The sequence below is a fragment of the Tripterygium wilfordii genome, chromosome 22 (genome assembly GCF_013401445.1).
Source record: "Tripterygium wilfordii isolate XIE 37 chromosome 22, ASM1340144v1, whole genome shotgun sequence".
In the NCBI taxonomy this organism is placed as follows: Eukaryota; Viridiplantae; Streptophyta; class Magnoliopsida; order Celastrales; family Celastraceae; genus Tripterygium; species Tripterygium wilfordii.
Window position 1 is genome coordinate 7,812,728 of NC_052253.1, and position 72,089 is coordinate 7,884,816.

Below are 72,089 nucleotides of genomic sequence, written 5' to 3' on the forward strand. Positions count from 1 at the left end.
TGCTTAGAATTGAGCATTCCTAAGGCATCAAAATGGACCGTTATACTCTATTTTGTGTTCTTAGAAGTCTTAACTTGCTAGTTTAGCTTTTGGACAACGTTTCGTTAGGTAAAGAAGTCAATAGACCAAGTTAGGTTCAAAATTGCACGAAACGTGAAAAACTTATCTATGCATAGAATTGAGCATTCCTAAGGCATCAAAATGGACCGTTATAATCTCTTTGGTGTTCTTCGAAGTCTTAAGTTGCTAGTTTAGCTTTTGGACAACGTTTCGTTAGGTAAAGAAGCCAATAGACCAAGTTAAGCTCACAATTGCACGAAATGTGAAAAACTTTTGTATGCATGGAATCAAGCATTCCTAAGGCATCAAAGTCGACCGTTTTACTATATTTAGTGTTCTTAGAGGTCTTAACTTGCTAGTTTAGCTTTTGGACAATGTTTCGTTAGGTAAAGAAGCCAATAGGCCAAGTTAAGTTCAAAATGGCACGAAACATGGAATACTTGCCATGCATAGAATTGAGCATTCCTAAGGCATCAAAATAGACCGTTACACTCTTTTTAGTGTTCTTGGAAGTCTTAACTGGCTAGTTTAGCTTTTCAACAACGTTTCATTAGGTAAAGAAGCCAATGGACCAAGTTAAGTTCAAAATTGCACAAAACATGGAAAACTTGCGCATGCATAGAATTGAGCATTCCTAAGGCATCAAAGTGGACCGTTATACTATATTTAGTTTTCTTAGAAGTCTTAACTTGCTAATTTAGCTTTTGGACATCGTTTTGTTAGGTAAAGAAGCCAATAGGCCAGTTAAGTTCACAATTGCACGAAATGTGAAAAACTCGTCTATGCATGGAATTGAGCATTCCTAAGGCAACAAAGTGGACCGTTATACTCTATTTAGTGCTCTTGGAAGTCTTAACTTGCCAGTTTAGCTTTTGGATAACATTTCGTTAGATAAAGAAGCCAATAGACCAAGTTAAGTTCAGAAGTGCACGAAACATGGAAAACTTGTGCATGCATAGAATTGAGCATTCCTAGGGCATCAAAATAGACCGTTATACTCTATTTAGTGTTCTTAGAGGTCTTCACTTGCTAGTTTAGGTTTTGGACATCGTTTCGTTGGGTAAAGAAGCCAATAGACCAAGTTAAGTTCAAAATGCCACAAAACGTGAAAAACTTGTCTATGCATAGAATTGAGCATTCCTAAGGCATCAAAAGTGACCGTTATGCTCTATTTAGTGTTCTTAGAAATCTTAACATGCTAGTTTAGCTCTTGGACAACGTTTCGTTAGGTAAAGAAGCCAATAGACCAAGCTAAGTTCAAAATTGCAAGAAACGTGAAAAACTTGTCTATGCATAGAATTGAGTTCCTAAGGCATCAAAAAGACTATCATACTCTATTTAGTGTTCTTAGAAGTCTTAACTTGCTAGTTTAGCTTTTGGACAACGTTTCGTTAGGTAAAGAAGCCAATAGACCAAGTTAAGTTCAAAATGGCACGAAACTTGGAAAACTTGCCATGCATAGAATTGAGCATTCCTAAGGCATCAAAATAGACCGTTATGCTCTTTTAGTGTTCTTGGAAGTCTTAACTTTCTAATTTAACTTTTGGACAACGTTTCGTTAGGTAAAGAAGCCAATAGGCCAAGTTAGGTTCAAAATTGCACGAAACGTCAAAAACTTGTCATTCATAGAATTGAGCATTCGTAAGGCATCAAAAGTGACAGTTATGCTCTATTTAGTGTTCTTAGAAATCTTAACTTGCTAGTTTAGCTTTTGGACATCGTTTCGTTGGGTAAAGAAGCCAATAGACCAAGTTAAATTCAAAATGGCACGAAACGTGAAAAACTTATCCAAGCATAGACTTGAGCATTCCGAAGGCATCAAAAGTGACCGTTATGCTCTATTTAGTGTTCTTAGAAATCTTAACTTGCTAGTTTAGCTTTTGGACAACGTTTCGTTAGGTAAAGAAGCCAATAGACCAAGTTAAGTTCAAAATTACACGAAACGTGAAAAACTTGTCTATGCGTAGAAATGAGCATTCCTAAGGCATCAAAATGGACCGTTATACTCTATTTAGTGTTCTTAGAAGTCTTAACTTGCTAGTTTAGTTTTGGGACATCGTTTCGTTAGGTAAACAAGCCAATAGACGAAGTTAAGTTCACAATTGCACGAAATGTGAAACACTTGTCTATGCATGGAATTGAGCATTCCTAAGGCGTCAAAGTGGACCGTTATACTATATTTAGTGTTCTTAGAAGTCTTAACTTGCTAGTTTAGATTTTGGACAATGTTTCGTTAGGTAAAGAAGCCAATAGACTAAGTTAAGTTCAAAATGGCATGAAACAAGGAAAACTTGCCATGCATAGAATTGAGCATTCCTAAGGCATCAAAATAGACCGTTACACTCTTTTTAGTGTTCTTGGAAGTCTTAACTGGCTAGTTTAGCTTTTGGACAACGTTTCATTAGGTAAAGAAGCCAATAGACCAAGTTAAGTTCAAAATTGCACAAAACATGGAAAACTTGCGCATGCATAGAATTGAGCATTCCTAAGGCATGAAAATAGACCGCTATACTCTATTTAGTGTTCTTAGAAGTCTTAACTTTCTAGTTTTGCTTTTGGACATCTTTTCGTTAGGTAAAGAAGCCAATAGACCAAGTTAAGTTCAAAATGGCGCGAAACTTGGAAAACTTTCCATGCATAGAATTGAGCATTCCTAAGGCATGAAAATGGACCGTTATGCTCTATTTAGTGTTCTTAGAATTATTAAGTTGCTAGTTTAGCTTTTGGACAACGTTTCGTTAGGTAAAGAAGCCAATAGACCAAGTTAGGTTGAAAATTGCACGAAACGTGAAAAACTTGTTAATGCATAGAATTGAGCATTCCTAAGGCATCAAAATGGACCGTCATACTCTATTTAGTGTTCTTAGAAGTCTTAACTTGCTAATTTAGCTTTTGGACAACGTTTCATTAGTTAGGTAAAAAGCCAATAGACCAAGTTACGTGCAAAATTTGACAAAACGTGAAAAACTTATCTATGCATAGAATTGAGCATTCCTAAGGCATCAAAATGAACCGTTATACTCTATTTAGTGTTCTTCGAAGTCTTAACTTCCTAGTTTAGCATTTGGACATCGTTTCGTTAGGTAAAGAAGCCAATAGACCAAGTTAAGTTCAAAATTGCATGAAACGTGAAAAACTTATCTATGCATAGAATTGAGCATTCCTAAGGCATCAAAATGGACCGTTATACTCTATTTAGTGTTCTTAGAAGTCTTAACTTGCTAGTTTAGCTTTTGGACAACGTTTCGTTAGGTAAAGAAGTCAATATACCAAGTTAGGTTCAAAATTGCACGAAAAGTGAAAAACTTCTCTATGCATAGAATTGAGCATTCCTACGGCATCAAAATGGACCGTTATAATCTATTTAGTGTTCTTCGAAGTCTTAACTTGCTAGTTTTGCTTTTGGACATCGTTTCGTTAGGTAAAGAAGCCAATAGACCAAGTTAAGTTCAAAATTGCATGAAACGTGAAAAACTTATCTATGCATAGAATTGAGCATTCCTAAGGCATCAAAATGGACCGTTATAATCTCTTTTGTGTACTTCGAAGTCTTAACTTGCTAGTTTAGCTTTTGGACAACGTTTCGTTAGAAAAAGAAGCCAATAGACCAAGTTAAGCTCACAATTGCACGAAATGTGAAAAACTTTTGTATGCATGGAATCAAGCATTCCTAAGGCATAAAAGTCGACCGTTTTACTATATTTAGTGTTCTTAGAGGTCTTAACTTGCTAGTTTAGCTTTTGGACAATGTTTCGTTAGGTAAAGAAGCCAATAGGCCAAGTTAAGTTCAAAATGGCACGAAACATGGAAAACTTGCCATGCATAGAATTGAGGATTCCTAAGGCATCAAAATAGACCGTTACACTCTTTTTAGTGTTCTTGGAAGTCTTAACTGGCTAGTTTAGCTTTTGACAACGTTTCATTAGGTAAAGAAGCCAATGGACCAAGTTAAGTTCAAAATTGCACAAAACATGGAAAACTTGCGCATGCATAGAATTGAGCATTCCTAAGGCATCAAAGTGGACCGTTATACTATATTTAGTTTTCTTAGAAGTCTTAACTTGCTAATTTAGCTTTTGGACATCGTTTTGTTAGGTAAAGAAGCCAATCGGCCAGTTAAGTTCACAATTGCACGAAATGTGAAAAACTCGCTATGCATGGAATTGAGCATTCCTAAGGCATCAAAGTGGACCGTTATACTCTATTTAGTGTTCTTGGAAGTCTTAACTTGGTAGTTTAGCTTTTGGATAACATTTCGCTAGATAAAGAAGCCAATAGACCAAGTTAAGTTCAGAAGTGCACGAAACATGGAAAACTTGTGCATGCATAGAATTGAGCATTCCTAAGGCATCAAAATGAACCGTTATACTCTATTTAGTGTTCTTCGAAGTCTTAACTTGCTAGTTTAGCATTTGGACATCGTTTCGTTAGGTAAAGAAGCCAATAGACCAAGTTAAGTTCAAAATTGCAACAAACGTGAAAAACTTGTCTATGCATAGAATTGAGCATTCCTAAGGCATCAAAATGGACCGTTATACTATATTTTGTGTTCTTAGAAGTCTTAACTTGCTAGTTTAGCTTTTGGACGACGTTTCGTTAGGTAAAGAAGTCAATAGACCAAGTTAGTTCAAAATTGCACGGAACGTGAAAAACTTGTCTATGCATAGAATTGAGCATTCCTAAGTCATCAAAATGGATTGTTATAATCTATTTAGTGTTCTTCGAAGTCTTAACTTGCTAGTTTTGCTTTTGGACATCATTTCGTTAGGTAAAGAGGCCAATAGACCAAGTTAAGTTCAAAATTGCAACAAACGTGAAAAACTTGTCTATGCTTAGAATTGAGCATTCCTAAGGCATCAAAATGGACCGTTATACTCTATTTTGTGTTCTTAGAAGTCTTAACTTGCTAGTTTAGCTTTTGGACAACGTTTCGTTAGGTAAAGAAGTCAATAGACCAAGTTAGGTTCAAAATTGCACGAAACGTGAAAAACTTATCTATGCATAGAATTGAGCATTCCTAAGGCATCAAAATGGACCGTTATAATCTCTTTGGTGTTCTTCGAAGTCTTAAGTTGCTAGTTTAGCTTTTGGACAACGTTTCGTTAGGTAAAGAAGCCAATAGACCAAGTTAAGCTCACAATTGCACGAAATGTGAAAAACTTTTGTATGCATGGAATCAAGCATTCCTAAGGCATCAAAGTCGACCGTTTTACTATATTTAGTGTTCTTAGAGGTCTTAACTTGCTAGTTTAGCTTTTGGACAATGTTTCGTTAGGTAAAGAAGCCAATAGGCCAAGTTAAGTTCAAAATGGCACGAAACATGGAATACTTGCCATGCATAGAATTGAGCATTCCTAAGGCATCAAAATAGACCGTTACACTCTTTTAGTGTTCTTGGAAGTCTTAACTGGCTAGTTTAGCTTTTCAACAACGTTTCATTAGGTAAAGAAGCCAATGGACCAAGTTAAGTTCAAAATTGCACAAAACATGGAAAAACTTGCGCATGCATAGAATTGAGCATTCCTAAGGCATCAAAGTGGACCGTTATACTATATTAGTTTTCTTAGAAGTCTTAACTTGCTAATTTAGCTTTTGGACATCGTTTTGTTAGGTAAAGAAGCCAATAGGCCAGGTTAAGTTCACAATTGCACGAAATGTGAAAAACTCGTCTATGCATGGAATTGAGCATTCCTAAGGCAAAAAGTGGACCGTTATACTCTATTTAGTGCTCTTGGAAGTCTTAACTTGCCAGTTTAGCTTTTGGATAACATTTCGTTAGATAAAGAAGCCAATAGACCAAGTTAAGTTCAGAAGTGCACGAAACATGGAAAACTTGTGCATGCATAGAATTGAGCATTCCTAGGGCATCAAAATAGACCGTTATACTCTATTTAGTGTTCTTAGAGGTCTTCACTTGCTAGTTTAGGTTTTGGACATCGTTTCGTTGGGTAAAGAAGCCAATAGACCAAGTTAAGTTCAAAATGCCACAAACGTGAAAAACTTGTCTATGCATAGAATTGAGCATTCCTAAGGCATCAAAAGTGACCGTTATGCTCTATTTAGTGTTCTTAGAAATCTTAACATGCTAGTTTAGCTCTTGGACAACGTTTCGTTAGGTAAAGAAGCCAATAGACCAAGCTAAGTTCAAAATTGCAAGAAACGTGAAAAACTTGTCTATGCATAGAATTGAGTATTCCTAAGGCATCAAAAAGACTATCATACTCTATTTAGTGTTCTTAGAAGTCTTAACTTGCTAGTTTAGCTTTTGGACAACGTTTCGTTAGGTAAAGAAGCCAATAGACCAAGTTAAGTTCAAAATGGCACGAAACTTGGAAAACTTGCCATGCATAGAATTGAGCATTCCTAAGGCATCAAAATAGACCGTTATGCTCTTTTTAGTGTTCTTGGAAGTCTTAACTTTCTAATTTAACTTTTGGACAACGTTTCGTTGGGTAAAGAAGCCAATAGGCCAAGTTAGGTTCAAAATTGCACGAAACGTCAAAAACTTGTCAATTCATAGAATTGAGCATTCGTAAGGCATCAAAAGTGACAGTTATGCTCTATTTAGTGTTCTTAGAAATCTTAACTTGCTAGTTTAGCTTTTGGACATCGTTTCGTTGGGTAAAGAAGCCAATAGACCAAGTTAAATTCAAAATGGCACGAAACGTGAAAAACTTATCCAAGCATAGACTTGAGCATTCCGAAGGCATCAAAAGTGACCGTTATGCTCTATTTAGTGTTCTTAGAAATCTTAACTTGCTAGTTTAGCTTTTGGACAACGTTTCGTTAGGTAAAGAAGCCAATAGACCAAGTTAAGTTCAAAATTACACGAAACGTGAAAAACTTGTCTATGCGTAGAAATGAGCATTCCTAAGGCATCAAAATGGACCGTTATGCTCTATTTAGTGTTCTTAGAAGTCTTAAATTGCTAGTTTAGCTTTTGGACAACGTTTCGTTAGGTAAAGAAGCCAATAGACCAAGTTAAGTTCACAATTGCACGAAATGTGAAAAACTTGTCTATGCATGGAATTGAGCATTCCTAAGGCATCAAAGTCGACCGTTATACTATATTTAGTGTTCTTAGAAGTCTTAACTTGCTAGTTTAGCTTTTGGACAATGTTTCGTTAGGTAAAGAAGCCAATAGACTAAGTTAAGTTCAAAATGGCATGAAACAAGGAAAACTTGCCATGCATAGAATTGAGCATTCCTAAGGCATCAAAATAGACCGTTACACTCTTTTTAGTGTTCTTGGAAGTCTTAACTGGCTAGTTTAGCTTTTGGACAACGTTTCATTAGGTAAAGAAGCCAATAGACCAAGTTAAGTTCAAAATTGCACAAAACATGGAAAACTTGCGCATGCATAGAATTGAGCATTCCTAAGGCATGAAAATAGACCGCTATACTCTATTTAGTGTTCTTAGAAGTCTTAACTTTCTAGTTTAGCTTTTGGACATCTTTTCGTTTGGTAAAGAAGCCAATACACCAAGTTAAGTTCAAAATGGCACGAAACGTGAAAAACTTGTCCATGCATAGAATTGAGCATTCCTAAGGCATGAAAATGGACCGTTATGCTCTATTTAGTGTTCTTAGAATTATTAAGTTGCTAGTTTAGCTTTTGGACAACGTTTCGTTAGGTAAAGAAGCCAATAGACCAAGTTAGGTTGAAAATTGCACGAAACGTGAAAAACTTGTTAATGCATAGAATTGAGCATTCCTAAGGCATCAAAATGGACCGTCATACTCTATTTAGTGTTCTTAGAAGTCTTAACTTGCTAATTTAGCTTTTGGACAACGTTTCATTAGTTAGGTAAAAAAGCCAATAGACCAAGTTACGTGCAAAATTTGACAAAACGTGAAAAACTTATCTATGCATAGAATTGAGCATTCCTAAGGCATCAAAATGAACCGTTATACTCTATTTAGTGTTCTTCGAAGTCTTAACTTGCTATTTTAGCTTTTGGACATCGTTTCGTTAGGTAAAGAAGCCAATAAACCAACTTAGGATCACAATTGCACGAAACGTGAAAAACTTGTCTATGCATAGAATTGAGCATTCCTAAGGCATCAAAATGGACCATTATAATCTATTTAGTGTTCTTCGAAGTCTTAACTTGCTAGTTTTGCTTTTGGACATCGTTTCTTTAGGTAAAGAAGCCAATAGACCAAGTTAAGTTCACAATTGCACAAAACGTGAAAAACTTATCTATGCATAGAATTGAGCATTCCGAAGGCATCAAAATGGACCGTTATAATCTCTTTTGTGTTCTTCGAAGTCTTAACTTGCTAGTTTAACTTTTGGACATCGTTTCGTTAGGTAAAGATGCCAATAGACCAAGTTAGGTTCAAAATTGCACGAAACGTGAAAAACTTGTCTATGCATAGAATTGAGCATTCCTAAGGCATCAAAATGGACCATTATAATCTATTTAGTGTTCTTCGAAGTCTTAACTTGCTAGTTTTGCCTTTGGACATCGTTTCGTTAGGTAAAGAAGCCAATAGACCAAGTTAAGTTCACAATTGCACGAAACGTGAAAAACTTATCTATGCATAGAATTGAGGATTCCTAAGGCATCAAAATGGACTGTTATAATCTCTTTAGTGTTCTTCGAAGTCTTAACTTGCTAGTTTAGCTTTTGGACATCGTTGCGTTAGGTAAAGATGCCAATAGACCAAGTTAAGTTCAAAATTGCACGAAACGTGAAAAACTTGTCTATGCAAAGAATTGAGCATTCCTAAGGCATCAAAATGGACCGTTATACTCTATTTAGTGTTCTTAGAAGTCTTAACTAGCTAGTTTAGCTATTGGACAACGTGTCGTTACGTAAAGAAGCCAATAGACCAAGTTTAGTTCAAAATGGCACGAAACATGAAAAACTTGTCTATGGATAGAATTGAGCATTCCTAGGGCATCAAAATGGACCGTTATACTCTATTTAGTGTTCTTAGAAGTCTTAACTTGCTAGTTTAGCTTTTGGACAATGTTTCGTTAGGTAAAGAGGCCAATAGACCAAGTTAAGTTCACAATTGCACGAAATGTGAAAAACTTGTCTATGCACGGAATTGAGCATTCCTAGGGCATCAAAGTTGACCGTTATACTATATTTAGTGTTCTTAGAAGTCTTAAATTCCTAGTTTATCTTTTGGACAATGTTTCGTTAGGTAAAGAAGCCAATAGACCAAGTTAAGTTCAAAATGGCACGAAACTTGGAAAACTTGCCATGCATAGAATTGAGCATTCCAAAGGCATCAAAATAGACCGTTATGCTCTATTTAGTGTTCTTAGAAGTCTTAACTTGCTAGTTTAGCTTTTGGACAACGTTTCATTAGGTAAAAAAGCCAATAGACCAAGTTAAGTTCAAAATTGCACGGAACGTGAAAAATTAGTCTATGCATAGAATTGAGCATTCCTAAGGCATCAAAATGGACCGTCATAATCTATTTAGTGTTCTTAAAAGTCTTAAGTTGCTAGTTTAGCTTTTGGGCATCGTTTCGTTAGGTAAAGAAGCCAATAGACCAAGTTAAGTTCAAAATTGCACGAAACGTGAAAAACTTGTCTATGCATAGAATTGAGCATTCCTAAGGAATCAAAAAGGACCGTTATGCTCTGTCTAGTGTTCTTAGAAGTCTTAACTTGCTAGTTTAGCTTTTGGACAATGTTTCGTTAGGTAAAGAAGTCAATAGACCAAGTTAGGTTCAAAATTGCATGAAACGTGAAAAACTTGTCTATGCATCGAATTGAGCATTCCTAAGGCATCAAAATGGACCATTATAATCTATTTAGTGTTCTTCGAAGCCTTAACTTGCTAGTTTAGCTTTTGTACATCGTTTCGTTAGGTAAAGAAGCCAATAGACCAAGTTAAGTTGAAAATTGTATAAAACGTGAAAAAGTTATCTATGCACAGAATTGAGCATTCATAAGGCATCAAAATGGACCGTTATAATCTCTTTAGTGTTCTTCGAAGTCGTAACTTGCTAGTTTAGGTTTTGGACATCGTGTCGTTAGGTAAAGATGCCAATAGACCAAGTTAAGTTCAAAATTGCACGAAACATGAAAAACTTGTCAATGCAAAGAATTGAGCATTCCTAAGGCATCAAAATGGACCGTTATACTCTATTTAGTGTTCTTAGATGTCTTAACTTGCTAGTTTAGCTTTTGGACAACGTTTCGTTAGGTAAAGAAGCCAATAGACCAAGTTAAGTTCAAAATGGCACGAAACATGAAGAACTGGTCTATGCATAGAATTGAGCATTCCTAAGGAATCAAAATGGACCGTTATACTCTATTTTGTGTTCTTAGAAGTCTTAACTTGCTAATTTAGCTTTTGGACATCGTTTCGTTAGGTAAAGAAGCCAATAGACCTAGTTAAGTTCACAATCGCACGAAATGTGAAAAACTTGTCTATGCATGGAATTGAACATTCCTAAGGCATCAAAGTGGACCGTTATACTCCATTTAGTGTTCTTAGAATTCTTAACTTGCTAGTTTAGCTTTTGGACAACATTTCGTTTGATAAATAACTCAATAGACCAAGTTAAGTTCAAAATTGCACGAAACATGGAAAACTTGCGCATGCATAGAATTGAGCATTCCTAAGGCATCAAAGTGCACCGTTATACTATATTTAGTGTTCTTAGAAGTCTTAACTTGCTAGTTTAGCTTTTGGACAATGTTTCGTTAGGTAAAGAAGCCAACAGACCAAGTAAATTTCAAAATGGAAAGAAACATGGAAAACTTCCCATGCATAGAATTGAGCATTCCTAGGGCATCAATGTGGACTGTTATACGATATTTAGTGTTCTTAGAAGTCTTAACTTGCTAGTTTAGCTTTTGGACAATGTTTCGTTAGGTAAAGAAGCCAATAGACAAGTTAAGTTCAAAATGGCACGAAACATGGAAAACTTCTCATGCATAGAATTGAGCATTCCTAAGGCATCAATGTGGACCGTTATACTATATTTAGTGTTCTTAGAAGTCTTAACTTGCTATTTTAGCTTTTGGACAATGTTTCGTTAGGTAAAGAAACCAATAGACCAAGTTAAGTTCAAAACGGCACGAAACATGGAAAACTTGCCATGCATAGAATTGAGCATTCCTAAGGCATCAAAATACACCGTTATGCTCTTTTTAGTTTTCTGGAAGTCTTAACTGGCTAGTTTAGCTTTTGGAGAACGTTTCGTTAGGTAAAGGAGCCAATAGACCAAGTTAAGTACAAAATTGCACAAAACATGGAAGACATGCGCATGCATAGAATTGAGCATTCCTAAGGCATCAAAATAGACCGTTATACTCTTTTTAGCGTTCTTAGAAGTCTTAACTTGCCAGTTTATCTTTTGGACATCGTTTCGTTAGGTAAAGAAGCCAATAGACAAAGTTAAGCTCAAAATGGCATGAAACGTGAAAAACTTGTCCATGCATAGAATTGAGCATTCCTTAGGCATCAAAATGGACAGTTATGCTCTATTCAGTGTTCTTAGAAGTCTTAACTTGCTAGTTTAGCTTTTGGACATCGTTTCATTAGGTAAAGAAGCCAATAGACCAAGTTAATTTCAAAATGGCACGAAAAATGGAAAACTTCCCATGCATAGAATTGAGCATTCCTAAGGCATCAAAATAGACCGTTATACTCTATTTAGTGTTCTTAGGGTCTTAACTTGCTAGTTTTGCTTTTGGACATCGTTTCGTTAGGTAAAGAAGCCAATAGACCTAGTTAGGTTCAAAATTGCACGAAACGTGAAAAACTTGTGAATGCATAGAATTGAGCATTTCTAAGGCATCAAAATAGACCGTTATACTCTATTTAGTGTTCTTCGTAGTCTTAACTCGCTAGTTTAGCTTTTGGACATCGTTTCGTTAGGTAAAGAAGCCAATAGACCAAGTTAAGTTCAAAATTGCACGAAAGGTGAAAAACTTATCTATGCATAGAATTGAGCATTTCTAAGGCATCAAAATGGACCGTTATAATCTACTTAGTGTTCTTCGAAGCCTCAACTTGCTAGTTTAGCTTTTGGACATCGTTTCGTTAGGTAAAGAAGCCAATAGACCAAGTTAAGTTCACAATCGCACGAAATGTGAAAAACTTTTCTATGCATGGAATTGAGCATTCCTAAGGCATCAAAATGGACCGTTATACTCTATTTAGTGTTCTTAGAAGTCTTAACTTGCTAGTTTAGCTTTTGGACAACGTTTCGTTAGGTAAAGAAGCCAATAGACCAAGTTAAGTTCAAAATGGCACGAAACATGAAGAACTGGTCTATGCATAGAATTGAGCATTCCTAAGGACTCAAAATGGACCGCTATACTCTATTTAGTGTTCTTAGAAGTCTTAACTTGCTAATTTAGCTTTTGGACATCGTTTCATTAGGTAAAAAAGCCAATAGACCTAGTTAACTTCACAATCGCACGAAATGTGAAATACTTGTCTATGCATGGAATTGAGCATTCCTAAGGCATCAAAGTGGACCGTTATACTCTATTTAGTGTTCTTAGAAGACTTAACTTGCTAGTTTAGCTTTTGGACAACATTTCGTTAGATAAATAAGCCAATAGACCAAGGTAAGTTCAAAATTGCATGAAACATGGAAAACTTGCCATGCATAGAATTCAACATTCCTAAGGCATCAAAATAGACCGTTATACTCTATTTAGTGTTCTTGGAAGTCTTAACTGGCTAGTTTAGCTTTTGGACAACGTTTCGTTTGGTAAAGAAGCAAATAGACCAAGTTAAGTTCAAAATTGCACAAAACATGGAAAACTTGCGCATGCATAGAATTGAGCATTCCTAAGGCATCAAAATAGACCGTTACACTCTATTTAGTGTTCTTAGAAGTCTTAACTTGCTAGTTTAGCTTTTGGACATCGTTTCGTTAGGTAAAGAAGCCAATAGACCAAGTTAAGTTCAAAATGGCACGAAACGTGAAAAACTTGTCCATGCATAGAATTGAGCATTCCTAAGGCATCAAAATAAACCCTTATGCTCTATTTAGTGTTCTTAGAAGTTTTAACTTGCTAGTTTAGCTTTTGGACAACGTTTCGTTAGGTAAAGAAACCAATGGACCAAGTTAGGTTCAAAATTGCACGAAACGTGAAAAACTTGTCAATGCATAGAATTGAGCATTCCTAAGGCATTAAAATAGACGTTATACTCTATTTAGTGTTTTTCGAAGTCTTAACTTGCTAGTTTAGCTTTTGGACATCGTTTCGTTAGGTAAAGAGGACAATACACCAAGTTAAGTTCAAAATTGCACGACACGTGAAAAACTTATCTATGCATAGAATTGAGCATTCCTAAGGCATCAAAATGGACAGTTATAATCTATTTAGTGTTCTTCGAAGCCTTAACTTGCTAGTTTAGCTTGTGGACATCGTTTCGTTAGGTAAAGAAGTCAATAGACCAAGTTAAGTTCAAAATGGCACAAAACATCGAAAACTTGTCCATGCATAGAATTGAGGATTCCTAAGGAATCAAAATGGACCGTTATGCTCTATTTAGTGTTTTAGAAGTGTTAACTTGCTAGTTTAGCTTTTGGACAACGTTTCATTAGGTAAAGAAGCCAATAACAAAGTTAGGTTCAAAATTGCACGAAACGTTAAAAACTTGTCAATGCATAGAATTAAGCATTCCTAAGGTATCAAAATAGACAGTTATACTCTAGTTAGTGTTCTTCGAAGTCTTAACTTGCTAGTTTAGCTTTTGGACATCGTTTCGTTAGGTAAAGAAGCCAATAGACCAAGTTAAGTTCAAAATTGCACGAAACGTGAAAAAATTATCTATGCATAGAATTGAGCATTTCTAAGACATCAAAATGGACCGTTATAATTTATTTAGTGTTCTTCGAAGCCTTAACTTGCTAGTTTAGCTTTTGGACATCGTTTCGTTAGGTAAAGAAGCCAATAGACCAAGTTCAGTTCACAATCGCACGAAATGTGAAAAACTTGTCTATGCATGTAATTGAGCATTCCTAAGGCAACAAAATGGACCGTTATTCTCTATTTAGTGTTCTTAGAAGTCTTAACTTGCTAGTTTAGCTTTTGGACAACGTTTCGTTAGGTAAAGAAGCCAATAGACCAAGTTAAGTTCAAAATGGCACGAAACATGAAGAACTGGTCTATGCATAGAATTGAGCATTCCTAAGGACTCAAAATGGACCGTTATACTCTATTTAGTGTTCTTAGAAGTCTTAACTTGCTAATTTAGCTTTTGGACATCGTTTCGTTAGGTAAAAAATCCAATAGACGTAGTTAAGTTCACAATCGAACGAAATGTGAAAAACTTGTCTATGCATGGAATTGAGCATTCCTAAGGCATCAAAGTGGACCGTTATACTCTATTTAGCGTTCTTAGAATTCTTAACTTGCTAGTTTAGCTTTTGAACACCATTTCGTAATATAAATAAGCCAATAGACCAAGTTAAATTCAAAATTGCACGAAACATGGAAAACTTGCCGTGCATAGAATTGAGCATTCCTAAGGCATCAAAATAGACCGTTATACTCTAGTTAGTGTTCTTGGAAGTCTTAACTGGCTAGTTTAGCTTTTGCACAACGTTTCGTTTGGTAAAGAAGCCAATAGACCAAGTTAAGTTCAAAATGGCACGAAACGTGAAAAACTTGTCCATGCATAGAATTGAGCATTCCTAAGGCATCAAAATGGACCGTTATGCTCTATTTAGTGTTCTTAGAAGTGTTAACTTGCTGGTTTAGCTTTTGGACAACGTTTCGTTAGGTAAAGAAGCCAATAGACCAAGTTAGGTTCAAAATTGCACGAAACGTGAAAAACTTGTCAATGCATAGAATTGAGCATTCCTAAGGCATCAAAATAGTCGTTATACTCTATTTAGGGTTCTTCGAATTCTTAACTTGCTTGTTTATCTTTTGGACATCATTTCGTTAGGTAAGGAGGCCAACAGACCAAGTTAAGTTCAAAATTGCACGAGACGTGAAAAACTTATCTATGCATAGAATTGAGCATTCGTAAGGCATCAAAATGGACCGTTATAATCTATTTATTGTTCTTTGAAGCCTTAACTTGCTAGTTTAACTTTTGGACATCGTTTCGTTAGGTAAAGAAGCCAATAGACCAAGTTAAGTTCAAAATTGCACGAAAGGTGAAAAACTTATCTATGCATAGAATTGAGCATTTCTAAGGCATCAAAATGGACCGTTATAATCTACTTAGTGTTCTTCGAAGCCTCAACTTGCTAGTTTAGCTTTTGGACATCGTTTCGTTAGGTAAAGAAGCCAATAGAACAAGTTAAGTTCACAATCGCACGAAATGTGAAGAACTGGTCTATGCATAGAATTGAGCATTCCTAAGGACTTAAAATGGACCGCTATACTCTATTTAGTGTTCTTAGAAGTCTTAACTTGCTAATTTAGCTTTTGGACATCGTTTCATTAGGTAAAAAAGCCAATAGACCTAGATAAGTTCACAATCGCACGAAATGTGAAAAACTTATCTATGCATGGAATTGAGCATTCCTAAGGCATCAAAGTGGACCGTTATACTCTATTTAGTGTTCTTAGAAGTCTTAACTTGCTAGTTTAGCTTTTGGACAACATTTCGTTAGATAAATAAGCCAATAGACCAAGGTAAGTTTAAAATTGCACGAAACATGGAAAACTTGCCATGCATAGAAGTCAACATTCCTAAGGCATCAAAATAGACCGTTATACTCTATTTAGTGTTCTTGGAAGTCTTAACTGGCTAGTTTAGCTTTTGGACAACGTTTCGTTTGGTAAAGAAGCAAATAGACCAAGTTAAGTTCAAAATTGCACAAAACATGGAAAACTTGCGCATGCATAGAATTGAGCATTCCTAAGGCATCAAAATAGACCGTTACACTCTATTTAGTGTTCTTAGAAGTCTTAACTTGATAGTTTAGCTTTTGGACATCGTTTCGTTAGGTAAAGAAGCCAATAGACCAAGTTAAGTTCAAAATGGCACGAAACGTGAAAAACTTGTCCATGCATAGAATTGAGCATTCCTAAGGCATCAAAATAAACCCTTATGCTCTATTTAGTGTTCTTAGAACTTTTAACTTGCTAGTTTAGCTTTTGGACAACGTTTCGTTAGGTAAAGAAGCCAATGGACCAAGTTAGGTTCAAAATTGCACGAAACGTGAAAAACTTGTCAATGCATAGAATTGAGCATTCCTAAGGCATTAAAATAGACGTTATACTCTATTTAGTGTTTTCGAAGTCTTAACTTGCTAGTTTAGCTTTTGGACATCGTTTCGTTAGGTAAAGAGGACAATAGACCAAGTTAAGTTCAAAATTGCACGACACGTGAAAAACTTATCTATGCATAGAATTGAGCATTCCTAAGGCATCAAAATAGACAGTTATACTCTAGTTAGTGTTCTTCAAAGTCTTAACTTGCTAGTTTAGCTTTTGGACATCGTTTCGTTAGGTAAAGAAGCCAATAGACCAAGTTAAGTTCAAAATTGCACGAAACGTGAGAAAATTATCTATGCATAGAATTGAGCATTTCTAAGGCATCAAAATGGACCGTTATAATTTATTTATTGTTCTTCGAAGCCTTAACTTGCTAGTTTAGCTTTTGGACATCGTTTCATTAGGTAAAGAAGCCAATAGACCAAGTTAAGTTCACAATCGCACGAAATGTGAAAAACATGTCTATGCATGTAATTGAGCATTCCTAAGGCAACAAAATGGACCGTTATGCTCTATTTAGTGTTCTTAGAAGTCTTAACTTGCTAGTTTAGCTTTTGGACAACGTTTCGTTAGGTAAAGAAGCCAATAGACCAAGTTAAGTTCAAAATGGCACGAAACATGAAGAACTGGTCTATGCATAGAATTGAGCATTCCTAAGGACTCAAAATGGACCGTTATACTCTATTTAGTGTTCTTAGAAGTCTTAACTTGCTAATTTAGCTTTTGGACATCGTTTCGTTAGGTAAAAAATCCAATAGACCTAGTTAAGTTCACAATCGAACGAAATGTGAAAAACTTGTCTATGCATGGAATTGAGCATTCCTAAGGCATCAAAGTGGACCGTTATACTCTATTTAGTGTTCTTAGAATTCCTAACTTGCTAGTTTAGCTTTTGAACACCATTTCGTAATATAAATAAGCCAATAGACCAAGTTAAGTTCAAAATTGCACGAAACATGGAAAACTTGCCTTGCATAGAATTGAGCATTCCTAAGGCATCAAAATAGACCGTTATACTCTATTTAGTGTTCTTGGAAGTCTTAACTGGCTAGTTTTGCTTTTGCACAACGTTTCGTTTGGTAAAGAAGCAAATAGACCAAGTTATGTTCAAAATTGCACAAAACATGGAAAACTTGCGCATACATAGAATTGAGCATTCCTAAGGCATCAAAATACACCGTTACACTATTTAGTGTCCTTAGAAGTCTTAACTTGCTACTTTAGCTTTTGGACAACGTTTCGTTAGGTAAAGAAGCCAATAGACCAAGTTAGGTTCAAAATTGCACGAAACGTGAAAAACTTGTCAAAGCATAGAATTGAGCATTCCTAAGGCATCAAAATAGTCGTTATACTCTATTTAGTGTTCTTCGAAGTCTTAACTTGCTAGTTTAGCTTTTGGACATCATTTCGTTAGGTAAGGAGGCCAACAGACCAAGTTAAGTTCAAAATTGCACGAGACGTGAAAAACTTATCTATGCATAGAATTGAGCATTCCTAAGGCATCAAAATGGACCGTTATAATCTATTTAGTGTTCTTTGAAGCCTTAACTTGCTAGTTTAACTTTTGGTCATCGTTTCGTTAGGTAAAGAAGCCAATGGACCAAGTTAAGTTCAAAATGGCACGAAACATGAAAAACTTGTCCATTCATAGAATTGAGCATTCCTAAGGCATCAAAATGGGCCGTTATGCTCTATTTATTGTTCTTAGAAGTGTTAACTTGCTAGTTTAGCTTTTGGACAACGTTTCGTTAGGTAAAGAAGCCAATAGACCAAGTTAGGTTCAAAATTGCACGAAACATGAAAAACTTGTCAATGCATAGAATTGAGCATTTCTAAGGCATCAAAATAGACCGTTATACTCTATTTAGTGTTCTTCGAAGTCTTAACTTGCTAGTTTAGCTTTAGGACATCGTTTCGTTAGGTAAAGAAGCCAATAGGCCAAGTTAAGTTCAAAATTGCACGAAACGTGAAAAACTTATCTATGCATAGAATTGAGTATTTCTAAGGCATAAAAATGGACCGTTATAATCTATTTAGTGTTCTTCAAAGCCTTAACTTGCTAGTTTAGCTTTTGGACATCGTTTCGTTAGGTAAAGAAGCCAATAGACCAAGTTAAGTTCACAATCGCACGAAATGTGAAAAACTTGTCTATGCATGGAATTGTGCATTCCTAAGGCATCAAAATGGACGTTATACTCTATTTAGTGTTCTTAGAAGTCTTAACTTGCTAGTTTAGCTTTTGGACAACGTTTCGTTGGGTAAAGAAGCCAATAGACCAAGTTAAGTTCTAAATGGCACGAAACATGAAGAACTGGTCTATGCATAGAATTGAGCATTCTTCAGGAATCAAAATGGACCGTTATACTCTAGTTAGTGTTCTTAGAAGTCTTAACTTGCTAATTTAGCTTTTATACATCGTTTTCGTTAGGTAAAAAAGCCAATAGACCTAGTTAAGTTCACAATCGCAAGAAATGTGAAAAACCTGTCTATGCATGGAATTGAGCATTCCTAAGGCATCAAAGTGGACCGTTATACTCTAATTAGTGTTCTTAGAATTCTTAACTTGCTATTTTAACTTTTGGACAACATTTCGTTAGATAAAGAAGCCAATAGACCAAGTTAAGTTCAAAATGGCACGAAACATGGAAAACTTGCCATGCATATAATGAGCATTCCTAAGGCATGAAAATAGACAGTTAGACCCTATTTAGTGTTCTTGGAAGTCTTAACTGGCTAGTTTAGCTTTTGGACAACGTTTCGTTTGGTAAAGAAGCAAATAGACCAAGTTAAGTTCAAATTGCACCAAACATGGAAAACTTGCGCATGCATAGAATTGAGCATTCCTAAGGCATCAAAATGGACCGTTACACTCTGTTTAGTGTTCTTAGAAGTGTTAACTTGCTAGTTTAGCTTTTGGACATCGTTTCGTTAGGTAAAGAAGCCAATAGACCAAGTTAAGTTCAAAATGGCACGAAACGTGAAAAACTTGTCCATGCATAGAATTGAGCATTCCTAAGGCATCAAAATAGACCGTTATACTCTATTTAGTGTTCTTCAAAGTCTTAACTTGCTAGTTTAGCTTTTGGACATCATTTCGTTAGGTGAAGAGGCCAATAGACCAAGTTAAGTGCAAAATTTCGTGAAACGTGAAAAACATATCTATGCATAGAATTGAGCATTCCTAAGGCATCAAAATGAACCGTTATAATCTCGTTGGTGTTCTTCGTAGTCTCAACTTGCTAGTTTAGCTTTTGGGCATCGTGTCGTTAGGTAAAGATGCCAATAGACCAAGTTAAGTTCAAAATTGCACGAAACATGAAAAACTTGTCTATGCAAAGAATTGAGCATTCCTAAGGCATCAAAATGGACCGTTATAATCTCGTTGGTGTTCTTCGTAGTCTCAACTTGCTAGTTTAGCTTTTGGGCATCGTGTCGTTAGGTAAAGATGCCAATAGACCAAGTTAAGTTCAAAATTGCACGAAACATGAAAAACTTGTCTATGCAAAGAATTGAGCATTCCTAAGGGATCAAAATGGACCGTTATACTCTATTTAGTGTTCTTAGAAGTCTTAACTTGCTAGTTTAGCTTTTGGACAACGTTTCGTTAGGTAAAGAAGCCAATAGACCAAGTTAAGTTCAAAATGGCGCGAAACATGAAAAACTTGTCTATGCAAAGAATTGAGCATTCCTAAGGCATCAAAATGGACCGTTATAATCTCGTTGGTGTTCTTCGTAGTCTCAACTTGCTAGTTTAGCTTTTGGGCATCGTGTCGTTAGGTAAAGATGCCAATAGACCAAGTTAAGTTCAAAATTGCACGAAACATGAAAAACTTGTCTATGCAAAGAATTGAGCATTCCTAAGGGATCAAAATGGACCGTTATACTCTATTTAGTGTTCTTAGAAGTCTTAACTTGCTAGTTTAGCTTTTGGACAACGTTTCGTTAGGTAAAGAAGCCAATAGACCAAGTTAAGTTCAAAATGGCGCGAAACATGAAAAACTTGTCTATGCATAGAATTGAGCATTCCTAAGGAATCAAAATGGAGCGTTATACTGTATTTAGTGTTCTTAGAAGTCTTAACTTGCTACTTTATCTTTTGGACATCGTTTCGTTAGGTAAAGAAGCCAATAGACCTAGTTAAGTTCACAATCGCACGAAATGTGAATAACTTGTCTATGCATGGAATTGAGCATTCCTAAGGCATCAAAGTGGACCGTTATACTCTATTTAGTGTTCTTAGAATTCTTAACTTGCTAGTTTAGCTTTTGGACAACATTTCGTTAGATAAATAAGCCAATAGACCAAGTTAAGTTCAAAATTGCACGAAACATGGAAAACTCGCGCATGCATAGAATTGAGCATTCCTAAGGCATCAAAGTGGACCGTTATACTCTATTTAGTGTTCTTAGAATTCTTAACTTGCTAGTTTAGCTTTTGGACAACATTTCATTAGACAAATAAACCAATAGACCAAGTTAAGTTTAAAATTGCACGAAACATGGAAAACTCGCGCATGCATAGAATTGAGCATTCCTAAGGCATCAAAGTGGACCGTTATACTCTATTTAGTGTTCTTAGAAGTGTTAACTTGCTAGTTTAGCTTTTGGACATCGTTTCGTTAGGTAAAGAAGCCAATAGACCAAGTTAAGTTCAAAATGGCACGAAACGTGAAAAACTTGTCCATGCATAGAATTGAGCATTCCTAAGGCATCAAAATGGACCGTTATGCTCTATTTAGTGTTCTTAGAAGTGTTAACTTGCTAGTTTAGCTTTTGGACAACGTTTCGTTAGGTAAATAAGCCAATAGACCAAGTTAGGTTCAAAATTGCACGAAACGTGAAAAACTTGTCAATGCATAGAATTGAGCATTCCTAAGGCATCAAAATAGACCGTTATACTCTATTTAGTGTTCTTCAAAGTCTTAACTTGCTAGTTTAGCTTTTGGACATCATTTCGTTAGGTGAAGAGGCCAATAGACCAAGTTAAGTGCAAAATTTCGTGAAACGTGAAAAACATATCTATGCATAGAATTGAGCATTCGTAAGGCATCAAAATGAACCGTTATAATCTCGTTGGTGTTCTTCGTAGTCTCAACTTGCTAGTTTAGCTTTTGGGCATCGTGTCGTTAGGTAAAGATGCCAATAGACCAAGTTAAGTTCAAAATTGCACGAAACATGAAAAACTTGTCCATGCAAAGAATTGAGCATTCCTAAGGCATCAAAATGGACCGTTATAATCTCGTTGGTGTTCTTCGTAGTCTCAACTTGCTAGTTTAGCTTTTGGGCATCGTGTCGTTAGGTAAAGATTCCAATAGACCAAGTTAAATTCAAAATTGCACGAAACATGAAAAACTTGTCTATGCATAGAATTGAGCATTCCTAAGGGATCAAAATGGACCGTTATACTCTATTTAGTGTTCTTAGAAGTCTTAACTTGCTAGTTTAGCTTTTGGACAACGTTTCGTTAGGTAAAGAAGCCAATAGACCAAGTTAAGTTCAAAATGGCGCGAAACATGAAAAACTTGTCTATGCATAGAATTGAGCATTCCTAAGGAATCAAAATGGAGCGTTATACTGTATTTAGTGTTCTTAGAAGTCTTAACTTGCTACTTTATCTTTTGGACATCGTTTCGTTAGGTAAAGAAGCCAATAGACCTAGTTAAGTTCACAATCGCACGAAATGTGAATAACTTGTCTATGCATGGAATTGAGCATTCCTAAGGCATCAAAGTGGACCGTTATACTCTATTTAGTGTTCTTAGAATTCTTAACTTGCTAGTTTAGCTTTTGGACAACATTTCGTTAGATAAATAAGCCAATAGACCAAGTTAAGTTCAAAATTGCACGAAACATGGAAAACTCGCGCATGCATAGAATTGAGCATTCCTAAGGCATCAAAGTGGACCGTTATACTCTATTTAGTGTTCTTAGAATTCTTAACTTGCTAGTTTAGCTTTTGGACAACATTTCATTAGACAAATAAACCAATAGACCAAGTTAAGTTTAAAATTGCACGAAACATGGAAAACTCGCGCATGCATAGAATTGAGCATTCCTAAGGCATCAAAGTGGACCGTTATACTCTATTTAGTGTTCTTAGAAGTGTTAACTTGCTAGTTTAGCTTTTGGACATCGTTTCATTAGGTAAAGAAGCCAATAGACCAAGTTAAGTTCAAAATGGCACGAAACGTGAAAAACTTGTCCATGCATAGAATTGAGCATTCCTAAGGCATCAAAATGGACCGTTATGCTCTATTTAGTGTTCTTGGAAGTGTTAACTTGCTAGTTTAGCTTTTGGACAACGTTTCGTTAGGTAAATAAGCCAATAGACCAAGTTAGGTTCAAAATTGCACGAAACGTGAAAAACTTGTCAATGCATAGAATTGAGCATTCCTAAGGCATCAAAATAGACCGTTATACTCTATTTAGTGTTCTTCAAAGTCTTAACTTGCTAGTTTAGCTTTTGGACATCATTTCGTTAGGTGAAGAGGCCAATAGACCAAGTTAAGTGCAAAATTTCGTGAAACGTGAAAAACATATCTATGCATAGAATTGAGCATTCGTAAGGCATCAAAATGAACCGTTATAATCTCGTTGGTGTTCTTCGTAGTCTCAACTTGCTAGTTTAGCTTTTGGGCATCGTGTCGTTAGGTAAAGATGCCAATAGACCAAGTTAAGTTCAAAATTGCACGAAACATGAAAAACTTGTCCATGCAAGAATTGAGCATTCCTAAGGCATCAAAATGGACCGTTATAATCTCGTTGGTGTTCTTCGTAGTCTCAACTTGCTTGTTTAGCTTTTGGGCATCGTGTCGTTAGGTAAAGATTCCAATAGACCAAGTTAAATTCAAAATTGCACAGAACATGAAAACTACTTGTCTATGCATAGAATTGAGCATTCCTAAGGGATCAAAATGGACCGTTATACTCTATTTAGTGTTCTTAGAAGTCTTAACTTGCTAGTTTAGCTTTGGACAACGTTTCGTTAGGTAAAGAAGCCAATAGATCAAAGTAAGTTCAAAATGGCGGCGAACATGAAAAACTTCTCTATGCATAGAATGAGCATTCCTAAGGAATCAAAATGGAGCGTTATACTGTATTTAGTGTTCTTAGAAGTCTTAACTTGCTACTTTATCTTTTGGACATCGTTTCGTTAGGTAAAGAAGCCAATAGACCTAGTTAAAGTTCACAAATCGCACGAAATGTGAATAACTTGTCTATGCATGGGAATTGAGCATTCCTAAGGCATCAAAGTGGACCGTTATACTCTATTTAGTGTTCTTAGAATTCTTAACTTGCTAGTTTAGCTTTTGGACAACATTTCGTTAGATAAATAAGCCAATAGAGCCAGTTAAGTTCAAAATTGCACGAAACATGGAAAACTCCGCGAGATGCATAGAATTGAGCATTCCTAAGGCATCAAAGTGGACCGTTATACTCTATTTAGTGTTCTTAGAATTCTTAACTTGCTAGTTTAGCTTTTGGACAACATTTCATTAGACAAATAAACCAATAGACCAAGTTAAGTTTAAAATTGCACGAAACTGGAAAACTCTGCGCATGCATAGAATTGAGCATTCCTAAGGCATCAAAGTGGACCGTTATACTCTATTTAGTGTTCTTAGAAGTGTTAACTTGCTAGTTTAGCTTTTGGACATCGTTTCTTAGGTAAAGAAGCCAATAGACCAAGTTAAGTTCAAAATGGCACGAAACGTGAAAAACTTGTCCATGCATAGAATTGAGCATTCCTAAGGCATCAAAATGGACCGTTATGCTCTATTTAGTGTTCTTAGAAGTGTTAACTTGCTAGTTTAGCTTTTGGACAACGTTTCGTTAGGTAAATAAGCCAATAGACCAAAGTTAGGTTCAAAATTGCACGAAACGTGAAACACTTGTCAATGCATAGAATTGAGCATTCCTAAGGCATCAAAATAGACCGTTATACTCTATTTAGTGTTCTTCAAAGTCTTAACTTGCTAGTTTAAGCTTTTGGGACATCAGTTTCGTTAGGTGAAAGAGGCCAATAGACCAAGTTAAGTGCAAAATTTCGTGAAACGTGAAAAACATATCTATGCATAGAATTGAGCATTCGTAAGGCATCAAAATGAACCGTATAATCTCGTTGGTGTTCTCGTAGTCTCAACTTGCTATTGTTTAGTTTAGCTTTTTGGTCATCGTGTCGTTAGGTAAGATGCCAATAGACCAAGTTAAGTTCAAAATTGCACGAAACATGAAAAACTTGTCCATTGCAAAGAATTGAGCATTCCTAAGGCAATCAAAATGGACCGTTATACTCTCGTTGGTGTTCTTCGTAGTCTCAACTTGCTTGTTTAGCTTTTGGGCATCGTGTCGTTAGGTAAAGATTCCAATAGACCAAGTTAAATTCAAATTGCACGAAACATGAAAAACTTGTCTATGCATAGAATTGAGCATTCCTAAGGGATCAAAATGGACCGTTATACTCTATTTAGTGTTCTTAGAAGTCTTAACTTGCTAGTTTAGCTTTTTGGACAACGTTTCGTTAGGTAAAGAAGCCAATAGGATCAAGTTAAGTTCAAAATGGCGCGAAACATGAAAAAACTTTCTCTATGCATAGAATTGAGCATTCCTAAGGAATCAAAATGGAGCGTTATACTGTATTTAGTGTTCTTTATAAATCTTAACTTGCTACTTTATCTTTTGGACATCGTTTCGTTAGGTAAAGAAGCCAATAGACCTAGTTAAGTTCACAATCGCACGAAACGTGGAATAACTTGTCTATGCATGATTGAGCATTCCTAAGGCATCAAAGTGGACCGTTATACTCTATTTTAGTGTTCTTAGAATTCTTAACTTGCTAGTTTAGCTTTTGGACAACATTTCGTTAGAGTAAATAAGCCAATAGACCAAGTTAAGTTCAAAATTGCACGAAACATGAAAAACTCGCGCATGCATAGAATTGAGCATTCCTAAGGCATCAAAGTGGACCGTTATACTCTATTTAAGTGTTCTTAGAATTCTTAACTTGCTAGTTTAGCTTTTGGACAAATTTCGTTAGGTAACAATAAGCCAATAGACCAAGTTAAGTTTAAAATTGCACGAAACATGGAAAAACTTGGCATGCATAGAATTGAGTATTCCCGAAGGCATCAAAGTAAACCGTTATACTCTATTTAGTGTTCTTATAAGTCTTAACTTGCTAGGTTTACCTTTTCGGACAATGTTTCGTTAGGTAAAGAAGCCAATAGAAAAGTTAAGTTCAAAATTGCGCGAAACATGGAAAAACTTGTCCTATGCATAGAATTGAGCATTCCTAAGGCATCAAAATAGGACCGTTATACTCTATTTAGTGTTCTTCGAAGTCTTAACTTGCTAGTTTAGCTTTTGGACATCGTTTCATTAGGTAAAGAAGCCAATAGACCAAGTTAAGTTCAAATTGCACGAAACGTGAAAAACTTATCCATGCATAGGAATTGAGCATTCCTAAGGCATCAACATGGACCGTTATATCTCTATTTAGTGTTCTTAGAAGTCTTAGCTTGCTAGTTTAGCTTTTGGGCACATCGTTTCGTTAGGTAAAGAAGCCAATAGACCAAGTTAAGTTCAAAATTGCACGAAACGTGAAACAACTTGTCTATGCATAGAATTGAGCATTCCTAAGGCATCAAAATGGACCATTTATACTCTATTTAGTGTTTTTTGAAGTCTTAACTTGCTAGTTTAGCTTTTGAACAACGTTTCGGTTAGGTAAAGAAGCCAATAGACCAAGTTAAGTTCCAAAATGGCACGAAACATGAAAAATTTGTATATGCGTAGAATTGAGCATTCCTAAGCCATCAAAATGGACCAGTATACTCTATTTAGTGTTCTTTGAAGTCTTAAACTTGCTAGTTTAGCTTTTAAACAACGTTTCTTAGGTAAAGAAGCCAATAGACCAAGTTAAGTTCAAAATGGCACGAAACATGAAAAATTTGTATGTGCGTCGGAATTGAGCATTCGAAGGCATCAAAGTGGACCGTTATACTCTATTTAGTGTTCAGGAAGTCTACTTTGCTAGTTAGCTTTTGGTTAACATTTCGTTAGATAAAGAGGCCAATAGACCAATGAAGTTCAAAATTGCTTGAAACATGTAAAACTTGCGCAGTGCATAGAATTGAGCTTCCTAAGGCATCAAAAATAGACCGTTATACTATATTTAGTGTCCTTAGAAGTCTTAACTTGCTATTTAGCTTCTGGACAATGTTTCGTTAGGTAAAGAAGCCGATAAGAAAGCCAATGGACCAAGTTAGTTCAAAATTGCACAAAACATGGAAAACTTGCGCATGCATAGAAGTTGAGCATTCCTAAGGCATCAAAATAGACCGTTATACTCATATTTAGTGTTCTTAGAAGTTTTAAACTTGCTATTTTAGGCTTCTGGACAATGTTTCGTTAGTAAAGAAGCCGATAAGAAGCCATAGACCTAGTTAAGTTCAAAATTGCACGAAACGTGAAAAACTTGTCTATGCATAGAATTGAGCATCCCTAAGAAATTTAAATGGACCGTTATACTCTATTTAGTGTTCTTAGAAGTTTTAACTTGCTAATTTAGCTTTTGGACATCGGTTTTCGTTTGGTGAAAAGGCCAATAGACCAGTTAAGTTCACAATTGCACGACAATGTGAAGAACTTGTCTATGCATGGAAGTGAGCATTCCTAGTTTAGGCTTTTGGACAACATTTCGTTAGATAAAGAAGCCAATAGCCCAAGTTAAGTTCAAAATTGCACCAAAACATGGAAAACTTGCGCATGCATAGAATTGAGCATATCCTAAGGCATCAAAATAGACCGTTTATACTCTATTTAGTTTCTTAGAAGTCTTAACTTGCCAGATTAGCTTTTGGACATCGTTTCGTTACGTAAAGAAGCCAATAGACCAAGTTAAGTTCAAAAATGGTACGGAACGTGAAAAACTTGTCTATGCATAGAATTGGGCATTCCTAAGGCATCAAAATGGACCGTTATAATCTATTTAGTGTTCTTAGAAGTCTTAACTTGCTAGTTTAGGCTTAATTGGACAACGTTTCGTTGGGTAAAGAAGCCAATAGACCAAGTTACGTTCAAAATTGCACGAAAACGTGGACAAAACTTGTCCATGCATAGAATTGAGCATTCCTAAGGCATCAAAATGGACCGTTATACTCTATTTAGTGTTCTTAGAAGTTTTAACTTGCTATTTTAGCTTCTGGACAACGTTTCGTTAGGCTAAAGAAGCCAATAGACCAAGTTACGTTCAAAATTGACACGAAACGTGAAAAACTTGTCTATGCAAAGAATTGAGCATTCCTAAGGCATCAAAATGGACCGTTATAATCTCAGTTGGTGTTCGTCGTAGTCTCAACTTGCTAGTTTAGCTTTTGGGCATCGTGTCGTTAGGTAAAGATGCCAATGAGACCAAGTTAAGTTCAAAATTGCACGAAAACATGAAAAACTTGTCTATGCAAAGAATTGAGCATTCCTAAGGGATCAAAATGGACCGTTATACTCTATTTAGTGTTCTTAGAAGTCTTAACTTGCTAGTTTAGCTTTTGGACAACGTTTCGTTAGGTAAAGAAGCCAATAGACCAAGTTAAGTTCAAAATGTGCGCGAAACATGAAAAACTTGTCTATGCATAGAATTGAGCATTCCTAAGGAATCAAAATGGAGCGTTTATACTTATTTAGTGTTCTTAGAAGTCTTAACTTGCTACTTTATCTTTTGGACATCGTTTCGTTAGGTAAAGAGCCAATAGACCCTAGTTAAGTTCACAATCGCACGAAATGTGAATAACTTGTCTATGCATGGAATTGAGCAATTCCTAAGGCATCAAAGTGGACCGTTATACTCTATTTAGTGTTCTTAGAATTCTTAACTTGCTAGTTTAGCTTTTGGACAACATTTCGTTAGATAAATAAGCCAATAGACCAAGTAAGTTCAAAATTGCACGAAAACATGGAAAACTCGCGCATGCATAGAATTGAGCATTCCTAAGGCATCAAAGTGGACCGTTATACTCTATTTAGTGTTCTTAGAATTCTTAACTTGCTAGTTTATGCCTTTGGACAACATTTCATTAGACAAATAAACCAATAGACCAAGTTAAGTTTAAATTGCACGAAACAGTGAAAAACTCGCGCATTGCATAGAATTGAGGCATTCCTAAGGCATCAAAGTGGACCGTTATACTCTATTTAGTGTTCTTAGAAGTGTTAACTTGCTAGTTTAGCTTTTGGACAACGTTTCGTTAGGTAAATAAGCCAATAGACCAAGTTAGGTTCAAAATTGCACGAAACGTGAAAAACTTGTCAATGCATAGAATTGAGCATCCTAAGGCATCAAAATAGACCGTTATACTCTATTTAGTGTTCTTCAAAGTCTTAACTTGCTAGTTTAGCTTTTGGACATCATTTCGTTAGGTGAAGAGGCCAATAGACCAAGTTAAGTGCAAAATTTCGTGAAACGTGAAAAACATATCTATGCATAGAATTGAGCATTCGTAAGGCATCAAAATGAACCGTTATAATCTCGTTGGTGTTCTTCGTAGTCTCAACTTGCTAGGTTAGCTTTTGGGCATCGTGTCGTTAGGTAAAGATGCCAATAGACCAAGTTAAGTTCAAAATTGCACGAAACATGAAAAACTTGTCCATGCAAAGAATTGAGCATTCCTAAGGCATCAAAATGGACCGTTATAATCTCGTTGGTGTTCTTCGTAGTCTCAACTTGCTTGTTTAGCTTTTGGGCATCGTGTCGTTAGGTAAAGATTCCAATAGACCAAGTTAAATTCAAATTGCACGAAACATGAAAAACTTGTCTATGCATAGAATTGAGCATTCCTAAGGAGATCAAAATGGACCGTTATACTCTATTTAGTGTTCTTAGAAGTCTTAACTTGCTAGTTAATAGCTTTTGGGACAACGTTTCGTTAGTAAAGAAGCCAATAGATCAAGTTAAGTTCAAAATGGCGCGAAACATGAAAAACTTCTCTGCATAGAATTAGCATTCCTAAGGAATCAAAATGGAGCGTTATAACTGTATTTAGTGTTCTTATAAATCTTAACTTGCTACTTTATCTTTTGGACATCGTTTCGTTAGGTAAAGAAGCCAAGTATGACCTAGTTAAGTTCACAATCGCACGAAATGTGAATAACTTGTCTATGCATGGAATTGAGCATTCCTAAGGCATCAAAGTGGACCGTTATACTCTATTTAGTGTTCTTAGAATTCTTAACTTGCTAGTTTAGCTTTGGACAACATTTCGTTAGATAAATAAGCAATAGACCAAGTTAACGTTCAAAATTGCACGAAACATGGAAAACTCGCGCATGCATAGAATTGAGCATTCCTAAGGCATCAAAGTGGACCGTTATACTCTATTTAGTGTTCCTTAGAATTCTTACCTTGCTAGTTTAGCTTTTGGACAACATTTCGTTAGGACAAATAAGCCAATAGACCAAGTTAAGTTAAAATTGCACGAAACATGGAAAACTCGCGCATGCATAGAATTGAGTATTCCGAAGGCATCAAAGTAAACCGTTATACTCTATTTAGTGTTCCTTATAAGTCTTAACTTGCTGGGTTTACCTTTGCGACAATGTTTCGTTAGGTAAAGAAGCCAATAGAAGAAGTTAAGTTCAAAATGGCGCGAAACATGGAAAAACTTGCCATGCATAGAATTGAGCTATCCTAAGGCATCAAAATAGACCGTTATACTCTATTTAGTGTTCTTCGAAGTCTTAAACTTGCTAGTTTAGCTTTTGGACATCGTTTCATTAGGTAAAGAAGCCAATAGACCAAGTTAAGTTCAAAAATTGCACGAAACGTGAAAAACTTATCCATGCATAGAATTGAGCTTTCCTAGGCATCAACATGGAACCGTTATAATCTCTTTAGTGTTCTTCGAAGTCTTAGCTTGCTAGTTTAGCTTTTGGACATCGTTTCGTTAGGTAAAGATGCCAATAGACCAAGTTAAGTTCAAAATTGCAACGAAACGTGAACAAACTTGTCCTATGCAAAGAATTGAGCATTCCTAAGGCATCAAATTGGACCATTATACTCTATTTAGTGTTTTTTGAAGTCTTAACTTGCTAGTTTAGCTTTTGAACAACGTTTCGTTAGGTAAAGAAGCCAATAGACCAAGTTAAGTTCAAAATGGCACGAAACATGAAAAATTTGTATATGCGTAGAATTGAGCATTCCTAAGCCATCAAAATGGACCATTATACTCTATTTAGTGTTCTTTGAAGTCTTAACTTGCTAGTTTAGCTTTTAAACAACGTTTCGTTAGGTAAAGAAGCAATAGACCAAGTTAAGTTTCAAAATGGCACGAAACATGAAAAATTTGTATGTGCGTGGAATTGATGCATTCCGAAGGCATCAAAGTGGGACCGTTATACTCTATTTAGTGTTCTTGGAAGTCTTAACTATGCTAGTTTAGCTTTTGGTTAACATTTCGTTAGATAAAGAGGCCAATAGACCAATGAAGTTCAAAATTGCTTGAAACATGTAAAACTTGCGCATGCATAGAATTGAGCATTCCTAAGGCATCAAAATAGACCGTTATACTATATTTAGTGTCCTTAGAAGTCTTAACTTGCTATTTTAGCTTCTGGACAATGTTTCGTTAGGTAAAGAAGCCGTAAGAAGCCAATGGACCAAGTTAAGTTCAAATTGCACAAAACATGGAAAACTTGCGCATGCATAGAATTGAGCATTCCTAAGGCATCAAAATAGACCGTTATACTCTATTTAGTGTTCTTAGAAGTTTTAACTTGCTATTTTAGCTTCTGGACAATGTTTCCGTTAGGTAAGAAGCCGATAAGAAGCCAATAGACCTAGGTTAAGTTCAAAATATGCACGAAACGTGAAAAACTTGTCTATGCATAGAATTGAGCATCCCTAAGAAATTTAAATGGACCGTTATACTCTATTTAGTGTTCTTAGAAGTTTTAACTTGCTAATTTAGCTTTTGGACATCGTTTCGTTTTGGTGGAAAAGGCCAATAGACCAAGTTAAGTTCACAATTGCACGAAATGTGAAGAACTTGTCTATGCATGGAAGTGAGCATTCCTAGTTTAGGCTTTTGGGACAACATTTTCGTTAGATAAAGAAGCCAATAGCCCAAGTTAGTCAAAATTGCACCAAACATGGAAAACTTGGCGCATGCATAGAATTGAGCATTCCTAAGGCATCAAAATAGACCGTTATACTCTATTTAGTTTTCTTAGAAGTCTTAACTTGCCTAGATTAGCTTTTGGACATCGTTTCGTTACGTAAAGAAGCCAATAGACAAGTTAAGTTCAAATTGTACGAAACGTGAAAAAACTTGTCTATGCATAGAATTGGGCATTCCTAAGGCATCAAAATGGACCCGTTATAATCTATGTTAGTGTTCTTAGAAGTCTTAACTTGCTAGTTTAGCTTTTGGACACGTTTCGTTAGGGTCAAAGAAGCCAATAGACCAAGTTACGTTCAAAATTGCACGAAACGTGGAAAACTTGTCCATGCATAGAATTGAGCATTCCTAAGGCATCAAATGGACCGTTATACTCTATTTAGTGTTCTTAGAAGTTCTTAACTTGCTATTTTAGCTTCTGGACAACGTTTCGTTAGGTAAAGAAGCCAATAGACCAAGTTAAGTTCAAAATTGCACGAAACGTGAAAAACTTGTCTATGCATAGGAATTGAGCATTCCTAAGGCATCAAATGGACAGTTATACTCTATTAGTGTTCTTCGAAGTCTTAACTTGCTAGTTTAGCTTTTGGACATCGTTTCGTTAGGTAAAGGAAGCAATAGACCAAGTTAAGTTCAAAATTGTACGAAACGCTAAAAACTTATCAATGCATGGAATTGAGCCTTCCTAAGGCATCGAAATGGACCGTTATACTCTATTTAGTGTTCTTAGAAGTCTTAACTTGCTAGTTAGCTTTTGGACAACGTTTCGTTGGGTAAAAAAGCCAATAGACCAAGTTAGGTTCAAAATTGCACGAAACGTGATAAACTTGTCTATGCATAGAATTGAGCATTCTCAGGCATCACAATGAACCGTTGTAATCTATCTAGTGTTCTTCGAAGTCTTAACTTGCTAGTTTAGCTTTGCACATCGTGTCATCAGGTAGAAGAAGCCAATAGACCAAGTTAAGTTCAAAATTGCACGAAACGTGCAAAAACTTATCCATGCATAGAATTGAGCTTTACTAAGGCATCAACATGGACCGTTATAATCTCTTTAGTGTTCTTCGAAGTCTTAGCTTGCTAGTTTAGCTTTTGGACATCGTTTCGTTAGGTAAAGATGCCAATAGACCAAGTTAAGTTCAAAATTGCACGAAACGTGAAAACTTGTCTATGCAAAGAATTGAGGCATTCCTAAGGCATCAAAATGGACCATTATACTCCTATTTAGTGTTTTTTGAAGTCTTAACTTGCTAGTTTAGCTTTGAACAACGTTTCGTTAGGTAAAGAAGCCAATAGACCAAGTTAAGTTCAAAATGGCACGAAACATGAAAAATTTGTATATGCGTAGAATTGAGCATTCCGAAGGCATCAAAATGGACCATTATGCTCTATTTAGTGTTCTTTGAAGTCTTACTTGCTAGTTTAGCTTTGAACAACGTTTCGTTAGGTAAAGAAGCCAATAGACCAAGTTAAAGTTCAAAATGGCACGAAACATGAAAAATTTGTATATGCGTGGAATTGAGCATTCCTAAGGCATCAAAGTGGACCGTTATACTCTATTTAGTGTTCTTGGAAGTCTTAACTTGCTAGTTTAGCTTTTAGTTAACATTTCATTAGATAAAGAGGCCAATAGACCAATGAAGTTCAAATTGCTTGAAACATGTAAAACTTGCGCCATGCATAGAATTGAGCATTCTAAGCATCAAAATAGACCGTTATACTATATTTAGTGTCCTTAGAAGTCTTAACTTGCTATTTTAGCTTCTGGACAATGTTTCGTTAGGTAAGAAGCCGATAAGAAGCCAATAGACCAAGTTAAGTTCAAAATTGCACAAAACATGGAAAACTTGCGCATAGCATAGAATTGAGCATTCCTAAAGGCATCAAATAGACCGTTATACTCTATTTAGTGTTCTTAGAAGTTTTAACTTGCTATTTAGCTTCTGGACAATGTTTCGTTAGGTTAAGAAGCCGATAAGGAAGCCAATAGACCTAGTTAAGGTTCAAAAATTGAACGAAACGTGAAAAACTTGTCTATGCATAGAATTGAGCATCCCTAAGAAATTTAAATGGACCGTTATACTCTATTTAGTGTTCTTAGAAGTTTTAACTTGCTAATTTAGCTTTTGGACATCGTTTCGTTTGGTAAAAAGAGGCCAATAGACCAAGTTAAGTTCACAATTGCACGAAATGTGAAGAACATGTCTATGCATGGAAGTGAGCATTCCTAGTTTAGCTTTTGGACAACATTTCGTTAGATAAAGAAGCCAATAGCCCAAGGTAAGTTCAAATTGCACCAAACTGGAAAACTTGCGCATGCATAGAATGAGCATTCCTAAGGCATCAAAATAGACCGTTATACTCTATTTAGTTTTTCTTAGAAGTCTTAACTTGCCAGATTAGCTTTTGGACATCGTTTCGTTACGTAAAGAAGCCAATAGTACAAAGTTAGTTCAAAATGGTACGTAACGTGAAAAACTTGTCTATGCATAGAATTGGCATTCCTAAGGCATCAAAATGGACCGTTATAATCTATTTAGTGTTCTTAGAAGTCTTAACTTGCTAGTTTAGCTTTTGGACAACGTTCGTTGGGTAAAGAAGCCAATAGACCAAGTTACGTTCAAAATTGCACGAAACGTGGAAAACTTGTCCATGCATAGAATTGAGCATTCCTAAGGCATCAAAATGGACCGTTATACTCTATTTAGTGTTCTTAGAAGTCTTAACTTGCTAGTTTAGCTTTTGGACAACGTTTCGTTGGGTAAAAAAGCCAATAGACCAAGTTAGGTTCAAAATTGCACGAAACGTGATAAACTTGTCTATACATAGAATTGAGCATTCCTCAGGCATCACAATGGACCGTTGTAATCTATCTAGTGTTCTTTGAAGTCTTAACTTTCTAGTTTATCTTTTGGACATCGTCTCGTTAGGTAAAGAAGCCAATAGACCAAGTTAATTACAAAATTGCACGAAACGTGAGAAACTTATCTATGCATAGAATTGAGCATTCCTAAGGCATCAAAATGGACCGTTTAATCTCTTTAGTGTTCTTCGAAGTCTTTACTTGCTAGTTTGGCTTTTGGACATCGTTTCGTTAGGTAAAGATGCGAATAGACCAAGTTAAGTTCAAAATTGCACGAAACGTGAAAAACTTGTCTATACAAAGAATTGAGCATTCCTAAGGCATCAAAATGGACCGTTATACTCTATTTAGTGTTCTTAGAAGTCTTAACTTGCTAGTTTATCTTTTGGAAATCGTGTCGTTAGGTAAAGAAGCCAATAGACCAGCTTAAGTTCATAATTGCATGACATGTGAAAAACTTATCTATGCATGGAATTGAGCATTCCTAAGGCATGAAAGTGGACCGTTATACTCTATTTAGTGTTCTTGGAAGTCTTAACTTGCTATTTTAGCTTTTGGACAACATTTCGTTAGATAAAGAAGCCAATAGACCAAGTTCAGTTCAAAATTGCACGAAACATGGAAAACTTGCGCATGCATAGAATTGAGCATTCCTAAGGCATCAAAATAGACGTTATACTCTATTTAGTGTTCTTGGAAGTCTTAGCTTGCTAGTTTAGATTTGGACAATCGTTTCGTTAGGTAAAGAAGCCAATAGACCAAGTTAAGTTCAAAATGGGACGAAACGTGAAAAACTTGTCTATGCATGGACATTGAGCATTCGTAAGCCATCAAAATGGACGTTATACTCTATTTAGTGTTTCTTAGAAGTCTTAAACTTGCTAGTTTTGCTTTTTGACAAGTTTCGTTAGGTAAAGAAGCCAATAGACCAAGTTAAGTTCGTAATGGCACGAAACATGAAAAACTTGTCTAGGCATAGAATTGAGCATTCCTAAGGCATCAAAATGGGACCGTTATACACTATTTAAGTGTTCTTAGAAGTCTTAAGCTTGCTAGTTTAGCTTTCGGAAAACGTTTCGTTAGGTAAAGAAGCCAATAGACCAAGTTAAGTTCACAACTGCACGAAATAGTGAAAAACTTGTCTATGCATGGAATGAGCATTCCGAAGGCATCAAAGTGGAACCGTTACACTATATTTAGTGTGTTTCTTAGAAGTCTTAAATTGCTAGTTTAGCTTTTGGACAACGTTTCGTTAGGTAGAGAAGCCAATAGACCAAGTTAAGTTCAAAATTGCACAAAACATGGAAAACTTGCGCATGCATAGAAGTGAGCATTTCCTAAGGCATCCAAAATAGACCATTATACTCTATTTAGTGTTCTTGGAAGTCTTAACTTGCTAGTTTAGCGTTTGGACATCGTTTCGTTAGGTAAAGAAGCCAAGAGACCAAGTTACTTCAAAATGGCACGAAACGTGCAAAAACTTGTCCATGCATAGAAATGAGGCCATTCCTAAGGCATCAAAATGGACCGTTATGCTCTATTTAGTGTTCTTACAATGTCTTAAACTTGCTAGTTTAGCTTTGGACAACGTTTTGTTACGTAAAGAAGCCAATAGAACAAGTTAGGTTCAAAATTGCACGAAACGTGAAAAACTTGTCTATGCATAGAATTAAGCATTCCTAAGGCCTTAAAGTAGACCGTTTTACTCTATTTAGTGTTCTTGGAAGTCTTAACTTGCTAGTTTAGCTTTTGGACAACATTTCGTTAGATAAAGAAGCAATAAACCAAGTTAAGTTCAAAATTGCACGAAACATGGAAAAACTTGCGCATGCATAGAATTGAGTATTCCTAAGGCATCAAAATAGACCTTTATACTCTATTTAGTGTTCTTAGAAGTCTTAACTTGCAAGTTTAGCTTTTCGAACATCGTTTCGTTAGGTAAAGAAGCCAATAGACCAAGTTAAGTTTAAAATTGCACAAAATGTGAAAAACTTGTCTATGCATAGAATTGAGCATTCCTAAGGCATCAAAATGGACCGTTACAATCTATTTAGTGTTCTTGCGAAATCTTAACTTGCTAGTTTAGCTTTTGGACATCGTTTCGTTAGGTAAAGAAGCCAATAGACCAAGTTAAGTTTAAAATTGCACGAAACGTGAAAAACTTGTCTATGCATAGAATTGAGCATTCCTAAGGAATTAAATGGACCGTTATACTCTATTGAGTGTTCTTAGAAGTCATAACTTGCTATTTAGCTTTTGGATATCGTTTCGTTAGGTAAAGAAGCCAATAGATCCAAGTTAAGTTCACAATTGCACGAAATGTGAAGACTAGTCTATGCATGGAATTGAGCATTCCTAAGGCATCAAATAGGACCGTTATACTCTATTTAGTGTTCGTGCAAGTCTTAACTTGCTAGTTTATCTTTTGGACATCGTTTCGTTAGGTAAAGAAGCCAAAGAGACCAAGTTAACTTCAAAATGGCACGAAACTTGAAAAACTTGTCCATGCATAGAATTGAGCATTCCTAAGGCATCAAAATGGACCGTTATGCTCTATTTAGTGTTCTTAGAAGTCTTAACTTGCTAGTTTAGCTTTGGACAACGTTTCGTTAGGTAAAGAAGCCAATAGAACAAGTTAGGTTCAAAATTGCATGAAACGTGAAAAACATGTCTATGCATAGATTGAGCATTCCTAAGGCATCAAAATGGACCGTTATACTCTATTTAGTGTTCTTAGAAGTCTTAACTTGCTATTTTAGCTTTTGGACAAACGTTTCGTTAGGTTAAGAAGCCAATAGACCAAGTTTGTTCAAAATTACACGAAACGTGAAAAACTTGTCTATGCATAGAATTGAGCATTCCTAAGGCCTCAAAGTGTACCGTTTTACTCTATTTAGTGTTCTTGGAAGTCTTAAATTGCTAGTTTAGCTTTGGACAACAGTTTCGTTAGGATAAAGAAGGCAGTAGACCAAGTTAAGTTTCAAAATTGCACGAAACATGGAAAACTTGCTCATGCATAGAATTGAGTATTCCTTAGGCATCAAAATAGACCTTTATACTCTATTTTAGTGTTCTTAGAAGTCTTAACTTGCTAGTTTAGCTTTTCAACATCGTTTCGTTAGGTAAAGAAGCCAATAGACCAAGTTAAGTTCAAAATGGCACGAAACGTGAAAAACTTGTCCTAGCGCAAAGAATTGAGCATTCCTAAGGCATCAAAATGGACCGTTATACTCTATTTAGTGTTCTCAGAAGTCTTAGCTTGCTAGTTTAGCTTTTGGACAACGTTTCGTTAGGTAAAGAAGCCAATAGACAAAGATTAAGTTCAAAATGACACGAAACATGAAAAACTTGTCTATCCATAGAATTGAGCATTCCTAAGGCATCAAAATGGACCATTATACTCTATTTAGTGTTCTTAGATGTCTTAACTTGCTAGTTTAGCCTTTAGACATCGTTTCGTTAGGTAAAGAAGCCAATAGACCTAGTTAAGTTCACAATTGAACGAAATGTGAAAAACTTGTCTATGCATGCAATTGAGCATTCCTAAGCATCAAAATGAACCTTTATACTCTATTTAGTGTTCTTAGAACTCTTAACTTGCTAGTTTTGCTTTTGGACAATGTTTCGCTGGGTAAAGAAGCCAATAGACCAAGTTAAGTTTTAAATGGCACGAAACATAAAAAACTTGCCATGCATAGAATTGAGCATTCCTAAGGCATCAAAATAGACCGTTATACTCTTTTAGTGTTCTTGGAAGTCTTAACTTTCTAGTTTAAGCTTTTGGACAACGTTTTGTTAGGTAAAAAAGCCGATAGACCAAGTTAAGTTCACAATTGCACGAAATGTGGAAAAACTTGTCTATGCATGGAATTGAGCATTTCGAAGGCATCAAAGTGGACCTTTACACTATATTTAATGTTCTTAGAAGTCTTAACTTGCTAGTTTAGCTTTTGGACAATGTTTCGTTAGGTAAAGAAGCCAATAGACCAAGTTAAGTTCAAAATTGCAAAAAACATGGAAAACTTGCGCATGCGTAGAATGAGCATTCCTAAGGCATCAAAATGGACAGTTATGCTCTCTTTAGTGTTCTTGGAAGTCTTACTTGCTAGTTTAGCTTTTGGACATCGTTTCGTTAGGTAAAGAAGCCAATAGAACAAGTTTAGGTTCAAATGGCACGGAACGTGAAAAAACTTGTCAATGCATAGAATTGAGCATTCCTAAGGCATCAAAATGGACCGTTATACTCTATTTAGTGTTCTTAGAAGTCTTAACTTGCTATTTTAGCTTTTGGACAAACATTTCGTTAGGTTAAGAAGCCAATACACCAAGTTTGTTCAAAATTGCACAAAATGTAGAAAAACTTGTCTATGCATAGAATTGAGCATTCCTAAGGCATCAAAATGGACCGTTATAATCTATTTAGTTTTCTTCGAAGTCTTAACTTGATAGTTTAGCTTTTGGACATCGTTTCGTTAGGTAAAGAAGCCAATAGACCAAGTTAAGTTCAAAATTGTAAGAAACGTGAAAAAACATGTCTATGCATAGAATTGAGCATTCCTAAGGCATCAAAATTGGACCGTTATACTCTATTTAGTGTTCTTCGAAGTCTTAACTTGCTAGTTTAGCTTTTGGACATCGTTTCGTTAGGTAAAGAAGCCAATAGACCAAGTTAAGTTTAAAATTGCACGAAACGTGAAAAACATGTCTATGCATAGAATTGAGCATTCCTAAGGCATCAAAATGGACCGTTATACTCTATCTAGTGTTCGTGCAAGTCTTAACTTGCTAGTTTAGCTTTTGGACATCGTTTCGTTAGGTAAAGAAGCCAAGAGACCAAGTTAACTTCAAAATGGCACGAAACTTGAAAAAGTAGTCTATGCATAGAATTGAGCATTCCTAAGGCATTAAAATAGACCGTTATACTCTTTTTAGTGTTCTTGGAAGTCTTAACTTGCTAGTTTAGCTTTCGGACAACATTTCGTTAGATAAAGAAGCAATAGACCAAGTTAAGTTCAAAATTGCACGAAACATGGAAAACTTGTCTATCCATAGAATTGAGCATTCCTAAGGAATTAAAATTGACCGTTATACTCTATTTAGTGTTCTTAGAAGTCTTAACTTGCTAATTTATCTTTTGGATATCGTTTCGTTAGGCAAAGAAGCCAATAGACCAAGTTAAGTTCGCAATTGCACGAAATGTGAAGAACTTGTCTATGCATGGAATTGAGCATTCCTAAGGCATCAAAATAGACCCTTATACTCTATTTAGTGTTCTTAGAAGTCTTAACTTTCTAGTTTAGCTTTTCGACATCGTTTCGTTAGGTAAAGAAGCCAATAGACCAAGTTAAGTTCAAAATGGCACGAAACGTGAAAAACTTGTCCATGCAAAGAATTGAGCATTCCTAAGGCATCAAAAATGACCGTTATGCTCTATTTAGTGTTCTTAGAAGTCTTAACTTGCTAGTTTAGCTTTTGGACAACGTTTCGTTAGGTAAAGAAGCCAATAGACCAAGTTAAGTTCAAAATGACACGAAACATGAAAAACTTGTCTATCCATAGAATTGAGCATTCCTAAGGCATCAAAATGGACAGTTATACTCTATTTAGTGTTCTTAGAAGTCTTAACTTGCTAGTTTAGCTTTTGGACAACGTTTCGTTGGGTAAAAAAGCCAATAGACCAAGTTAAGTTCAAATGGTACGTAACGTGAAAAACTTGTCTATGCATAGAATTGGGCATTCCTAAGGCATCAAAATGGACCGTTATAATCTATTTAGTGTTCTTAGAAGTCTTAACTTGCTAGTTTAGCTTTTGGACAACGTTTCGTTGGGTAAAAAAGCCAATAGACCAAGTTAGGTTCAAAATTGCACGAAACGTGATAAACTTGTCTATACATAGAATTGAGCATTCCTCAGGCATCACAATGGACCGTTGTAATCTATCTAGTGTTCTTTGAAGTCTTAACTTTCTAGTTTATCTTTTGGACATCGTGTCGTTAGGTAAAGAAGCCAATAGACCAAGTTAATTACAAAATTGCACGAAACGTGAGAAACTTATCTATGCATAGAATTGAGCATTCCTAAGGCATCAAAATGGACCGTTATAATCTCTTTAGTGTTCTTCGAAGTCTTTACTTGCTAGTTTGGCTTTTGGACATCGTTTCGTTAGGTAAAGATGCGAATAGACCAAGTTAAGTTCAAAATTGCACGAAACGTGAAAAACTTGTCTATACAAAGAATTGAGCATTCCTAAGGCATCAAAATGGACCGTTATACTCTATTTAGTGTTCTTAGAAGTCTTAACTTGCTAGTTTATCTTTTGGAAATCGTGTCGTTAGGTAAAGAAGCCAATAGACCAGCTTAAGTTCATAATTGCATGACATGTGAAAAACTTATCTATGCATGGAATTGAGCATTCCTAAGGCATGAAAGTGGACCGTTATACTATTTAGTGTTCTTGGAAGTCTTAACTTGCTAGTTTAGCTTTTGGACAACATTTCGTTAGATAAAGAAGCCAATAGACCAAGTTCAGTTCAAAATTGCACGAAACATGGAAAACTTGCGCATGCATAGAATTGAGCATTCCTAAGGCATCAAAATAGACGTTATACTCTATTTAGTGTTCTTGGAAGTCTTACCTTGCTAGTTTAGCTTTTGGACATTTCGTTAGGTAAAGAAGCCAATAGACCAAGTTAAGTTCAAATGGGACGAAACGTGAAAAACTTGTCTATGCATGGAATTGAGCATTCGTAAGGCATCAAAATGGACCGTTATACTCTATTTAGTGTTCTTAGAAGTCTTAACTTGCTAGTTTTGCTTTTGACAATGTTTCGTTAGGTAAAGAAGCCAATAGACCAAGTTAAGTTCGTAATGGCACGAAACATGAAAAACTTGTCTATGCATAGAATTGAGCATCCTAAGGCATCAAAATGGACCGTTATACACTATTTAGTGTTCTTAGAAGTCTTAACTTGCTAGTTTAGCTTTCGGAAAACGTTTCGTAGGTAAAGAAGCCAATAGACCAAGTTAAGTTCACAACTGCACGAAATGTGAAAAAACTTGTCTATGCATGGAATTGAGCATTTCGAAGGCATCAAAGTGGACCGTTACACTATATTAGTGTTCTTAGAAGTCTTAACTTGCTAGTTTAGCTTTTGGACAATGTTTCGTTAGGTAAAGAAGCCAATAGACCAAGTTAAGTTCAAAATTGCACAAAAAATGGAAAACTTGCGCATGCATAGAATTGAGCATTCCTAAGGCATTAAATAGACCCTTATACTCTATTTGTGTTCTTGGAAGTCTTAACTTGCTAGTTTAGCTTTTGGACATCGTTTCGTTATGTAAAGAAGCAAAGAGACCAAGTTAACTTCAAAATGGCACGAAACGTGAAAAACTTTCCATGCATAGAATTGTGCATTCCTAAGGCATCAAAATGGACCGTTATGCTCTATTTAGTGTTCTTAGAAGTCTTAACTTGCTAGTTTAGCTTTTGGACAACGTTTCGTTAGGTAAAGAAGCCGAAAGACCAAGTTAGGTTCAAAATTGCACGAAACGTGAAAAACTTATCTATGCATAGAATTGAGCATTCCTAAGGCATCAAAATGGACCGTTATAATCTATTTAGTGTTCTTCGAAGTCTTAACTTGCTAGTTTAGCTTTGGACATCGTTTCGTTACGTAAAGAGCCAATAGACAAAGTTAAGTTCAAAATTGCACGAAACGTGAAAAACATGTCTATGCAAAGAATTGAGCATTCCTAAGGCATCAAAATGGACCGTTATAATCTATTTAGTGTTCTTTGAAGTCTTAACTTGCTAGTTTAGCTTTTGGACATCCTTTCGTTAGGTAAAGATGCCAATAGACCAAGTTAAGTTCAAATTTGTACGAAACGCTAGAAAAACTTATCTATGCATAGAATTGAGCATTCCTAAGGCATCGAAATGGATCGTTATACTCATTTAGTGTTCTTAGAAGTCTTAACTTGCTAGTTTAGCTTTTGGACAACGTTTCGTTGGGTAAAAAGCCAATAGACCAAGTTAGGTTCAAAATTGCACGAAACGTGAGAAAACTTGTCTATGCATAGAATTGAGCATTCCTCAGGCATCACAATGGACCGTTTAATCTATTTAGTGTTATTTGAAGTCTTAACTTGCTAGTTTATCTTTTGGACAACGTTTCGTTGGGTAAAAAAGCCAATAGACCAAGTTAGGTTCAAAATTGCACGAAACGTGAAAAACATGTCTATGCAAAGAATTGAGCATTCCTAAGGCATCAAAATGGACCGTTATAATCTTTTGTTGTTCTTCGAAGTCTTAACTTGCTAGTTTGGCTTTTGGACATCGTTTCGTTAGGTATAGATGCAATAGACTAAGTTAAGTTCAAAGTTGCACGAAACGTGAAAAACTGGTCTATGCATAGAATTGAGCATCCTAAGGCATCAATATGGACCGTTATACTCTATTTAGTGTTCTTCGAAGTCTTAACTTGCTAGTTTAGCTTTTGGACATCGTTTCATTAAGTAAAGAAGCCAATAGACCAAGTTAAGTTCAAAATTGCACGAAACGTGAAAAACTTGCCTATGCTTAGAACTGAGCATTACTAAGGCATCAAAATGGACCGTATATCATCTATTTAGTCTTCTTCAAAGTCTTAACTTGCTAGTTTAGCTTTTGGACATCGTTTCGTTAGTAAGAAGCCAATAGACCAAGTTAAGTTCAAAATTGCACGAAACGTGAAAAACTTTCTATGCATAGAATTGATCATTCCTAAGGCATAAAATGGACGTTATACTCTATTTAGTGTTCTTAGAAGTCTTAACTGTTATTTAGCTTTTGGACATCGTTTCGTAAGGTAAAAAGAGCCAATAGACCAAGTTAAGTTCACAATTGCACGAAATGTGAAGAACTTGTCTATGATAGAAAGTGAGCATTCCTAAGGCCTGAGAGTAGGACCGTTCTACTCTATTTAGTTCTTGGAAGTCTTAACTTGCTAGTTTAGCTTTTGGACAACATTTCGTTAGATAAGAAGCCAATAGACCAAGTTAAGTTAAAATTGCACGAAACATGGAAAACTTGCTATGCAAAGAATTGAGCATTCCTAAGGATCAAAATAGACCGTTATACTCTATTTAGTGTTCTTAGAAGTCTTAACTTGCTAGTTTAGCTTTTCGACATCGTTTCGTTAGGTAAAGAAGCCAATAGACCAAGTTAAGTTCAAAATGGCACGAAACGTGAAAAACTTGTCCATGCAAAGAATTGAGCATTCCTAAGGCTCAAACTGGACCGTTATGCTCTATTTAGTGTTCTTGGAAGTCTTAACTTGCTAGTTTATCTTTTGGATAACGTTCGTTAGGTAAAGAAGTCAATAGACCAAGTTAAGTTCAAAATGGCACGAAACGTGAAAAACTTGTCATCCGTAGAATTGAGCATTCCTAAGGCATCAAAAGGACCGTTATACTCTATTAGTGTTCTTAGATGTCTTAAGTTGCTAGTTTAGCTTTTGGATACGTTTCGTTAGGTAAAGAAGCCAATAGACCAAGTTAAAGTTCACAATTGCACGAAAAGTGAAAAACTTGTCTATGCATGCAATTGAGCATTCTGAGGCATCAAAATGGACCTTTATACTCTATTTAGTGTTCTTAGAATCTTAACTTGCTTTTAGCTTTTGGACATGTTTCGTTGGGTAAAGAAGCCAATAGACCAAGTTAAGTTCAAAATGGCACGAAACATGAAAAACTTGCCATGCATAGACATGAGCATTCCTAAGGCATCAAAATAGAACGTTATACTTTTTAGTGTTCTTGGAAGTCTCAACTTGCTAGTTTAGCTTTTGGAAACGTTTCGTTGGTAAAGAAGCCAAGAGACCAAGTTAGGTTCACAATTGCACGAAATGTGAAAAACTTGTTATGCATGGAATTGAGCATTCCGAAGGCATCAAATGGACCGTATACACTATATTTAGTGTTCTTGGAAGTCTCAACTTGCTAGTTTAGCTTTTGGACATCGTTTCGTTAGGTAAAGAAGCCAATAGACCAAGTTAAGTTAAAAATTGCACGAAACGTGAAAAACTTGTCTATGCATAGAATTGAGCATTCCTAAGGTCTCAAAGTAGACCGTTTTACTCTATTTAGTGTTCTTGGAAGTCTCAACTGCTAGTTTAGCTTTTGGACAACATTTCGTTAGATAAAGAAGCAATAGACCAAGTTAAGTTCAAAATTGCACGAAACATGGAAAAACTTGCGCATGCATAAATTGAGCATTCCTAAGCATCAAAATAGACCGTTATACTCTATTTAGTGTTCTTAGAAGTCTTAACTTGCTAGTTTAGCTTTTGGACATCGTTCGTTAGGTAGAGAAGCCAATAGACCAAGTTAAGTTCAAAATGCAACGAAACGTGAAAAACTTGTCCATGCAAGAATTGAGCATTCCTAAGGCATCAAAATGGACCGTTACTCTATTTAGTGTTCTTAGAAGTCTTAACTTGCTAGTTTAGCTTTTGGACAACGTTTCGTTAGGTAAAGAAGCCAATAGACCAAGTTAAGTTCAAAATGCACGAAACATGAAAAACTTGTCTATGCATAGAATTGAGCATTCCTAAGGCATCAAAATGGACCGTTATACTCTATTTAGTGTTCTTAGAAGTCTTAACCTGCTAGTTTTAGCTTTTGGACAAAGTTTCGTTAGGTAAAGAAGCCAATAGACCAAGTTAAGTTCAAAATGGCACGAAACATGAAAAACTTGCCATGCATAGAATTGAGCATTCCTAAGGCATCAAAATAGACCGTTATACTCTTTAGTGTTCTTAGAAGTCTTAACTTCTAGTTTAGCTTTTGGACAACGTTTCGTTAGGTAAAGAAGCCAATAGACCAAGTTCAGTTCACAATTGCACGAAATGTGAAAAACTTGTCTATGCATAGAATTGAGCATTCCGAAGGCATCAAAAGTGGACCGTTAACACTATTTTTAGTGTTCTTAGAAGTCTTAATTGCTAGTTTAGCTTTTGGACAACGTTTCGTTAGGTAAAGAAGCCAATAGACCAAGTTAAGTTCAAAATGCACAAACATGGAAAAACTTGCGCATGCATAGAATTGAGCATTCCTAAGGCATCAAAATAGACCATTATACTCTATTTAGTGTTCTTAGAAGTCTTAACTTGCTAGTTAGCTTTTGGACAACGTTTCGTTAGGTAAAGAAGCCAAGAGACCAAGTTAAGTTCAAAATTGCACGAAACGTGAAAAAACTGCTCTATGCATAGAATTGAGCATTCCTAAGGCATCAAATTGGACCGTTATACTCTATTTAGTGTTCTTCGAAGTCTTAACTTGCTAGTTTAGCTTTTGGACATCGGTTTCGTTAGGTAAAGAAGCCAATAGACCAAGTTAAGTTCAAAATTGCACGAAACGTGAAAAACTTGTCTATGCATAGAATTGAGCATTCCTAAGGCATCAAAATGGACCGTTATACTCTATTTAGTGTTCTTCGAAGTCTTAACTTGCTAGTTTAGCTTTTGGACATCGTTTCGTTTAGGTAAAGAAGCCAATAGACCAAGTTAGTTCAAAATTGCACTGAAACGTGAAAAACTGTCTATGCATAGAATTGAGCATTCCTAAGCCATCAAAATGGACCGTTATACTCTATTTAGTGTTCTTAGAAGTCTTAACTTGCTAGTTTAGCTTTTTGGACATCGTTTCGTTAGGTAAAGAAGCAATAGACCAAGTTAAGTTCAAATTGCACGAAACGTGAAAAACTTGTCTATGCATAGAATTGTAGCATTCCTAAGGCATCAAAATTGGACCGTTATACTCTATTTAGTGTTCTTAGAAGTCTTAACTTGCTAGTTTAGCTTTTTGGACAATCGTTTCGTTAGGTAAAGAAGCCAATAGACCAAGTTAAGTTTCAAAATTGCACGAAACGATGAAAAACTTGTCTATGCATAGAACTGAGCATTCCTAAGGCATCAAAATGGACCGTTATACTCTATTTAGTGTTCTTCGAAGTCTTAACTTGCTAGTTTTAGCTTTGGACAATCGTTTCGTTAGGTAAAGAAGCCAATAGACCAAGTTAAGTTCAAAATTGCACGAAACGTGAAAACTTGTCTATGCATAGAATTGAGCATTCCTAAGGCATCAAAATTGGACCGTTATACTCTATTTAGTGTTCTTAGAAGTCTTAACTTGCTAGTTTAGCTTTTGGACATCGTTTCGTTAGGTAAAGAAGCCAATAGACCAAGTTAAGTTTAAAATTGCACGAAACGAGAAAAACTTGTCTATGCATAGAATTGAGCATTCCTATAGGCATCAAAATTGGACCGTTATACTCTATTTCGTGTTCTTCGAAGTCTTAACTTGCTAGTTTAGCTTTTGGACACGTTTGTTAGGTAAAGAAGCTAAGTAGACCAAGTTAAGTTCAAAATTGCACGAAACGTGAAAAACTTGTCTATGCACAGAATTGAGCATTCCTAAGGCATCAAATGGACTGTTATACTCTATTTAGTCTTCTTCGAAGTCTTAACTTGCTAGTTTAGCTTTTGGACCCACGTTTCGTTACGTAAAGAAGCCAATAGACCAAGTTAAGTTCAAAATTGCACGAAACGCGAAAAACTTGTCTATGCATAGAATTGAGCATTCCTAAGTCATCAAATTGGACCGTTATACACTATTTAGTGTTCTTAGAAGTTCTTAACTTGCTAGTTTAGCTTTTGGACATCCGTTTTCGTTAGGTAAAAGAAGCAATAGACCAAGTTAAGTTCAAAATTGCACGAAACGTGAAAAACTTGTCTATGCATAGAATTGAGCATTCCTAAGGCATCGCAAATTGGACCGTTATACTCTATTTAGTGTTCTTAGAAGTCTTAACTTGCTAGTTTAGCTTTTGGACAACGTTTCGTTAGGTAAAGAAGCCAATAGACCAAGTTAAGTTCAAAATTGCACGAAACGAGAAAAACTTGTCTATGCATAGAATTGAGCATTCCTAAGGCATCAAAATTGGACCGTTATACTCTATTTAGTGTTCTTAGAAGTCTTAACTTGCTAGTTTAGCTTTTGGACAACGTTTCGTTAGGTAAAGAAGCCAATAGACCAAGTTAAGTTCAAATTGCAGCGAAACGTGAAAACTTGTCTATGCATAGAATCTGAGCATTCCTAAGGCATCAAAATTGACCGTTATACTCTATTTAGTGTTCTTAGAAGTCTTAACTTGCTAGTTTAGCTTTTGGACACGTTTCGTTAGGTAAAGAAGCTAATAGACCAAGTTAAGTTTCAAAATTGCACGAAACGTGAAAAACTTGTCTATGCATAGAATTGAGCATTTCCTAAGGCATCAAATTGGACCGTTATAACTCTATTTAGTGTTCTTCGAAGTCTTAACTTGCTAGTTTAGCTTTGGACATCGTTTCGTTAGGTAAAGAAGCCAATAGACCAAGTTAAGTTCAAAATTGCACGAAACGTGAAAAACTTGTCTATGCATAGAATTGAGCATTCCTAAGGCATCAAAATGGGACCGTTATACTCTATTTAGTGTTCTTAGAAGTCTTAAACTTGCTAGTTTAGCTTTTGGACAACGTTTTCGTTAGGTAAAGAAGCCAATAGACCAAGTTAAGTTCAAAATTGCACGAAACGTGAAAAAACTTGTCTATGCATAGAATTGAGCATTCCTAAGGCATCAAATATGGACCGTTATATCTCTAGTTTAGTGTTCTTAGAAGTCTTAACTTGCTAGTTTAGCTTTTGGAATCACGTTTCGTTAGGTAAGAAGGCCAATAGACCAAGTTAAGTTCAAAATTGCACGAAACGTTGAAAAACTTGTGCCTTGCGTAGAATTGGCATTCCTAAGGCATCAAAATGGAACGTTATACTCTATTTAGTCGTTCTTCGAAGTCTTAAACTTGCTAGTTTAGCTCTTGGGACATCGGTTTCGTTAGGTAAAGAAGCCAATTAGACCAAGTTAAGGTCTAAAATTGCATGAAACCGTGAAAAACTTGTCTATGCATAGAATTGAGCATTCCTAAGGCATCAAAACTGGACCGTTATACTCTAGTTAGTGTCTTAGAAGTCTTAACTTGCTAGTTTTAGCGTGTTGGACAATCGTTTCGTTAGTTAAAGAAGCCAATAGACCAAGTTCAATGTTCAAAATTGCACGAAACGTGAAAAAACTTGTCTATGCATAGAATTGAGCATTCCTAAGCATCGAAATGGACCGTTATACTCTATTTAGTGTTCTTCGAAAGTCGTAACTTGCTAGTTTAGCTTTGGACATCGTTTCGTTAGGTAAGAAGCCAATAGACCAAGTTAACGTTCAAAATTGCACGAAACATGTGAAAAACTTGCGCTATGCATAAAATTGAGCATTCCTAAGACATCAAAATAGACCGTTATACTCTATTTAGTGTTCTTGGAAGTCTAACTTGCTAGTTTAGCTTTTGGACACGTTTCGTTAGGTAGAGAAGCCAATAGACCAAGTTAAGTTCAAAATTGCACGAAACGTGAAAAACTTGTCCATGCAAATGAATGAGCATTCCTAAGGCCAAAATGGACCGTTATCTCTATTTAGTGTTCTTGAGAAGTCTTAACTTGCTAGTTTAGCTTTTGGACAACGTTTCGTTAGTAAAGAAAGCCAATAGACCAAGTTAAGTTCAAAATGCCGAAACATGAAAAACTTGTCCTATCCATAGAATTGAGCATTCCTAAGGCATCAAAATGGACCGTTATACCTATTTAGTGTTCTTAGAAGTCTTAACCTTGCTAGTTTTAGCTTTTGGACAAACGTTCGTTGGGTAAGAAGCAATAGACCAAGTTAGTTCAAAATTGCCACGAAACGTGAAAAACTTGTCTATGCATAGAATTGAGCATTCCTAAGGCATCAAATGGACCAGTTATACTCTATTTAGTGTTCTTAGAAGTCTTAACTTGCTAGTTGTAGCTTTTGGGACAACGTTTCGTTAGGTAAAGAAGCCAATAGGACCAAGTAAGTTCAAAATTGCACGAAACGATGAAAACTTGTCTATGCATAGAATTGAGCATTCCTAAGGCATCAAATATGGACCGTTATACTCCTATTTAGTGTTCTAGAAGTCTTAACTTGCTAGTTTAGCTTTTGGACAACGTTTCGTTAGGTAAAAGAAGCCAATAGACCCAAGTTAAGGTTCAAAATTGCACTGAAACGTGAAAAACTTGTCTATGCATAGAATTGAGCATTCCTAAGGCATCAAATTGGACCGTTATACTCTATTTAGTCTTCTTCAGAAGTCTTAACTTGCTAGTTTAGCTTTTGGACAATCGTTGCGTTAGGTAAAGAAGCCAAGTAGACCAGTTAAGTTCAAATTGCACGAAACGTGAAAAACTTGTCTATGCATAGAATTGAGCATTCCTAAGGCATCAAAATTGGACCGTTATACTCTATTTAGTGTTCTTAGAAGTCTTAACTTGCTAGTTTAGCTTTTGGACAACGTTTCGTTAGGTAAAGAAGCCAATAGACCAAGTTAAGTTCAAAATTGCACGAAACGTGAAAAACTTGTCATGCATAGAATTGAGCATTCCTAAGGCATCAAATGGGACCGTTATACTCTATTTAGTGTTCTTAGAAGTCTATACTTGCTAGTTTAGCTTTTGGACAATCGTTTCGTTAGGTAAAGAAGCCAATAGACCAAGTTAAGTTCAAAATTGCACGAAACGTGAAAAACTTGTCTATGCATAGAATTGAGCAATTCCTAAGGCATCAAAATGGACCGTTATACTCTATTTAGTGTTCTTAGAAGTCTTAACTTGCTAGTTTAGCTTTTGGACAATCGTTTCCGTTAGGTAAAGAAGCCAATAGACCAAGTTAAGTTCAAAATTGCAGCGAAACGTGAAAAACTTGTCTATGCATAGAACTTGAGGCATTCCTAAGGCATCAAAATGGACCGTTTATACTCTATTTAGTGTTCTTAGAAGTTCTTAACTTGCTAGTTTAGCTTTTGGACAATCGTTTCGTTAGGTAAAGAAGCCAATAGACAAGTTAAGTTCAAAATTGCACGAAACGTGAAAACTTGTCTATGCATAGAATTGAGCATTCCTAAGGCATCAAAATGGACCGTTATACCTCTATTTAGTGTTCTTAGAAAGTCTTAACTTGCTAGTTTAGCTTTGGCAACGTTTCGTTAGGTAAAGAAGCCAATAGACCAAGTTAAGTTCAAAATTGCACGAAACGTGAAAAACTTGTCTATGCATAGAATTGAGCATTCCTAAGGCATCAAAAATGGACCGTTATACTCTATTTAGTGTTCTTAAGAAGTCTTAACTTGCTAGTTTAGCTTTTGGGACAATCGTTTCGTTAGGTAAAGAAGCCAATAGTACCAAGTTAAGTTCACAAATTGGCACGAAAGTATGAAAAACTGGTCTATGCAAGAATTGGGCATTCCTAAGGCATCAAATAGGACCATTGTATACTCTATTAGTGTTCTTAGAAGTCTTAAACTTGCTAGTTAGCTTTGGACATCGTTTCGTTTAGGTAAAGAAGTCCAATAGACCAAGTTAAGTTCAAAATTACACGAAAACGTGAAAAACTTGCCTATGCATAGAATTGAGCATTCCTAAGGCATCAAAAGGCACCTAGTTATACTTATTTAGTGAGTTCTTAGAAGTCTTAACTTGCTAGTTTAGCTTTTGGACATCGTTTCGTTAGGTAAAGAAGCCAATAGACCAAGTTAAGTCAAAAATTGCACGAATGCTTGAAAAAAAACTTGTTTATGCATAGAATTGAGCATTCCTAAGGCATCAAAATGGACCGTTATACTCTATTTATGTTCTTAGAAGTCTTACACTTGCTAGTTTAGCTTTTGGACACTGTTTCGTTAGGTTAAAGAAGCCAATAGACCAAGTTAAGTTTCAAAATTGCACAGAAACGTGAAAAACTTGTCTATGCATAGAATTGAGCAATTCCTAAGGCATCAAAATGGACCGTTATACTCTATTTAGTGTTCTTAGAAGTCTTAACTTGCTAGTTTAGCTTTTGGGACAACGTTTCGTTAGGTAAAGAAGCCAATAGACCAGTTAAGTTCAAAAATTGCACGAAACGATGAAAAACTTGTCTATGCATAGAATTGAGCATTCCTAAGGCTATCAAAATGGACCAGTTATACTCTATTTAGTGTTCTTAGAAGTCTTAACTTGCTAGTTTAGCTTTTGAGACAACGTTCGTTAGTAATAGAAGCCAATAGACCAAGTTAAGTTCAAAATTGCACGAAACGTGAAAAACTGTCTATGCATAGAATTGAGGCATTCCTAAGGCATCAAATTGAACCGTTATACTCTATTTAGGGGTTCTTAGAAGTCTTAACTTGCTAGTTTAGCTTTTGGACAACGTTTGCGTTAGGTAAAGAAGCCAATAGACCAAGTTAAGTTCAAAATTGCACGAAACGTGAAAACTTGTCCATGCATAGAATTGAGCCATTCCTAAGGCAATCAAAATAGACCGGTTATAACTCTATTTAGTGTTCTTAGAAGTCTTAACTTGCTAGTTTAGCTTTTGGACAACGTTTCGTTAGGTAAAGAAGCCAATAGACCAAGTTAAGTTCAAAATTGCACGAAACGTGAAAAACTTGTCTATGCATAGAATTGAGCATTCCTAAGGCATCAAAATGGACCGTTATACTCTATTTAGTGTTCTTCGAAGTCTTAACTTGCTAGTTTAGCTTTTGGACATCGTTTCGTCTAGGTAAAGAAGGCCAATAGACCAGTTAAGTTCAAAATTGCACGAAACGTAGAAAAACTTGTCTATGCATAGAACTGAAGAGCATTCCTAAGGCATCAAATTGGACGTTATACTCTATATTAGTGTTCTTAGAAGTCTTAACTTGCTAGTTTAGCTTTTGGACATCGTTTCGTTACGGTAAAGAAGCCAATAGACCAAGTTAAGTTCAAATTGCACGAAACGTGAAAAACTTGTCCGATGCATAGGAATTGAGCATTCCTGAAGGCATCAAAATGGACCGTTATACTCTATTTAGTGTTCTTAGAAGTCTTAACTTGCTAGTTTAGCTTTTGGACATCGTTTCGTTAGGTAAAGAAGCCAATTAGACCAAGTTAAGTTCAAAATGCACGAAACGTGAAAAACTTGTCTATAGCATAGAATTGAGCATTCCTAAGGCATCAAAATGGACCGTTATACTCTATTTCATGTTCTTAGAAGTCTTAACTTGCTAGGTTAGCTTTTGGACAATCGTTTCGTTAGGTACAAGAAGCCAATAGACCAAGTTAAGTTCCAAAATTGCACGAAACGTGAAAAACTTTCTATGCATAGAATTGAGCATTCCTAAGGCATCAAAATGGACCGTTATACTCTATTTAGTGTTCTTAGAAGTCTTAACTTGCTAGTTTAGCTTTTGGACAACGTTTCGTTAGGTAAAGAAGCCAATAGACCAAGTTAAGTTCAAAATTGCACGAAACGTGAAAAACTTGTTATGCGTAGAATTGAGCATTCTAAGGCATCAAAATGGACCAGTTATCTCTTTAGTGTTCTTAGAAGTCTTAACTTGCTAGTTAGCTTTTGGACATTTTCGTTAGGTAAAGAAGCCAATAGAACCAAGTTAGGTTCAAAATTGCACGGAACGTGAAAAACTTGTCATATGCATAGAATTGAGCATTCCTAAGGAATGGACCGTTATACTTTTTATTTTCTTGAAGTCTTAATTTTTAGCTTTTGGTTTCGTTAGGTTAAGGACCAAGTTTTGTTTTGACACAAGTTTGGTCTTGTAGTTGAGCATTCCTAAGGCATCAAAATGGACCGTTATACTCTATTTAGTGTTCTTCGAAGTCTTAACTTGCTAGTTTAGCTTTTGGACATCGTTTCGTTAGGTAAAGAAGCCAATAGACCAAGTTAAGTTAAAATTGCACGAAACGTGAAAAACATGTCTATGCATAGAATTGAGCATTCCTAAGGCATCAAAATGGACCGTTATACTCTATTAGTGTTCTTGAAGTCTTAACTTGCTAGTTTAGCTTTTGGACATCGTTTCGTTAGGTAAAGAAGCCAAGAGACCAAGTTAACTTCAAAATGCACGAAACTTGAAAAAGTGTCATGCATAGAATTGAGCATTCCTAAGGCATTAAAATGGACCGTTATACTCTTTTATAGTGTTCTTGGAAGTCTTAACTTGCTAGTTTAGCTTTTGGACAACATTTCGTTAGATAAAGAAGCAATAGACCAAGTTAAGTTCAAAATTGCACGAAACATGGAAAACTTGTCTATGCATAGAATTGAGCATTCCTAAGGCATTAAAATGGACCGTTATACTCTATTTAGTGTTCTTAGAAGTCTTAACTTGCTATTTAGCTTTTGGAATCGTTTCGTTAGCAAAGAAGCAATAGACCAAGTTAAGTTCAAATTGCACGAAATGTGAAAAACTTGTCTATGCATAGAATTGAGCATTCCTAAGGCATCAAAATAGACCGTTATACTCTATTTAGGTTCTTAGAAGTCTTAACTTGCTAGTTTAGCTTGTGACATATCGTTTCGTTAGGTAAAGAAGCCCAATAGACCAAGTTAAGTTCAAAATTGCACGAAACGTGAAAAACTTGTCTATGCATAGAATTTGAGCATTCCTAAGGCATCAAATATGGACCGTTATACTCATGTTAGTGTTCTTAGAAGTCTTAACTTGCTAGTTTAGCTTTTGGACATCGTTTCGTTAGGTAAAGAAGCCAATAGACCAGTTAAGTTCAAAATTACATGAAACGTGAAAAAACTTGTCTATGCATAGAATTGAGCATTCCTAAGGCATCAAATTGGACCGTTATACTCTATTTAGTGTTCTTAGAAGTCTTAACTTGCTAGTTTAGCTTTTGGACATCGTTTCGTTAGGTAAAGAAGCCAATAGACCAAGTTAAGTTTCAAATTGCACGAAACGTGAAAAACTTGTCTATGCATAGAATTGAGCATTCCTAAGCATCAAAATGGGACCGTTATACTCTATTTAGTGTTCTTCGAAGTCTTAACTTGCTAGTTTAGCTTTTGGACAACGTTTCGTTAGGTAAAGAAGCCAATAGACCAAGTTAAGTTCAAAATTGCACGAAACGTGAAAAACTTGTCTATGCATAGAATTGAGCATTCCTAAGGCATCAAAATGGACCGTTATACTCTATTTAGTGTTCTTAGAAGTCTTAACTTGCTAGTTTAGCTTTTGGGACATCGTTTCGTTAGGTAAAGAAGCCAATAGACCAAGTTAAGTTCAAAATTGCACGAACGTGAAAAACTTGTCTATGCATAGAATCTGAGCATTCCTAAGGCATCAAAATAGGACCGTTATACTCTATTTAGTGTTCTTCGAAGTCTTAACTTGCTAGTTTAGCTTTTGGACACGTTTCGTTAGGTAAAGAAGCCAATAGACCAAGTTAAGTTCAAAATTGCACGAAACATGAAAAACTTGTCTATGCATAGAATTGAGCATATCTAAGGCATCAAATGGACCGTTATACTCTATTTAGTGTTCTTAGAAGTCTTAACTTGCTAGTTTAGCTTTTGGACATCGTTTCGTTAGGTAAAGAAGCCAATAGACCAAGTTAAGTTCAAAATTGTCACGAAACGTGAAAAACTTGTCTATGCATAGAATTGAGCATTCCTAAGGCTATCAAATGGACCGTTATACTCTATTTAGCTGTTCTTAGAAGTCTTAACTTGCTAGTCTTAGCTTTTGGACAATCGTTTCGTTAGGTAAAGAAGCCAATAGACCAAGTTAAGTTCAAAATTGCACGAAACGTGAAAAACTTGTCATATGCATAGAATTGAGCATTCCTAAGGCATCAAATTGGACCGTTATAGCTCTATTTAGTGTTCTTAGAAGTCTTAACTTGCTAGTTTAGCTTTTGGACATCGTTTCGTTAGGTAAAGAAGCCAATAGACCAAGTTAAGTTCAAAATTGCACGAAACGTGAAAAACTTGTCTATGCATAGAATTGAGCATTCCTAAGGCATCAAAATAGGACCGTTATACTCTATTTAGTGTTCTTGGAAGTCTTAACTTGCTAGTTTAGCTTTTGGACATCGTTTCGTTAGGTAAAGAAGCCAATAGACCAAGTTAACTTCACAATGGCACGAAACATGAAAAACTTGTCCATGCATAGAATTGAGCATTCCTAAGGCATCAAAATAGACTGTTATGCTCTATTTAGTGTTCTTAGAAGTCTTAACTTGCTAGTTTAGCTTTTGGACAACGTTTCGTTAGGTAAAGAAGCCAATAGACCAAGTTAAGTTCAAAATGCACGAAACATGAAAAACTTGTCATCCATAGAATTGAGCATCCTAAGGCATCAAAATGGACCGTTATACTCTATTTAGTGTTCTTAGAAGTCTTAACTTGCTAGTTTTGCTTTTGGACAAAGTTTCGTTAGGTAAAGAAGCAAATAGACCAAGTTAAGTTCGAAATGCACGAAACATGAAAAACTTGCCATGCATAGAATTCAGCATTCCTAAGGCATCAAAATAGACCGTTATACTCTCTATTTAGTGTTCTTAGGAAGTCTTAACTTGCTAGTTTAGCTTTTGGACACGTTTCGTTAGGTAAAGAAGCAATAGACCAAGTTAAGTTCAAATTGCACGAAACTGAGAAAACTTGTCTATGCATAGAATTAGCATTCCTAAGGCATCAAAATGGACGTTATACTCTATTAGTGTTCTTAGAAGTCTTAACTTGCTAGTTTAGCTTGTGGACAACGTTTCGTTAGGTAAAGAAGCCAATAGACCAAGTTAAGTTCAAAATGCACGAAACGTGAAAAACTTGTCTATGCATAGAATTGAGCATTCCTAAGGCATCAAAATGGACCGTTTATACTCTATTTAGTGTTCTTAGAAGTCTTAACTTGCTAGTTTAGCTTTTGGACAATCGTTTCGTTAGGTAAAGAAGCCAATAGACCAAGTTAAGTTCAAATTGCACGAAACGTGAAAAACTTGTCATATGCATAGAATTGAGCTATTCCTAAGGCATCAAATGGACCGTTATACTCTATTTAGTGTTCTTAGAAGTCTTAACTTGCTAGTTTAGCTTTTGCGACAACGTTTTCGTTAGGTAAAGAAGCCAATAGACCAAGTTAAGTTCAAAATTGCACGAACGTGAAAAACTTGTCTATGCATAGAATTGAGCATTCCTAAGGCATCAAAATGGACCGTTATACTCTATTTAGTGTTCTTTGAAGTCTTAACTTGCTAGTTTAGCTTTTGGAACTCGTTTCGTTAGGTAAAGAAGCCAATTAGACCAAGTTAAGTTCAAAATTGCACGAAACGTGAAAAACTTGTCTATGCATAGAAATTGAGCATTCCTAAGGCATCAAAATGGACCGTTATACTCTATTTAGTGTTCTTTGAAGTCTTAACTTGCTAGTTAGCTTTTTGGACAACGTTTCGTTAGGTAAAGAAGCCAATAGACCAAGTTAAGTTCAAAATTGCACGAAACGTGAAAAACTTGTCTATGCATAGAATTGAGCATTCCTAAGGCATCAAAATGTGACCGTTATACTCTATTTAGTGTTCTTGGAAGTCTTAACTTGCTAGTTTAGCTTTTGGACATCGTTTCGTTAGGTAAAGAAGCCAATAGACCAAGTTAACTTCAAATGCACGAAACTTGAAAACTTGTCCATGCATAGAATTGAGCATTCCTAAGGCATCAAAATGGACCGTTATGCTCTATTTAGTGTTCTTAGAAGTCTTAACTTGCTAGTTTAGCTTTTGGACACGTTTCGTTAGGTAAAGAAGCCAATAGACCAAGTTAAGTTCAAAATGCACGAAACTTGAAAAACTTGTCTATCTAGAATTGAGCATTCCTAAGGCATCAAAATGGACCGTTACTCTATTTAGTGTTTTGAAGTCTTAACTTGCTAGTTTAGCTTTTGGACAACGTTTCGTTAGGTAAAGAAGCAATAGACCAAGTTAAGTTCAAAATGCACGAAACATGAAAAACTTGTCATGCATAGAATTGAGCATTCCTAAGGCATCAAAATGGACCGTTATACTCTATTTAGTGTTCTTAGAAGTCTTAACTTGCTAGTTTAGCTTTTGGACAACGTTTCGTTAGGTAAAGAAGCCAATAGACCATAGTTAAGTTCAAAATTGCACGAAACGTGAAAAACTTGATCTATGCATAGAATTGAGCATTCCTAAGGCATCAAAATGGACCGTTATACTCTATTTAGTGTTCTTCGAAGTCTTAAACTTGCTAGTTTAGGCTTTTGACATCGTTTCGTTAGGTAAAGAAGCCAATAGACCAAGTTAAGTTCAACAATTGCACGAAACGTGAAAAACTTGTCTATGCATAGAATTGAGCATTACCTAAGGCATCAAAATGGACCGTTATAGCTCTATTTAGTGTTCTTAGAATGTCTTAACTTGCTAGTTTAGCTTTTGGCACAATCGTTTGTTAGGTAAAGAAGCCAATAGACCAAGTTAAGTTCAAAATTGCACGAAACGTGAAAACTTTGTCTATGCATAGAATTGAGCATTCCTAAGGCATCAAAATGGACCGTTATACTCTATTTAGTGTTCTTGAAGTCTTAACTTGCTAGTTTAGCTTTTTGGACCAATCGTTTCGTTAGGTAAGAAAGCCAATAGACCAAGTTAAGTTCAAAATTGCACGAAACATGAAAAACTTGTCTATGCATAGAATTGAGCATTCCTAAGGCATCAAAATGGACGTTATACTCTATTTAGTGTTCTTGAGGTCTTAACTTGCTAGTTTAGCTTTTGGACAACGTTTCGTTAGAGTAAAGAATCCAATAGACCAAGTTAAGTTCAAAATTGCACGAAACGTGAAAAACTTGTCTAATGCATAGAATTGAGTCATTCCTAGGCATCAAAGGAGCCGTTATACTCTATTTAGTGTTCTTAGAAGTCTAACTTGCTAGTTTAGCTTTTGGACAACGTTTCGTTAGGTAAGAAGCCAATAGACCAAGTTAAGTTCAAATTGCCACGAACGTGGAAAAACTTGTCTATTGCATAGATTGAGCATTCCTAAGGCATCAAAATGGACCGTTATACTCTATTTAGTGTTCTTAGAAGTCTTAACTTGCTAGTTTAGCTTTTGGACAACGTTTCGTTAGGTAAAGAAGCCAATAGACCAAGTTAAGTTCAAAATTGCACGAAACGTGAAAAACTTGTCTATGCATAGAATTGAGCATTCCTAAGGCATCAAAATGGACCGTTATAGCTCTATTTAGTGTTCTTAGAAGTCTTAACTGTGCTAGTTTAGACTTTAGGACAATCGTTTCGTTAGGTAAAGAAGCCAATAGACAAGTTAAGTTCAAAATTGCACGAAACGTGAAAAACTTGTCTATGCATAGAATTGAGCATTCCTAAGGCATCAAAATAGACCGTTATACTCTATTTAGTGTTCTTCGAAGTCTTAACTTGCTAGTTTAGCTTTGGACAACGTTCGTTAGGTAAAGAAGCCAATAGACCAAGTTAAGTTCAAAATTGCAACGAAACGTGAAAAACTTGTCTATGCATAGAATTGAGCATTCCTAAGGCATCAAAATTGGACCGTTATACTCTATTTAGTGTTCTACGAAGTCTTAACTTGCTAGTTTAGCTTTTGGACATCGTTCAGTTAGGTAAAGAAGCCAATAGACCAAGTTAAGTTCAAAAATTGCACGAACGTGAAAAAACTTGTCTATGCATAGAATTGAGCATTCCTAAGCATCAAATGGACCGTTATACTCTATTTAGTGTTCTTGAAGTCCTTAACTTGCTAGTTTAGCTTTTGGAACAACGTTTGTTAGGTAAAGAAGCCAATAGACCAAGTTAAGTCAAAATTGCACGAACGTGAAAACTTGTCTATGCATAGAATTGAGCATTCCTAAGGCATCAAATGTGACCGTTATACTCTATTTAGTGTTCTTAGAAGTCTTAACTTGCTAGTTTAGCTTTTGGACACGTTTCGTTAGGTAAAGAAGCCAATAGACCAAGGTTAAGTTCAAAATTGCACGAAACGTGAAAAACTTAGTCTATGCATAGATTGAGCATTCTAAGGCATCAAAATTAGACCGTTATATCTCTATTTAGTGTTCTTAGAAGTCTTAACTTGCTAGTTAGCTTTTGGACAACGTTTCGTTAGGTAAAGAAGCAATAGACCAAGTTAAGTTCAAAATTCCGACGAAACGTGAAAAACTTGTCTATGCATAGAATTGAGCATTCCTAAGGCATCAAAATGGACCGTTATACTCTATTTAGTGTTCTTAGAAGTCTTAACTTGCTAGTTTAGCTTTTGGACAACGTTTCGTTAGGTAAAGAAGCCAATAGACCAAGTTAAGTTATCAAAATTGCACGAAACGTGAAAAACTTGTCTATGCATAGAATTGAGCATTCCTAAGGCATCAAAATGGACCGTTATACTCTATTTAGTGTTCTTTCGAAGTCTTAACTTGCTAGTTTAGCTTTTGGACAACGTTTTCGTTAGGTAAAGAAGCCAATAGACCAAGTTAAGTTCAAAATTGCACGAAACGTGAAAAACTTGTCTAATGCCTAGAATTGAGCATTCCTAAGGCATCAAAATGGACCGTTATACTTCTATTTAGTGTTCTTAGAAGTCTTAACTTGCTAGTTTAGCTTTGTGACAACGTTTCGTTAGGTAAAGAAGCCAAATAGACCAAGTTAAGTTCAAAATTGCACGAAACGTGAAAAACTTGTCTATGCATAGAATTGAGCATTCCTAAGGCATCAAAATGGACCGTTATAATCTATTTAGTGTTCTTAGAAGTCTTAACTTGCTAGTTTAGCTTTTGGACATCGTTTCGTTAGGTAAGAAGCCAATAGACCAAGTTAAGTTTCAAATGGCACGAAACGTGAAAAACTTGTCTCATGCATAGAAGTGAGCATTCCTAAGGCATCAAAATGGACCGTTATACTCTATTTAGTGTTCTTTGAAGTCTTAACTTGCTAGTTTAGCTTTTGGACAATCGTTTCGTTAGTGTAAAGAAGCCAATAGGACCAAGTTAAGTTCAAAATTGCACGAAACGTGAAGAACTTGTCTATGCATAGAATGAGCATTCCTAAGGCATCAAAATGGACCGTTATACTCTATTTAGTGTTCTTAGAAGTCTTAACTTGCTAGTTTAGCTTTGGACAACGTTTCGTTAGGTAAAGAAGCCAATAGACCAAGTTAAGTTCAAAATTGCACGAAACGTGAAAAACTTGTCTATGCATAGAATTGAGCATTCCTAAGGCATCAAACATGGGACCGTTATACTCTATTTAGTGGTTCTTAGAAGTCTTAACTTGCTAGTTTAGCTTTTGGACAACGTTTTCGTTAGGTAAAGAAGCAATAGACCAAGTTAAGTTCAAAATTGCACGAACGCTGAAAACTTGTCTATGCATAGAATTGAGCATTCCTAAGGCATCAAAATTGGACCGTTATACTCTATTTAGTGTTCTTAGAAGTCTTAACTTGCTAGTTTAGCTTTTGACAATCGTTTCGTTAGGTAAAGAAGCCAATAGACCAAGTTAAGTTCAAAATTGCACTGAAACGTGAAAAAACTTGTCTATGCATAGAATTGAGCAATTCCTAAGGCATCAAAATTGGGACCGTTATACTCTATTTAGTGTTCTTAGAAGTCTTAACTTGCTAGTTTAGCTTTATGGACAACGTTTCGTTAGGTAAAGAAGCCAATAGACCAAGTTAAGTTTCAAAATTGCACGAAACGTGAAAAACTTGTCTAGCATGAATTGAGCATTCCTAAGGCATCAAAATGGACCGTTATACTCTATTTAGTGTTCTTCGAAGTCTTAACTTGCTAGTTTAGCTTTTGGACACACGTTTCGTTAGGTAAAGAAAGCCAATAGACCAAGTTAAGTTCAAAATTGCACGAAACGTGAAAACTTGTCTATGCATAGAATTGAGCATTCCTAAGGCATCAAAATTGGACCGTTATACTCTATTTAGTGTTCTTAGAAGTCTTAACTTGCTAGTTTAGCTTTTGGACAACGTTTTCGTTAGGTAAAGCAAGCCAATAGACCAGTTAAGTTCAAAATTGCACGAAACGTGAAAAACTTGTCTATGCATAGAATGAGCATTCCTAAGGCATCAAAATTGGACCGTTATACTCTATTTAGTGTTCTTAGAAGTCTTAACTTGCTAGTTTAGCTTTGGACAACGTTTCGTTAGGTAAGAAGCCAATAGACCAGTTAAGTTCAAAATTGCACGAAACGTGAAAAACTTGTCTATGCATAGAATTGAGCATTCTAAGGCATCAAAATGGACCGTATACTCTATTTAGTGTTCTTAGAAGTCTTAACTTGCTAGTTTAGCTTTTGGACAACGTTTCGTTAGGTAAAGAAGCCAATAGACCAAGTTAAGTTCAAAATTAGCACGAAACGTGAAAAACTTAGTCTATGCATAGAATTGAGCATTCCTAAGGCATCAAATGGACCGTTATACTCTATTTAGTGTTCTTAGAAGTCTTAACTTGCTAGTTTAGCTTTTGGACAACGTTTCGTAGGTAAAGAAGCCAATAGACCAAGTTAAGTTCAAAATTGCACGAAACGTGAAAAACTTGTCTATGCATAGAATTGAGCATTCCTAAGGCATCAAATGGACCGTTATAATCTATTTAGTGTTCTTCGAAGTCTAACTTGCTAGTTTAGCTTTTGGACATCGTTTCGTTAGGTAAAGAAGCCAATAGACCAAGTTAAGTTCAAATTGCACGAAATGTGAAAAACTTGTCTATGCATAGAATTGAGCATTCCTAAGGCAACAAATGGACCGTTACACTATAGTGTTCTTAGAAGTCTTAACTTGCTAGTTTAGCTTTTGGACACGTTTCGTTAGGTAAAGAAGCCAATAGACCAAGTTAAGTTCAAATTGCACAAAACATGAAAACTTGCGCATGCATAGAATTGAGCATTCCTAAGGCATCAAAATAGACCGTTATACTCTATTTATGTTCTTGGAAGTCTTAACTTGCTAGTTTAGCTTTTGGACATCGTTTCGTTAGGTAAAGAAGCCAATAGACCAAGTTAAGTTCAAAATGCACGAAACGTGAAAAACTTGTCATGCATAGAATTGAGCATTCCTAAGGCATCAAAATGGACCGTTACTCTATTTAGTGTTCTTAGAAGTCTTAACTTGCTAGTTTAGCTTTTGGACATCGTTTCGTTAGGTAAAGAAGCCCAATAGACCAAGTTAAGTTCAAATTAGCACGAAACGTGAAAAACTTGTCTATGCATAGAATTGAGCATTCCTAAGGCATCAAATGGGACCGTTATACTCTATTTAGTGTTCTTAGAAGTCTTAACTTGCTAGTTTAGCTTTTGGACATCGTTTTCGTTAGGTAAAGAAGCCAATAGACCAAGTTAAGTTTCAAAATTGCAGCGAACGTGAAAAACTGTGTCTATGCATAGAACTTGAGCATTCCTAAGGCATCAAATGGACCGTATGCTCTATTTAGTGTTCTTAGAAGTCTTAACTTGCTAGTTTAGCTTTTGGACAATCGTTCGTTAGGTAAAGAAATCCATAGACCAAGTAAGTTTCAAAATTGCACGAACGTGAAAAACTTGTCTATGCATAGAATTGAGCATTCCTAAAGGCATCAAAATTGGACCGTTATACTGCTATTTAGTGTTCTTAGAAGTCTTAACTTGCTAGTTTAGCTTTTGGACAACGTTTTGTTAGGTAAAGAAGCCAATAGACCAAGTTAAGTTCAAAATTGCACGAAACGTGAAAAACTTGTCTATGCATAGAAATTGAGCATTACTAAGGCATCAAAATGGACCGTTATACTCTATTTAGTGTTCTTAGAAGTCTTAACTTGCTAGTTTAGCTTTGGACAACGTTTCGTTAGTTAAAGAAGCCAATAGACCAAGTTAAGTTCAAAATGTGCACAGAAACGTGAAAAACTTGTCTATGCATGAATTGAGCATTCCTAAGGCATCAAAATGGACCGTTATACTCTATTTAGTGTTCTTCGAGAGTCGTAACTTGCTTAGTTTAGCTATTTGGACAATCGTTTCGTTAGGTAAAGAAGCCAATAGACCAAGTTAAGTTCAAAATTGCACGAAACGTGAAAAACTTGTCTATGCATAGAATTGAGCAATTCCTAAGGAATCAAAATGGAGACCGTTATAACTCTATTTAGTGTTCTTAGAAGTCTTAACTTTGCTAAGTTTAGCTTTTGGACAACGTTTCGTTAGGTAAAGAAGCCAATAGACCAAGTTAAGTTCAAAATTGCACTGAAACGTGAAAAACTTGTCTATGCATAGAATTGAGCATTCCTAAGGCATCAAAATTGGACCGTTATACTCTATTTAGTGTTCTTAGAAGTCTTAACTTGCTAGTTTAGCTTTTTGGACAATCGTTTCGTTAGGTAAAGAAGCCAATAGACCAAGTTAAGTTCAAAATTGCACGAAACGATGAAAAACTTGTCTATGCATAGAATTGAGCATTCCTAAGGCATCAAATGGACCGTTATACTCTATTTAGTGTTCTGTCGAAGTCTTAACTTGCTAGTTTAGCTTTTGGACATCGTTTCGTTAGGTAAAGAAGCCCATAGACCAAGTTAAGTTCAAAATTGCACGAAACGTGAAAAACTTGTCTATGCATAGAATTGAGCATTCCTAAGGCATCAAAATGGACCGTTATACTCTATTTAGTGTTCTTTGAAGTCTTAACTTGCTAGTTTAGCTTTTGGACATCGTTTTGTTAGGTAAAGAAGCCCAATAGACCAAGTTAAGTTCAAAAATTGCACGAAACGTGAAAAACTTGTCTATGCATAGAATTGAGCATTCCTAAGGCATACAAATGTGACCGTTATACTCTATTTAGTGTCTTCGAAGTCTTAACTTGCCTAGTTTAGCTTTTGGACAATCGTGTCGTTAGGTAAAGAAGCCAATAGACCAAGTTAAGTTCAAAATTGCACGAAACGTGAAAAACTTGTCTATGCATAGAATTGAGCATTCCTAAAGGCATCAAAATGGACCGTTATACTCTATTTAGTGTTCTTAGAAGTCTTAACTTGCTAGTTTAGCTTTTTGGACATCGTTTCGTTAGGTAAAGAAGCCAATAGACCAAGTTAAGTTCAAAATTGCACGAAACGTGAAAAACTTAGTCTATGCATAGAATTGAGCATTCCTAAGGCATCAAATTGGACCGTTATACTCTATTTAGTGTTCTTCGAAGTCTTAACTTGCTAGTTTAGCTTTTGGACATCGTTTCGTTAGGTAAAGAAGCCAATAGACCAAGTTAAGTTCAAAATTGCACGAAACGTGAAAAACTTGTCTATGCATAGAATTGAGCATTCCTAAGGCATCAAAATAGGACCGTTATACTCGTATTTAGTGGTCTTAGAAGTCTTAACTTGCTAGTTTAGCTTTTGGACAACGTTCCGTTAGGTAAAGGAAGCCAATAGACCAAGTTAAGTTCAAAATTGCACGAAACGTGAAAAACTTGTCTATGCATAGAATCTGAGCATATCCTAAGGCATCAAATTGACCGTTATACTCTATTTAGTGTTCTTTAGAAGTCTTAACTTGCTAGTTTAGCTTTTGGACAATCGTTTCGTTAGTAAGAAGCCAATAGACCAAGTTAAGTTCAAAATGGCACGAAAACGTGAAAAACTTGTCTATGCATAGAATTGAGCATTCCTAAGGCATCAAATGGACCGTTATACTCTATTTAGTGTTCTTAGAAGTCTTAACTTGCTAGTTTAGCTTTTGGACATCGTTTCGTTAGGTAAAGAAGCCAAGAGACCAAGTTAAGTTCAAATTGCACGAAACTTGAAAAACTTGTCATGCATAGAATTGAGCATTCCTAAGGCATCAAAATGGACCGTTATGCTCTATTTAGTGTTCGTAGAAGTCTTAACTTGCTATTTTAGCTTTTGGACAAGTTTCGTTAGGTAAAGAAGCAATAGACCAAGTTAAGTTCAAATGGCACGAAACATGAAAAACTTGCCATGCATAGAATTGAGCATTCCTAAGGCATCAAAATAGACCGTTATACTATCTTTTAGTGTTCTTTGAAGTCTTAACTTGCTAGTTTAGCTTTTGGACAAGTTTCGTTAGGTAAAGAAGCCAATAGACCAAGTTAAGTTCAAATGCACGAAATGTGAAAAACTTGTCTATGCATGGAATTGAGCATTCCTAAGGCACAAATGGACCGTTACACTCTATTTAGTGTTCTTAGAAGTCTTAATTGCTAGTTTAGCTTTTGGACAACGTTTCGTTAGGTAAAGAAGCCAATAGACCAAGTTAAGTTCAAATTGCACAAACATGTGAAAAACTTGCGCATGCATAGAATTGAGCATTCCTAAGGCATCAAATGGACCGTTATACTCTATTTAGTGTTCTTGGAAGTCTTAACTTGCTAGTTTAGCTTTTGGACAACGTTTCGTTAGGTAAAGAAGCCAAGAGACCAAGTTAAGTTCAAAATGGCACGAAACGTGAAAAACTTGTCCATGCATAGAATTGAGCATTCCTAAGGCATCAAAATGGACCGTTATACTCTATTTAGTGTTCTTGGAAGTCTTAACTTGCTAGTTTAGCTTTTGGACAACGTTTCGTTAGGTAAAGAAGCCAATAGACAAGTTAGTTCAAATTCGCACGAAAACGTGAAAAACTTGTCTAGCAAGAATTGAGCATTCCTAAGGCCTCAAAATTGACGTTATACTCTATTTAGTGTTCTTAGAAGTCTTAACTTGCTAGTTTAGCTTTTGGACAACGTTTCGTTAGTAAAGAAGCCAATAGACCAAGTTAAGTTCAAAATTGCACGAAACATGGAAAAACTTGCAGCATGCATAGAATTGAGGCATTCCTAAGGCATCAAAATAGACCGTTATACTCTATTTAGTGTTCTTAGAAGTTCTTAACTTGCTAGTTTAGCTTTTGGACAGCAGTTTCGTTAGGTAAAGAAGCCAATAGACCAAGTTAGAGTTCAAAATTGCACGAAACGTGAAAAACTTGTCTATGCATCGAATTGAGCATTCCTAAGGCATCAAAATGGACCGTTATAACTCTATTTAGTGTTCTTAGAAGTCTTAACTTGCTAGTTTAGCTTTTGGACAACGTTTCGTTAGGTAAGGAACCAATAGACCAAGTTAAGTTCAAAATTGCACGAAACGTGAAAAACTTGTCTATGCATAGAATTGAGCATATCATAGAGCATCAAAGTAGACCGTTATACTCTATTTAGTGTTCTTGGAAGTCTTAACTTGCTAGTTTAGCTTTTGGACAACATTTCGTTAGATAAAGAAGTAATAGACCAAGTTAAGTTCAAAATTGCACGAAACATGGAAAACTTGCGCATGCATAGAATTGAGTATTCCTAAGGCATCAAAATAGACCTTTATACTCTATTTAGTGTTCTTAGAAGTCTTAACTTGCTAGTTTAGCTTTTCAACATCGTTTCGTTAGGTAAAGAAGCCAATAGACCAAGTTAAGTTCAAATGGCACGAAACGTGAAAAACTTGTCCATGCAAAGAATTGAGCATTCCTAAGGCATCAAAATGGACCGTTATACTCTATTTAGTGTTCTTAGAAGTCTTAACTTGCTAGTTTAGCTTTTGGACAACGTTTAGTTAGGTAAAGAAGCCAATAGACCAAGTTAAGTTCAAAATGACACGAAACATGAAAAACTTGTCTATCCATAGAATTGAGCATTCCTAAGGCATCAAAATGACCATTATACTCTATTTAGTGTTCTTAGATGTCTTACATTGCTAGTTTAGCTTTGGACAACGTTTCGTTAGGTAAAGAAGCCAATAGACCAAGTTTAAGTTCAAAATTGCACGAAACATGGAAAAAACTTGTCTATGCATGAATTGAGCATTCCTAAGGCATCAAATGACCGTTATACTCTATTTAGTTGTTATTAGAAGTCTTACTTGCTAGTTTAGCTTTTGGACAATGTTTCGTTAGGTAAAGAAGCCCAATAGACCAAGTTAAGTTCAAAATGGCACGAAAACATGAAAAACTTGTCTATGCATGGAATTGAGCATTCCTAAGGCATCAAATAGGACCGTTATACTCTATTTTAGTGTTCTTAGAAGTCCTAACTTCTAGTTTAGCTTTTGGACACGTTTCGTTAGGTAAAGAAGCCATAGACCAAGTTAAGTTCAAAAATTGCACGAAACGATGAAAAACTTCGTCATAAGCATAGAATTGAGCATTCCTAAGGCATCAAATAGTGGACCGTTTATACTCTAATTTAGTGTTCTTAGAAGTCTTAACTTTACTAGTTTAGCTTTTGGACAATGTTTCGTTAGGTAAGAAAGCCAATAGACCAAGTTAAGTTCAAAATTGCACGAAACCTGGAAAAACTTGTCCATGCATAGAATTGAGCATTCCTAAGGCCATCAAAATGGAACCGTTATACTCTATTTAGTGTCTTCTGAAGTCTTAACTTGCTAGTTTAGCTTTTGGACAACGTTTCGTTAGGTAAAGAAGCCAATAGACCAAGTTAAGTTTCAAAATGGCACGAAACGTGAAAAACTTGTCTATGCATAGAATTGAGGCATGTCCTAAGGCATCAAAATGGACCGTTATACTCTATTTAGTGTTCTTTAGAAGTCTTAACTTGCTAGTTTAGCTTTTGGACAACGTTTCGTTAGTAAAGAAGCCAATAGACCAAGTTAAGTTCAAAATTGCACGAAACGTGAAAAAACTTGTCTATGCATAGAATTGAGCATTCCTAGGGCCTCAAATAGGACCGTTATAACTCTATTTAGTGTTCTTGGAAGTCTTAACTTGCTAGTTTAGCTTTTGGACAACGTTTCGTTAGGTAAAGAAGCCAATAGACCAAGTTAAGTTCAAAATTGCACGAAACGTGAAAAACTTGTCATATGCATAGAATTGAGCATTCCTAAGGCATCAAAATAGGACCTGTTATACTCTATTTAGGTGTTCTTAGAAAGTCCTTAACTTGCTAGTTTAGCTTTTGGACAGCGTTTCGTTAGGTAAAGAAGCCAATAGACCAAGTTAAGTTCAAAATTGCACGAAACGATGAAAAACTTGTCTATGCATAGAATTGAGCATTCCTAAGGCATCAAATGGACCGTTTATACTCTATTTAGTGTTCTTAGAAGTCTTTAACTTGCTAGTTTAGCTTTTGGACATCGTTTCGTTAGGTAAGAAGCCAATAGACCAAGTTAAGTTCAAAATTGCACGAAACGTGAAAAACTTGTCTATGCGTAGAATTGAGCATTCCTAAGGCATCAAAATGGACCGTTATACTCTATTTAGTGTCTCTAGAAGTCTTAACTTGCTATTTAGCTTTTGATAATCGTTTTCGTTATGGTAAGAAGCCAATAGACCAAGTTAAGTTCACAATTGCACGAAATGTGAAGAACTTGTCTATGCATGGAATTGAGCATTCCTCAGGCATCAAAATAGACCGTTATATTCTATTTAGTGTTCGTGGAAGTCTTAACTTGCTAGTTTAGCTTTTGGACAGTCGTTTCGTTAGGCAAAGAAGCCAAGATGACAAGTTAAATTCAAAATGGCACGAAATTTGAAAAAACTTGTCCATGCATAGAATTGAGCATTCCTAAGGCATCAAATGGACCGTTATACTCCTATTTAGTGTTCTTAGAGGTCTTAACTTGCTATTTTAGCTTTTGGACAAAGTTTCGTTGGTAAAGAAGCAAATAGACCAAGTTAAGTTCGAAATGGTACGAATCATGAAAAACTTGCCATGCATAGAATTGAGCATTCCTAAGGCATCCAAAATAGGACCGTTATACTCTTTTTAGTGTTTCTTTGAAGTCTTAACTTTCTAGTTTAGCTTTGGACAACGTTTGTTAGGTAAAGAAGCCAATAGACCAAGTTCAGTTCACAATTGACACGAAATGTGAAAAACTTGTCTATGCATGGAATTGAGCATTCCGAAGGCACGAAAGTGGGACCGGTATACAGATATTTAGTGTTCTTAGAAGTCTTAAATTGCTAGTTTAGCTTTTCGGCAACGTTTCGTTAGGTAAAGAAGCCAATAGACCAAGTTAAGTTCAAAATTGCACAAAACGTGAAACCTTGCGCATGCATGGAATGAGCATTCCTAAGGCATCAAAATAGACCGTTATACTCTATTTAGTGTTCTTTGAGAGTCTTAACTTGCTAGTTTAGCTTTTGGACAATCGTTTCGTTAGATAAAGAAGCCAAGAGACCAAGTTAACTTCAAAATTGGCACGAAACGTGAAAAACTTGTCCATGCATAGAATTGAGCATTCCTAAGGCATCAAAATGGACCGTTATGCTCTATTTAGTGTTCTGAGAAGTCTTAACTTGCTAGTTTAGCTTTGGACAACGTTTCGTTAGGCAAAGAACCAATAGAACAATTTAGGTTCAAAATTGCACGAAAACGTGAAAAACTTGTCTATGGCATAGAATTGAGCAGTCCTAAGGCCTCAAAAGTTGACCATTTATTACTCTTTTTAGTGTTCTTGGAAGTCTTACTTGCTAGTTTAAGCTTTTGGAACAACGTTTCGTTAGATAAAGAAGCAATAGACCAAGTTAAGTTCAAAATTGCACGAACATGGAAAAACTTGCACATGCATAGAATTGAGTATTCCTAAGGCATCAAAATAGACCTTTATACTCTATTTGGTGTTCTTAGAAGTCTTAACTTGCTAGTTTAGCTTTTCAACATCGTTTCTTTAGGTAAAGAAGCCATAGACCAAGTTAAGTTTAAAATTGCACGAAACGTGAGAAACTTGTCTATGCATAGAATTGAGCATTCCTAAGGCAGTCAAAATGGACCGTTTAAATCTATTTAGTGTTCTTCGAAATCTTAACTTGATAGTTTAGCTTTTGGACATCGTTTCGTTAGGTAAAGAAGCCAATAGACCAAGTTATGTTAAAATTGCACGAAACTGAAAAAAACTTGTCCTATGCATAGAATTGAGCATTCCTAAGGAATTAAATGGACCGTTATACTCTATTTAGTGTTCTTAGAAGTCTTAACTTGCTAATTTAGCTTTGGATATCGTTTCGTTAGGTAAGAAGCCATAGACCAAGTTAAGTTCACAATTGCACGAAATGTGAAGAACTTGTCTATGCATGGAGATTGAGCATTCCTAAAGGCATCAAAATAGACCGTTATACTCTATTTAGTGTTCGTAGAAGTCCTTAACTTGCCTAGTTTAGCTTTTGGACATCGTTTCCTTAGGTAAAGAAGCCAGAGACCAAGTTAACTTCAAAATGCACGAAACTGAGAAAACTTGTCGATGCATAGAATTGAGCATTCCTAAGGCATCAAAATGGACCGTTATGCTCTATTTAGTGTTCTTAGAAGTCCTAAACTTGCTATTTTAGCTTTTGGACAACGTTTCGTTAGGTAAAGAAGCCAAGTAGAACAAAGTTAGGTTCAAATTTGCATGAAACGTGAAAAAACCTTGTCTATGCATAGACTTGAGTCATTCCTAAGGCATCAAAATGGACCGGTTACTACTCTTTATTAGTTCTTAGAAGTCTTAACTTTGCGATTTAGCTTTGGACAACGTTTTCGTTTAGGTAAAGAAGGCCAATAGACCAAGTTCAGTTCACAATTGCACGAAAAATGTGGATAGAACTTGTGTCTATGCATGGAATTGAGCACTTTCCGAAGGCATCAAAATAGACCGTGTATACTCTATTTAGTGGTTCGTGGAAGTCTTACTTGCTAGTTAGTTAGCTTTTGGACATCGTTTCGTTAGGTAAAGAAGCCAGAGACCAAGTAACTTCAAATGGCACGAAACTTGAAAAACTGTCCATGCATAGAATTGAGCATTCCTAAGGCATCAAAATGGACCGTTATGCTCTATTTAGTGTTCTTAGAGGTCTTAAACTTGCTATTTTAGCTTTTGGACAAAGTTTCGTTGGGTAAAGAAGCAAATAGACCAAGTTAAGTTCGAAATGGTAACGAAACATGAAAAACTTGCCATGCATAGAATTGAGCATTCCTAAGGCATCAAAATAGACCGTTTATACTCTTTTTAGTGGTTCTTTGAAGTCTTAACTTTCTAGTTTAGCTTTTGGACAACGTTTCGTTAGGTAAAGAAGCCAAGAGGCCAAGTTAACTTCAAAATGGCACGAAACGTGAAAAACTTGTCCATGCATAGAATTGAGCATTCCTAAGGCATCAAAATGGATAGTTATGGCTCTATTTAGTGTTCTTAGAAGTCTTAACTTCCTAGTTTATCTTTTGGACAACGTTTCGTTAGGCAAAGAAGCCAATAGAACAAGTTAGGTCAAAATTGCATACGAAACGTGAAAAACTTGTCTATGCATAGAATTGAGCATTCCTAAGGCCTCAAAGTAGACCGTTTTACTCTATTAGTGTTCTTGGAAGTCTTAACTTGCTAGTTTAGCTTTTGGACAACATTTCGTTAGATAAAGAAAGCAATAGACCAAGTTAAGTTCAAAAATTGCCGAAACATGGAAAACTTGCACATGCATAGAATTGAGTTATTCCTAAGGCATCAAAATAGACCTTTATACTCTATTTAGTGTTCTTAGAAGTCTTAACTTGCTAGTTTAAGCTTTTCAACATCGTTTCGTTAGGTAAAGAAGCAATAGACCAAGTTAAGTTTAAAATTGCACGAAACGTGAAAAAACTTGTCTATGCCATAGAATTGAGCATTCCTAAGGCATCAAAATGGACCGTTATAATCTATTTAGGTGTTCTTCGAAATCTTAACTTGCCTAGTTTAGCTTTTGGACATCGTTTCGTTAGGTAAAGAAGCCAATATACCAAGTTAGGTTCAAAATTGCACGAAACGTGAAAAACTTGTCTATGCATAGAATTGAGCATTCCTAAGGAATTAAAATGGACCGTTATACTCTATTTAGTGTTCTCAGAAGTCTTAACTTGCTAATTTAGCTTTTGGATATCGTTTCGTTAGGTAAAGAAGCCA